The sequence below is a fragment of the Physella acuta genome, unplaced genomic scaffold (genome assembly GCF_028476545.2).
Source record: "Physella acuta isolate Inbredline_101_S28 unplaced genomic scaffold, ASM2847654v3 ptg000994l, whole genome shotgun sequence".
NCBI lineage: Eukaryota > Metazoa > Mollusca > Gastropoda > Physidae > Physella > Physella acuta.
This window is the reverse complement of record NW_026732511.1, coordinates 330-72,418: the sequence shown is the minus strand read 5'-3', so window position 1 is coordinate 72,418 and position 72,089 is coordinate 330. Positions and strand designations below refer to the sequence as shown.

Here is a 72,089-nt window from a genome sequence, read left to right as displayed (position 1 = left end):
CACAATGTCCAACCCATTGTAAGCTGGGAGGACTCGGAACGTCTATGAGTCACGTCCATACCGAGATCCGAACTCCGGACCTTCGGGCTACACATATTCTATGGTATTCTAGGATCAAACCCTGGAACACAGAACTCATGTGTGTATACGTGTGTAAGTGCGTGTGTGTGAGAGAGAGAGTGTGTGTTTTGTGTTTTTGTACGATATCGTATACAGTTTTAATGCCCCACCTAAATTTGATTTACCATACATCACCATCTGTTTTTCCCATTATAGAAACAACCATACGAAAGTATGCTTTTGGAAACGTATGACTTAGCTCTACCACGTATGAAACGCTGAGTCGATGAAGAGTTATAGCCGTCTGGCTTCAAGATTTCTTACAAGGTCAACAATATAATTATTTTTTTCAGGACGCCACTGAGTTTTATATGTTCAACAGACCATTCGGTCGACAGTTGCGATAAATCCTGCGAGATTATATTTATATGACGAATAAGGTAGCAGCCAAAACGCGAGATGAACAATTATTCTCTGCCAGACGAGTAGCTGTGCCGTATTTAGAAGACTCGAGTTGTACAACGCATTGTTTATTTGTTTTCTTACTCTAATAAGGGAGGAAGTGAAGGGCTGGCGAGGTTTCGATTGGTCGTGGAAACTGATACTATATTTAGGTATGACAAGTGAGCCATTATCCTCGCTCGCACAAGTGAAATGCTCATATTTTTCATCTTGAGAAATTTTTTTGAACACCAGTTATTGTTAAAGCTGGATGGTTTGAAAAAGCATACGTTTGGTGAGTTTTATTTAGCTGTCATCGCACTTGGCATAGACTTCACGGTGTAAGTCTGAGGTGGATTCTTTTTGCGAGTTCGAGCCACATAATAGCTATTCACACAATTAAGACTCCAGAGCTTGTTCACATACAAAAAAGTGTCTAAGATCTCAATACTAGTCCTGATGCTAATTTAATTTTCTTGCATTGTCAACATCGTGGTCGAGCGGTAGAGCGCACGTTACTAACAGAAACGTATCTGAGTAAGGTTCTGTGTTTCTTCCAGAAATCTCTTCGGGTCCCCCCTCCCGGAGAAAAAGTCTGGAAGAAACGCAAGTAAGGTTCATAGAGCCCTATTCCGAAATACTTCCATGAGTCCACCCAGCTCAACAAACTACACCTAAATGTAATCTTAACCCCAAAGCCTAATTATAATAACTGGAAAAACATGTACAACACAAGATTAAAAACAAAATTAATAAAAACAATACAATACTGTGAGTATCGTAGACCGATACCAATTGGTTTGGTATTGATAGAAATGTCTATGTATGCATTTGATGAAGAAATTTTAGACGTGTGTACTGCTAAGTGGTGTTTTTTTTTTCAAGCCAAGTCTCTCTTTTGGAAAACATGCTACTAAGATTATGATGGATTTCTAGCCTTGATTTTTTTTTAATACATAAAATTTTCTAATTATATTTGTGTAATTTTTTAGTCTTCTTTTCGTCATTCAACTTGGTCTTGAATTAGAGTTAATAATATAAATTGAAGATCATAACAATAATTATTAGAATTCTATAACCGAGCATTAAAAGATAGTTTTTTAATATAAATTTCAATAAACCGGATCAGTCAACCTGGATTTTTAAGCTTTTTGATGACAAATCTAAATGGTTCTAAATTAACTTTTTTTTACAACAGTATACTGTTAAGTATACTTAAATTGACTTGTTTTTTGTTTTTTTTTTACTACTGGGGTCGGCGTGGTCGAGTCGGTAAAAGCTCAAGGTTGCTAAACCGAAAAGTCTCAAGTTCGAACCGTCGGGCAGATGAGGCTCGTTAGCAGGGGACAGGCATTCTTCTAGGAGAGACAACTCCAAAATCAAACAACTGCTGCCTTGTAGTTTGTTCTTGGTTGGCTGAAATCGGAGTCAATGTCCGCAATGGCGCATAACCAGTTGACACGTATACTTATTTGTGTTGGAGGGGATCACTTCCAACACTAAAATTAAGAACGAAGAAGAAGAAAAGAAGAAGACCACTGCATATGTCGAATTATACAAATGGATTGGCTTCCTAGTGAAAGTGTATTTCTAAGTATGCTGACATTGAGCGTTTTTTCTTACAGCATGAAACTACATTGTGAAATCTCGTCAAGATTAAAACGGAAATCTGTACTCGTATATGGATCCGTGTGAAGTTTTTTTCCCATTCCGGGGAACAACGTTTTTAGCCGTATCGTCGAACATAGCGCGGACGTCCTAGGAAGTCGATCATCTCTAACCCGCGTTCTACAAGGAACGTCTTCAGCAGCTTCACCGTACGCTGCGCAAACGTCCATCGATCACCCCCTACCCTGCTACCCAGACTGTAAAGGTGATGCAGATTCAAAGCAAACACGACAAGGACCGGGGGCCAATATTTACTCGCCTTCAATCAGTTCACGCGTCGAGGTTTGTCTTTCATTTGGGAAACCCCCCGACCCCTCTTTTGTGTTTTGTTCTTACTCGGATGTATCGATAGTTTAAAGTAAACAGAAGGAAAGAATATGAGACCCCCCCCCCTCTCCCGTCCTTGTATCAAGAAGTGTGTTGGAACCGTTGAGAAGGTGCTTCTGCAAATATGACGGGAGAGAACTAGAGAGTGTCAGGTGCGTTTAGGCGACAGTTATCCTCCCTTAGCTCGCCTTTAGCGTAGTTAATTTTTTTTTTTGTTTGTTAAGAATTTTTTTTTCGGTAGCGCACACACCCTATGGGTGTTTAATAGAAGTGCTCACCCGTCCGTCTTCCCGCGTGAAAAGAAGACTAGATGGCAGGTCATATCGACCCGTCAATCAATAGACGACATCAGGTGTCATCTGGGCTGGGGTTGGGTTTTTAAGAGGGGAGGGGACACAATTTCGAGGGGAAATTGTATAAAAATCACGGCAAGATTGCCGAGGATGCGCATGTGCGAGCGTGCGCTAGCCACGCGGCTTATTTTTAGTTCTTGTTTTAAAAAACACGCGTTTTTTGCGTCATCGCTCGTGTGTCTATATTTGTTGACCATCAATACAGCCGCGCCAAAGTGGTGCGCACGACGCTGGTTTTTTTGTGGAGTTTACCCCGTGATGCGCAACATAGGGTTAAGTACCGGTACGGCTCATGAGCCAGTGTAATTGTTTTTGAGGCTGAAAGCTTGGCTCATGTGGTGTTTGCTTTCGGCTGTCTTTGTTGGCGCCTTACATTGTATGGGTTGTCAGTCGAAAATGTGAAATTCAGTCACCTGAGGTTATATTGTCACATTCACTCACTTGAGGTTGTGTCACATTCACTCACCTGAGGTTGTGTCACATTCACTCACCTGAGGTTATATTGTCACAGTCACTCACCTGAGGTTTTGTGACATTAACTCACCTGAGCTTTTGTGACATTCACTTACCTTAGGTTTTGTAACATTCACTTACCTGATATTATAATGTGACATTCACTCACCTGAGGTTTTATGAAATTAACTCACCTGAGGTTGTAATGTGACATTAAGTCACCTGTGGTTTTGTCACATTCACTTACCTGAGGTTTCAATGTGACATTCACTCACCTAAGGTTATAATGTGTAATTCTCTCATCTTCTGTTGTTTTCTTCCCCACCCTCCCACACAATACACATACACACACCGCTAGGGGTACCTTTCGTAAGTTTAAGTTGGCTGATTTCCAAAATATAAACAGTGAATAAAAACAGGTTTATTTCTTTACATTTTCTTTTATAATACAACATTTGTTATTTATGAATAGATTTTTAATATTAAAAAACGTGTAACAAATTCAAGAGGGGTGGCGTTTTTTTTTTGGGGTGAGGGGAGGGCATGAGCGGATTAACGGCATTTCAATTAATTTCATTTGGCAAAACTGCTTTAAGATAAGAGCAATTCGACGAACGAGCAAGGTTAAGGGACGAAATAAATCAGTTTCTTCCAAGCATCTTAGACGTATACTGTTGTAAAACAAAACTTAATTTACCATTGTCCGCACCCCCTCCCACAGAAAATGTAGTCCGCACCCCACCCCACCCCTTAAAAAAATAGCAAGTGCCCCCCCCCCCACCTTAAAAAAAAAGTCTGGAAGAAACACTGAATTAAATTCGTATCTCGTGTCTTGAGGTATCTCTGTATTTATATATTTAATCACTTGCGTACATGCCATAACTACATGGGTAAGAAGTTTCTAACACCACCATTATCCCACCTCCACTTGTACTGAGTTTAAATAATACATCATTTTATTTACTGTTGCCTGGAATTACTGTCTTTATATTAAGCGTGCACATTTTCCATTCTAATTTACCGTCTAACTCATACACTCTACTCCACCTCGATCAACCCATATTCACCACTCATCCAAAACACTTCACTAACCATTTATTCAACCATCAACTTGTTATTTATTTTTAAATATTTCTTTAAAGTAACAAACAATCGAGGTAAAAAAATACTTTAACTACACAACTTGAATTTTGTTTATGTCACTTTAAGCCAATTGTAAAGTAATTCACGTGTATTTTTTAACACGTTAAATCATAGCATGCGTAGTTCACCTAATTGAACGCAAATTACCTGTACAACTGCGAAAACAGGTCAAATCGTGTTCACCTTTTAACAGCGCTTAAAAAAAAAAAATTGTAGAAATTTTGATCGGTCCTACACAAATCCTCTTTCACGCGTGATGCTAATGCGACGTGACAACTCTCCCTCCTCCCCCACCGGCGTGACAACGTCACGATGAACAGGAGGAGTATTCCAAGAGGCGAGAAAGGGGCTTCGGATTTTTTTTTTCTCTTCTCGGTCCACCTGAGCGCAACCCGGGGCTAGTGGGGGGGGGGGGGGGGGGGGGGGCGGAGCGGTGCGGCGTCAAACCCGTCTAGGTAAGCGGAGGTGACAGACGCCTCTTGTCTCCCTCACGTTCCTCGGGGGGAACTGGTCGCGAGATATGTCATCTTAAATGTTGTCACTCGCTCAAACCATTCATTTCCTTTCAACTTTTGATTTCATTTTTTTTTTTTTTTTTTTTCGCTCCCTGATTTTTTAATTTTTTTTTAACATCAAAAACAAATTTCTTTTATCATGTTTTTTTCTTTACAGTTAAAAAAAAATATATTTCTCATGTTTTATCCCAATTAACTTTTAATTAAGACTTCTGACTGTGTGGCCTATGTATAAAAATACTTATTACATCAAAACACATTTTTTAAACAATGACCTTAAAAAGGTGTTTTTTGTTGTTGTTTTGTTTTTTAAAGATGAGTAGGTACGGTGAAGTCAATGACGTCAGTACGCTAAGGAACGTGGTAAATGGGAAAGGGGGGGGGATGGATCGTTAGTGACGGTATGTCGTGGTCGGTGCAATATTCACTACCTTCTTCTCCTTTAACATAATGTCCAGTGTCCTTGTTTCCCTCCGACATTATCCAACATTGTGTGTCATGCGCTATCTGGTACGTTGACTCTAGCTTCACCTTTCTATCCGTTCTGGATGTGATTCCGCAGCTTTTGCTCACCTAAGTACATTATTAAACACGCTTCTAATTGTGTAAATTGGTAGAGTTTTGTGTAAAGTAGGGTCACAGGTTAAGACTTTCTACTATGTTTATGATTGGATTAGCGTGAAGGTTAGGTTCGTTGTTTTAGGTCAATTAACTTAATTCCCCTGTGATCCATGATATTAGAATTACTCCAGTAGTAAAAAGTACAATTTCTATACTTAAGTTAAGGCCCATATGGCAGGTGAAGTAGAGTTCACCTGTTTCAGTGACCTCGGCATATGGAGAGATAGTGTATTCATCACTATGACCAGCCGAATTAACTTTCCCTAAGTTGAGTCAGGTACCGTTTATAGCTGAGTGGACTCATGGACATTTTACTGACAACAACCTGCTACCTACCCCCTCCCTCTTATATTCTAGTACAGGAACCGAACTCGAATCTTTCGGGCTAGTATGTATGTGCTCTACCACTCAGCCACGGGAATGTTTTTTAACGAAACACGGTAAATTAATACTTCATTACTAAATTATAATTAAAGTTTAGCCTCATTAGTAAAGTAGGGGAGAAAACTCGTGGACGTTAGTTAAAATTTGATGAGTAGAATCTAAAGTTAAATGATAGTCATAAGACAATGTACGTCGAGATCTATCATTTTCGGGATGATGAGTAATTAAATGCACAGGGGAGGGCCGCGCTAATTTCTGAGGGAGGGCTGTCGCGTTATGAGCTGAAATTGTGACGTCACATCCGTTCAATTACGGCCCCTCATCTAGATAAAACGTACAACCGGGAATTACTGGTCTTGTTTTATGCAATTTTTGAATGTCCATGATATATTCATATTTTGTTTCGTTAAACTTTTTATTTTAAAATCTAAGGGATCTATTATTAGACAATGATAAGATTTCAATAGGATAGGGACGACAAGTATACTCCTTGACTGTATCTGCCAAATTTGAAAAATGTCATACCAAATTTGACAGTACCTACGAAATTTGACAATTTCTAATAAATTAGACAATTCCTAACGAATTTCACAATTCCAACCAAAATTGGAAATTCCTACAAAATTTGACAATTTCTACCAAATTTGACAATTCCTACCAAACTTTACAATTCCCACAAAATTTGACATTTCCAACCAAAACTTGACGATTTCTAACAAACGACAATTCCTAAAAAATTTGACAATTCCAACCGAACTTGTCATCATCCAACTACTACACGGGAAACCCCAACGAAATAGAGTGCAACGACGAACACACACACACACACACACAAACCAGAACGTTCCGGTCCACTGATCGTCGTCACAGAACCATGACACGGGCGCCCCCCCCCTCTCCCCTACACCCCCACCCCCTGCGCCTCCGACTACCCGGGGTGTACCGCTCTCTACCTCGCTGGCAAATATTTGATTTCGCTGAAGCGACGCAGAAGGATATGGTAGAGGGAAGAAATGCCGAGAACAAATGGGGGGCGCTGTGGGACGGGGCGCGCAACTACCCGTAGTCAATCACTTCCCTACTCCGCGCCACGGGGGGGTCAGCGGGGGTCAATAGGGGTCGTCGATGTTCTCTTCCGATACATTTTGTCCTCTCAAAGCTCGCACAAAGTGTCTTTACATGGCCCTGGTCTGGGAGACCTGGATGGGACAATGGCCAACTGGGGGGTGGGGGGGGAGTAGGGGGTGGGGGAGTATTTGGCTAGTAGATGGATAGAACCGATAAGAAAGAAAGAATTAGAATGCATTGTGACTTTTTTTTTCAATAAATGACCACCTCACATTTCGGACAGTCACAATTATTATTTTTTAAATAGGCAATTATATTTGATAAATTAATAAATTAACTTTTTATTATGTCCACTTTTTAATATGTCAACTTTAAAATTGTAGTGAGTTGCTATAAACTTTGTACATCTACTGACCATACATTTAGAAATCAAACAAATCAATGGTGTCTTTTTTTAATTTGTTTTACATTGGAATCTGAAGCAGTTGCTCATCCCACTATACTTATCTCATTATTGACGTTATTAATTAACAATTTGACTTTTTGTTAGTTTTCTAAAATAACACTAAACAAACTTAATTTGATTGTTTCCATCGGCATCACCTCTATAAACACCAAGCGAATACTAATCATGGGACCACACCAAATATAGTTATTTCCCAAATATAATTTTTTTTAAATATGCTATCTTATATTTTTCTCATTGTGTGATTTACAGTGAAGAATTGCTTGCTTTGATTTAATTATTCAAAAATTAATTATTAAAAAGAAAACGAAGATTTAAGAGATTCCAATATATAGAGTTAATCGTTTATATTTAAGAGAACAAATCTTTTGAAAAAAAAAGAATGTTTATTTTTTTATTTTTGTGTGTTTTTTTCTTGTGTGTCAGTTTGCCTTGTTTCCTTGTTCGTTTAAGTTTACTTTATTACTAGTGATGACTGATACAGATTTACAACAGTATATTTACTAATCTATATCTGTATTTCTTTACTTGATATCTTATTATGTTGGCTCATCCTTAAATATATGCCTACCTCCCACCCCTCCCCCTTCCAATCCATTACATTCCCTGCTTAGCATTAGCTAACATCACGTATAATTAAAAAGACTAATCAATGTAATTAAACTGTATTTACTTATCTTTTTTTTCAACTCTGTAGGAACACATACAAAATAAAAACTTCTGCCATTTTGTTAGCTTTGTCATTTGTTAATTTGTGATTCATTTGTGAATACATTACTGTTATTTTATGTAACGTGTTTTCCTTTTGTTAATTTGTATTGGTTTCAATCGCCAAACATTTTTGCTTGGGCATTGATTTTATGAATTTTTTTATGTTTCTTGCTCTTTTGTGTTGTTTATTCTCATGTATTCGTATATTAGCTGGTCCATTTGTTAGCTTATTCCTTTGTTAGCTCACTCGTTTGTAAGCTCATTCGTTTTTTAGCTAAATAGACTGTTAGCTCATTCGTTTGATAACTGTTAGCTCATGTGTTTGTTAGCCTATTCGTTTGTTAGCTTATTTGACTGTTAGCTCATTTGTTTGTTAGCTAATTTGACTGTTAGCTCATTTGTTTGTTAGCTCATTTGTTTGTTAGCTCATTTGTTTGTTAGTTCATTCGTAGGTTAGTTCATTCGTAGGTTAGCTCATTCTTTGTTAACTCATTCCTTGGTTAGCTCATTCGTTTGTTAGTCCATTCGTTTGTTAGTTCATTCGTCGGTTAGCTCATTCTTTGTTAACTCATTCATTTGTTAGCTCATTTGTCTGTTAGCTCACTAGTTTATCGCTTTTCATCTTTGATCCCATGATTTGTTCATTAGATGATTTTGAGTGGTCAACATGATAGCGTGTTACATCCTGTCAGATCTTCGGGCCGATGCTAGTGATTGTGGTGATGGGCAAGTCAATGTAGCTTAACATTTCACCATCAATACTTCATTTAGTGACTGCGATTTAGGACAAACCTACAAGGGCTAAGGCATGTAATTAAACTGAAATTTTGAAAATGCATGTACAAGTTAATTTTTAAGGTATGTATGTCTAGATATTTTTGGAGCCTTTGTCATCGGACGTTTAGATAAGTCTTTGAATAAGATAATAATGGAAAAAAATTAAATACAACAAAAATAAATACATCTAAATAACTGACATCGTATATATGATACAATCAATTGATTTTTCAAATACAAGACACAAAGTACTATGTATCAAACAACTTGAAACTACATTTCCGTTTTAGGTCTCTTCAGTGAGTTTAATTAATGTCGTTAGTAGTGAAAATTGTCATGGTAGTGTTGTGTTTTAAAACAAAAAATCATAAAACTTGACTTCGACAACAGTTTCATAATACTTGACTTGAACAACGTTATAAAACTTGACTTGAACAACGTCATTAAAAAATGACTTGAACAACTTCATAAATCATGACGTGAACATTAAGTCATAAAACTTGACTTGAACAACTTCATAAAACTTCATTTGAACAAGTCATAAAACTTGACTTGAAGAACGTCATAAACTTGACTTGAACAAGTCATATAACTTGACTTGAACAAGTCATATAACTTGACTTGAACAAGTCATATAACTTGACTTGAACAAGTCATAAAACTTGGCCGTCTGTACGACACCACGTTGATGTAGTGACGTCGCGTGCAACAGTGCTCACTAATGATTGAACGGCCGAGCCCGAACTTGTGATGTTGCAGCGAAACTTCTAGATTCACGACCCAGAGGGGAAGAGATTCATGTATTCATAACACATCATTAGGGCCAACTCCGTCAGGCATTTATTAACGGTGCGATACACTGATGGACGCGGCTAGGTTACGACTAATAAATCACCAGGCAATAATGTATATGCGCTGGGCTTCGTGAAATGTATATATACAGTCGTAGACTAGAGGATGTTATGAATATCCTTTCTTGAAATAAGGTATACCATGACCGTCAATTAAGTGGGAAAATGAAGGAGGCAGTACACGCCCCTGGATGTTACGAGGGTCCGACTCTGTAGGCTTGTGAAACCGACGGGGCGACGCGCTGATGAATGTGTAGCATTGAGGCTGTCTGTAACCAAAGCGCCTATTTGGGGAGCAGGGTCAACGGCGACAAAAGCCGAGACCAGCCCTCGTCGTTCGGTCGTCTCTGTGGGAGGAACTCTGTCGCGAATCGGAGTTTCCCGAAAACAATGCGCACCACAAAGGCGCGGGGCGTCCCTTTTTTGAGGGGAATAGAGCGACAACAATGAAGGCCCTCGGGTGCAGTAGTCCAGGGCGGGACCAGACCCCAGTTGGTGATAGGGAACGGGGGACGTGGAAACACAAGGAATGTATGTATTACCTAACGCCCTTTACGGCCGATACACCGTGACCGTCTGGCGACGGGAACAATGGGTGGAGCCGGTGACGGCGCTGGAGCCGGGTTCTAATCCCGCCGGTTCAGCCCAGCTTAGCCGAACCTAGAATTTACAGCTCCGAGCTGTAGTCACCCATGGGATTTACGAGTGGTCTGCGGCGCTGAGTCTACGACTGAGTGGCGATGAACGAGGACGTGGACCGGACCACCGAAACTCAACGCTGGGCCTCAAGTTTGACGCGTACGGTCAGGCCATGACGTGCAGGGTACATCCGTCCGTTTCTTCGTCACTTTTATGACTCTTTTAGTACCATCCGGCGCTGTATCTCCTTCCATCGTACGCACGGGTGGCGGTATAGAGCTGTAAATCCATATCAGACATCATCTTTTCACGTTTGTAACCAGATGAAGTAGAGTTTATCTGTTACAATGACTTCGCCATACAAAGGGATAGTGTAAATCCATATTAGCCATGAGATATAAACATTTTATTATAGTTACAATTGTTAGGGCTATTGTATGAAATTGTTACATACATTTGTTTTCTTTTTGAGAACGGGAAGGGGTAGGAGAGGGGTATCACAACAAGAAAGACCAAAAGTAGTGGTCGAAATAATCGTTAGCGTTGTTGAAAAAAAATAGTAGTAAGTATGAGAGAGCAGGATAGGGAGGGAGGGGGGATAATGGTGCGTGGTATTGAAGTTCGAGTTTGAGTAGAAATTAGAATTGGAGGTTTTGTGTGCAATACCGAGTATAAGGTACAGGACGGTAGAATTCTCAGATCCTCACTGACCTAAAGTCAAATATGCCTCAAGCTTTTTTTCATGAAACAATTCACTAGACAGCCAAATTCAACCTATATTTTGAAAGGAATCTAAATCATATCCAGTTATCTACCCTATAAACTTCATCTATAATCCACTTAGACCAAAAAAAAAAGTCCCTCATTACCAGCCTTACCCACAAGTACCCCATATCCCATCCATCCTCATATAAAACCCCAACCACCGTAACACCAACATCATCCAATATTTCATGCAGGAACCGCCACGGTAGATCTCTATTGGCTCGTCATTTTTTCTCCTTTTTACGTTTTTTTTTTTTATTTTTTCATATTTTTTCCCCTTCCCCTGAAAAATTACTACCCCGGTCCCCGGCATCCTGCGAGTGTTCAGGCTCCGGATCGATGTAAAATTGCTACCTTACTTCTGCTCGTGCGCTTTAAATTGGCGGGAAGGAAGAGCAGACGTCGCGAGGGGAAGAGGACTCCATCATTCTTAGGGGGGAGGAACTCCGAGGGTGGGGGAGAGGGGGTGGGAGGGGTGGGTCTATAGAGAAGTTTCAAGCTCGAAACTGGTTCGCCATTCATTGGGTGTTATTAGAGGTAATAACAGGGTGGGTAAAATGGGGTGGGGTTGGAGTACGGGGGTGGGGGTGGGGGTAGTGGTTGGGAGGGGGGGGTGAGATACGGTCAAGTTTAGTGTCCAGTGATTTTTTTTTCTACGTGAGACTCTAAATCTGGGAGAATTGAGTCATTGAGATTAAACATGGGAGCATTGAGCCAGTGTGGTCTATAAGCAACACGGTAGTCTAATATGAGAGAATTGTGTGGACGAGTTCTATACATAAGTCTACATCTTAGAGATGAGTCGCTGTGGTTTATTCACCAGGGTCTATATCTGAGAGAATTGAGTAAGCGAGTTCTATACAAGAGTCTACCTCTTAGAGCGTTGTCACTTAGGTTTATCCACCAGGGCCTTTATGGAGGATATGCGTCTTATACACGAGGGTCTAAATCCGGAAAAATTTAGTCACAGGGGTCTAAATCAGGGAGGATTAGGCCACTGAGGTCAAAATTTTGGAGAATTGAGTCCCTTCGGTTTATTTCTATTCAAGGGTTCGGATTATCCCAGAAACAGCTTGACTGCTTGTGTGAAATTTTCCTAGTTTCGCATTTTTCAATGTGCGCATTTTTCTGCTTGCGCAGTTTTCTGTGTGCGCAAATTTTTGTTTTTGCATTTTTCTTTTTTGCGCAATTTTCCGTTGCGCGTTTTACGCTGCACATTTTTTTTGGGTCACCAAGGGAGATGCAGGCGCTCTCAAGGCCCAGTCTAACCTGGGCGACTTCAAGGAATGGCTTGTAGCGTGAAGCCTGGGCATTCCAGCTGGGTTGGTCACGTGGTCTCTGGGTGGCTGTAGACTGTCAGGGAGTCACGTGATGCGCCTGGTCCTAGTTAAGCTTGTTCCCGGTTGCGAACAAAAAAAGCACCGAAATAAAATAAAGGCGTTATAAACTGAATAAGGCTGAGTAACGATGTTTGGGGGGGGGGGGAAGGATATCGTCGAGGTCCCTACATACCTCCCCATATCCACCACCAATAAACACATCACCACCACCACCACCACCATCACCACCACCATCACCGCCGTCACAACCACCATCGCCACCACCACCAACGCCACCACCACCACCATCACCACCACCACCATCTCCATCACCGCCATCACCACCACCATTATCAACACCACCATCACCATCAACACGAAAACCACCACAACCATCACCACCACCATCACCATCAACACGAAAACCATCACCACAACACCCAACACCACCACCCACCTCAAACTTGTCCCATTCTCCTCCAACTTTTTTTTTCTAATGTTAAAGTTTCTAGAATGATCTAGTAAATCATCTATCAAGTTAGGGGGGGGGTGAAGGGGGGGGGGGGGTAGGGAGTAAAGGGGTGGGGATGATGGTCGCCTGATTTACTACAAGGTTAAAACAACAATCGATTATCGAGGCAGGGAAGGGGGTGGGTGGGTGGGCGAACGTGAGACAGGGATCTAGAAGCCGTTGGCTTCATTGTGCGCATTCATATTTCAGATATAGAGGCTTACACTTCCAGAGTGTAAGCTATTACATCTGACAGAATCAATCTATGTCCAGCCTCAACAACACCCTTACACACACACCTACCCCAGACACCATACACCTCTTTCATAATACTTCTAGCACAATACTCTATCTTTCTCTTTCTCTAATTTCATTTCCTTTTCATTTCCACCCCCCCCCCCCCTGGTTTACTGCTTATAATCCCATAGCTTAACTTTCAGGAAAGTTTTTTTTTCTTTTCTCTCTATAAAAATCCAATGAACATGCAAAAACCTTACGCAAAAAATAAACACAACGAAAGAATGTCTACCCTGACGGAGACAGCTTTGTCGAAACGTAAACAGGAGAAATTAATCACCGTCGCTTGATCATGTCGTAGGCATGGCAAGGGTTACCCCGCCAGAGGTGAAAGGGTTAAACCTATTCCAACTTGCCGATAAAAAAAATTTTTTAAAAATTACGTACCTGTATGTCTTAGCCGGCTAATCCATCTAGGTGTCTGGTGTGTTTTGTCTACTTTATTTGTAAAAACATTTGGGAATATCAGGTGACGAAGGAGGGGGAAAAAGTGGGAATTTTCCACCTTGGTAGGTTTTCACAAAGTTGACGGGTTAACTTCTCTTTGTAGTTCTCAGTTGTCCTGATGCATAAAGTGGTTTTTAATTTTATGAGTTTAAGTTCAATCCGTTGAAATAGTGCTACAATATATGTATATTCGAGTTATAAAAAATAGTTTAGATGTTTTAGTGTTTTGTTAGAGTTATATTTGAGCTAAATCGGTGAATACGAGTGTTATATTATTATTAATGCTATTTTCTTATTAGAATAATATTAAAAGTTTACTGGACAAAACCGAGAATATTCTCTAAATTTTTCGAAAGGCCTATCGAATGTTTTTAAAATCCTGTACGAGGTTATAAAAATTTACCTTTTCGGTTTTTGTTGAACTTCACTAAAGATTGGATATATTTGATGTTTTTAGTATTTTCGGTAACTAAATAAAAAAATGTATTTTAAAAAAAAGCCAAATACGATGTGTTGTTTACATTTTATAACAGAAAATGTGTTTACATTTTATAACAGAAAATGTGAACAGAAATGGCAGAACTAGGTCACGATGTTTATAAAAAATAATTTTATTTTAAAATTTTATCGGCAATGTTTTAAGAGGCAATTACTTTGAGGTGGGGTTCTCATAATATCGATCACGGAGTTCCTATACAGCCAAGCCATATTTGTATTATGAAAGTGAATCTTCAGGTTATAAGTAAGGCTTGATTAAATAAATAGAATTGTAGTCTTCAACTAAAACAAGGTATTTTCAAGTTCTCTGGATTTGAAACTTTTATAACGTTGATTCTAAAAATATTAAATTTCTGAATTATTTTCAGGCTGAAGTTTTTTGTTTATTTTTTATTTTATTTTTTTGTTGTTTTATTATGCACGCCAGTTTTGATGGTATAATCTAAAAAAAAAAACAAGTTTTTTAAATCCATGTCAATAATAGTCATGGAAGGATTCTCATCAACTTGTTGATGTCCATTAGTATTCTGTTTTGTCTTATTTGCTTTTAATCTGTGTATTATGTGAAGTAAACATGGACTTACCTTGTCATGTCTGTGTTTAATCTGTGTATTATATGACGATAGTATTGTCATACTTTGTAATGTCTGAGGTTACAGAAAGATCGTCATAGTCTGGTTTTCATCTTTGTATTATATGACGATAATAGTGTCATACCTTGTATTTCTGAGCTTACAGAGCTTATTATAGTTTGGTAGCCAAATAACACTCCATCTCTAACAAGACGATCTATAAGGCCAACAAAATGTCCATATCTATCTATGGTAGATATGGTACAGCATGAAGTACAGCTATTTTTACTTTCATCGATTTAAGTCAGGTACCCGCTATAGCTGAGTGAGCTCATGACCTCCTACAGACATACTCCTGGAACCGACCAGCACCAATCCGTACCCCTCTCTACCCCTCTGTTATCATACCTACACAGTCAGGTTACCTGTCTTGGTCGGCAGATGTCAAAGTTAGTTCCCTAGTTAGTTGTGTTTTCTTTATGAACGAATGCAATTGGCTATTGAAATGTCCATAGCATTTCGCCTCTTCACAATGGCGTAGGCAGGGGGGGGGGGGGGGCTAGGGGGGGTCGTACTCCCCCCCCCCATAGACCCCTCGGTATAGATATAAAAAGTATGAATCGAAAATATGCAAATCGAAAGTTTGAGGGGGAGGGGGGGTGCAAATCGAAAGTTTGTCCCCGGGTAAAAATTGGAACCCCCTCCCCTTGAGACGATCCTGGCTACGCCACTGCCTCTTCATCACGTGATCATGACATATACACTCATGTCATCCTCTGTTCTTGACATACGATTCCGTGTCATCTTTGTCCATGATTTACTGGACTATTTTAAACTTTATGCAGCCATAGGATATTCGACTGGTGATGGCGTCACTGTTTAATCTTTGAACCAAAGCCATCACACAACACATTTCTATAAGCCTCTCAAAGAATAACAAGAAAACATGAAAGAATTTTAAAAGTCGATTTTTATTGCAATCTTTTCAATTTCATATCATTATGCACATAAGTCATTCATACTACAATATATATATATATATATATATATATATATATATATATATATATATATATATATATATATATATATATATATATATATATATATATATATATTCACCGCACAAAAAGTTTTTACATTGCCTTCTAGAAAATATATCTGGAGGAAAAAAAAAAGTATGATTGTAACATGAGAGTTGTGGGTTGGGTATTTATTAGACGAGTGGCCCGTCCCCTAAAGTTAAGCTCGTTTAACTCCGCGCCGCAGCGGGAATTCCCGAAATTCGGGATGACTCCAAAAAAAAAATCAAGTGAAACTATAATACGCAACATGGCGCTTGTAATAACAATAGCGAGATGAATGTTAATGTGGGGGGGGGGGGGGGGGGGTTAATCAAAGAAAAACAGTTGTATTTCGGTTGTGTTTAAAGACAGATTTTTGACATATCGTTTGGCCGAGTTAAAAATTGTTAACTTCTTGATTTAAAATAAATATCTACAAAAGCGTAGTGTCAAACTATGAAAATGAAATGCTAAGAGTAAGATAATTAAAAACACTATTTTAGTTTGTCTAATGAAATAAAGTTGGGGATATAATTGAAACATGGTTCACATCGCTATAGTTTGGACGTTTTTTAGATTGATAAGATCACTAGCAATGAACAAACTGGTATATAACATTATTTTTTTTTTTTTGCGAAATTAGGGGGGGGGGTTATATTTTGCGTTAATAACGATTAAAATGAAAATTGTATAGTGATTTATTTTTAATTTTGTGTTACTGTCGGTAAAATCTGAAAGATATTGAATTCTAATTAAAAACAGTTTTATTAAGTATTTGTTGATGTGTTTTCTAAAAAAAAAAAGTAGAACGAAATTAATAATATAATTTGATTTTAAGTATATTTAATGTTAAGTTTTTTGGCACTGTAAATTATGACTTTCTTCTTCAACATACTACACGGACATAAACCTACAAACATACAAACCTACACACAATGTCACCTGTTCTCCAAACAATAACAAATATGTTGGGTTTTTTTTTTTCTGAATGATCATATTTTTTTTTTAGTTCTAACAAAGACAACAATACGGTCTAAGGTCAACCTAAGGTCATGCAACCTTTTGTAGGACGCAGTGAGTATTATCTTTAAATATATGTCCGTTATGACGTCACAGCACGTGATTTGTACAAGGAAAATGTGAGCCCGGGTGGTACGACCTTCACCTTGAAGCGAAGATGCGCAAGAACGCTCATGATAATTTTGAAAAAAAAAATCAAATATTGTAATCAGATGTAATTGTATTACACAACCAATTAGCACAGATAATTAATTAGTGTTCATGTTGAAGTACATGTAAAATTTGTATTAAACCACCACAAAAAAAAATTAGTCTCAAGTGTTCATTCACAGTCACACATACCTCACCAGAGGTATTGTCCTACCAAAACATTATACAATCTTACAAGCTTACAATCATATTGAATGCGTGTTTACCAATCAGTAATCACTAAGTTACCATCACGCCTTACGTTACAGTCCATCAGGGCATACACAATAATATCAGAGTTCTATTTCTTATCGCGCACGATTTTTTTTTGGTCAAATAAAAAAAAACAATCACCAACCGGACAATGCATCCATAATTTTTATTTCTCGAAAGCCATCTGGGATCAAAACCCAGAAATTTAAAAATCCTTACTCTGAAAGTGCAGTTATAAATAATATACAAACAACTGATATCAAACTAATATTAGGTTTATATTGCTGCTTCGTCTTTTGAACATAAACATGAGAATTGTGACGAAAAATGCGAACAAAGGAAAAAAAAGTATCTGAAAAAGAGAACCATTTGTTACGATAAAGAAATTTGAGACATCGGCTCAAGGTTAATGCTAAAAAACAAATTGTGTACATTCGTATAACGTGTGGTAATATCAAATATCTCCTGCCGAGAAAGTATGCGAATATATGTATAAGTGGAGGGTCGGGGGTATAGCATAATGGAATTAGCAGCTGCACAATACAGTTGAATGCGTGTTTAGAGGGGAAAATCAATTGAGTTTACACTAGATTAGGGTTATTGTAAAATGTGGATTAACGAGTCTTTAATTGAGTTGTTAATTAATCCGCTTTAGCAGCTTGAAGCTATGGACAAAACTAGACGTCTGCGTTGATCAACTATAGGAGTGTGGATATACCAGTGGATATACTACAATAATTATTTCTTGAATTTTAAATAATAATCCACATTTTGCGTTCAGTTGAGATATATTTATTGTGTTTAATTTATATCCACGTGTGTTCTTTTAAATAACTTTTCATCTTTAAAATACGTTACTTCTTGTTGAATAACTAGTATACAATTCTTAGAAAAATGTATCAGTCAAATTTAGTACAGGGTTACCCAATATGTTCTAGATAACATGCGATTTTACCCCCCAGCGGTACAACCGACTACAATGTAGCGAAAATTTCAAGTATAAAATTTGAGTTTAGAACTGAAATACGTGAAGACAAACAACTATTTTCTTAAGTTCCTTATTTTTCCTTCTAAACATCGGAAGCAGGAATTATTTATGTTGAGGGCTGTGTAAACAAAGTTTAGTAAAACATAAAACAAAATAATTGTATAAATTGTTTTCAACAAATTTTCCTTCGCACATTTCAAATAAAAGCTCTCTGGAACAATTAAAACAAATGTTGCGTGCGACATTTGTTGCCGGGACATTTCAAAAGAAAACAATACAAAAATTATTGCTCATAACGGTGCAGAAACAAATTGTGTATATGTACACTAAGCCCTTTTTATATTGGCACATGTACACTATGAAGTTGACGATTACATGTGTACAATTTTATTTTAGTACAAGTTCTGTACGTCTTTTAATACTGGCACATGTGCCCAGAGTTTGTTGATATTTGCACATGTAACAAAAGTCTAAATACGGGTATATGTCCCTTAAATCTCTACCATTGGCACATGTCTCAGAAAACTCAATCAATGGCACATGTCCCACAAACTTCTATTATGGGTACATCTCTTAGAAACTTCTATCACGGGCACATGTCTCAGAAAACTCAATAATTGGCACATGTCCCAGTAACTTCTACCATGGGCACATGTCCCAGGAACTTCTACCATGGGCACATGTCCCAGTAACTTCTATCATGGGCACATGTCCCAGTAACTTCTATCAGGGCACATGTCCCAGGAACTTCTATCAGGGCACATGTCCCAGGAACTTCTACCATGGGCACATGTCCCAGGAACTTCTACCATGGGCACATGTCCCAGGAACTTCTACCATGGGCACATGTCCCAGGAACATCTACCATGGGCACATGTCCCAGAAACTTCTATCATGGGCACATGTAGCAGAAACTTCTACCATGGGCACATGTCTCACAAACTTCTATCATGGGCACATGTAGCAGAAACTTCTATCATGGGCACATGTCCCAGGAACATCTACCATGGGCACATGTCCCAGGAACTTCTATCAGGGCACATGTCCCAGGAACTTCTACCATGGGCACATGTCCCAGGAACTTCTATCAGGGCACATGTCCCAGGAACTTCTACCATGGGCACATATCCCAGGAACTTCTATCATGGGCACATGTCCCAGGAACTTCTATCAGGGCACATGTCCCAGGAACTTCTATCATGGGCACATGTCCCAGGAACTTCTGCCATGGGCACATGTCTCACAAACTTCTGCCATGGGCACATGTCTCACAAACTTCTATCATGGGCACATGTAGCAGAAACTTCTATCATGGGCACATGTCCCAGGAACATCTACCATGGGCACATGTCCCAGGAACTTCTATCAGGGCACATGTCCCAGGAACTTCTACCATGGGCACATGTCCCAGGAACTTCTATCAGGGCACATGTCCCAGGAACTTCTACCATGGGCACATATCCCAGGAACTTCTATCATGGGCACATGTCCCAGGAACTTCTATCAGGGCACATGTCCCAGGAACTTCTACCATGGGCACATGTCCCAGGAACTTCTATCAAGACACATGTCCCATAACTTCTATCAGGGCACAAGTTCCAGAATCCTCTATCATGGGCACATGTCCCAGGAACTTCTACCATGGGTACATGTAGGTCAGGCCTGGTCAAGTGTACAACAAAAACATATCCAAAGCACAAAACGACATTGAGAAATGTAAATAAATATAACGATTTGAACATAACTCCATACAAGGCAGATTTGCTCGACCAAGATACTAGCACTTCTGATTGGCTGAATAAAATTAAAATTAACACATTAGTAATTGTACAATATTTATGAAGGAAAATTATAATTGTAATTATAATACATTTTTATGATTATTTTTCATTGTCATTAATATTGAAGATTTGATTTTAAATGAATTGTGTGCATTGTCCAAGAAAGATCTTCAATAGCGCGTCATTACTGAAGAAGAAAACATTTTTCCTGCTGATGCAAACCAGGCTTATTTAGTCCAATAATTAATTAACTAATCATAATCACAAACTAATAATGAATTATATTATTTAAGAAATTAAAATCAAACAGGTACAGTTTACCAGCTGCTAATTGTTCAGTAGAACTGTCACCCGATTGGGTGAATTTTTGTGTAAAAATTTCCTTCCGGATATGACGTCATTCGATCCCATACACCATGCATCCCATAGTTCCGTTTCGTCCATTTATCACACAGTCTTGTACATCAAGACTTCATGCTACAAGTTTCAATGTTGTATTTCTCGTTATAATGTATAGGGTTTTTTTTTCCGGTGTGCGGAAAAAGAAAATGGTTTAAGGGGTGCTTGAGTACTATAGACACTCCCTAATCTTGTAGAATTGACAGTTATAAGTGATATAGTTCAAAATGTGATAATTGAAATGTGTGACGTCAGTCTGTAATGGAGGTCGATGACGAGGATTTTTTTTGGTGACGTCATGGTTAAGACAATTCAATGACGCAACAGCATTTTTGTTGTTGTAATTTTTGGTGTGTGTGAGATGCTGGGTTGTGGTTTATGTTAGTAACGACTGCTGATGTTGCAGGTTGTTTTGGCTGTACCAGGAGGAGTAGTGAGACATGTAGGCGTTGCCGATCTGCTGGTGGGCGTGGTGCTGCCCGTGGGGGTGGCCCGAGGGCGGGCCGGAGTTGAGCTCAGACCACGACAGGACGTTGCCCTGCTGGTTCATGGGCGACGACGCCGACATCATCGGGGTCGGCGTCCCCTGGGGGTGCGGGTGTTGAAGACTGTGTTGAGGGGTGGGCGACCCCTGTGAGCCGGGGTGCATGTCCGACCCCTGTGGTCCATCGTCGAGGAACGAGGCTTGCTGCTGTTTGATGCTCCCCACCATGGACTGTGGCGGGGACGGGGCTGAGCCCTGATGCGACGACTGCTGGGAGCAGGGGGGCTGGGGTGGAGGGGCGCCGCCCTGTTTCATGATTTTCTTGTACTTTGACCTCCTGTTCTGAAACCAGATCTTGACCTAGAAAAAATAAACAATTTTTTTTTTAATTTAGAAAAAAACAAAACATAATATTAAAATTGAAAAATAAAAGTAAAATATTACAACTTAAAAATTTGAATTTTATTATTCAATTTTTTAAAAAAATCTGTCCCAGGTTCGATCAGCGTCAGGCACCAACAAAGCATTCCCCGATTCCCTAATCCCCTGGTTTGATCAGCGTCAGGCACCAACAAAGCATTCCCCAATCCCCTACCTGTCCCATGTTCAATCAGCGCCAGGCACCAAAAAAGTATTCCCCGAATCCCTATTCGTCCCTTGTTCGATCAGAGTCAGGCACCAACAAAGCATTCCCCAATCCCCTGGTTTGATCTGCGTCAGGCAGCAACCAAGCATTCCCCAATCCCCTGGTTCGATCAGCGTCAGGCACCAACAAAGCATTCCCTAATCCCCTGGTTTAATCAGCGTCAGACACCAACAAAGCATTCCCCGATTCCCCAATCCCGTGGTTTAATCAGCGTCTGGCACCAACAAAGCATTCCCCGATTCCCTACTTGTCCCTGATTCGATCAGCGCCAGGCACCAACAAAGCATTCCCCGATTCCCTAATCCCCTGGTTCGATCAGCGTCAGGCACCAACAAAGCATTCCCCGATTCCCTACTTGTCCCTGATTCGATCAGCGCCAGGCAGCAACAAAGCATTCCCCAATCCCAGGTTCGATCAGCTTCAGGCACCAACAAAGCATTCCCCGATTCCCTACCTGTCCCAGGTGCCGCCACACTTTAACGACAAAACTTTATTATGCTAGTTAGGAACCCCGTGAATCGAAAGACGCCGTGCAGCCAATCAATACGCCCCTGCCCCGGCCCTTTCATTCGACGACGCTGCTGATTGATTTGTTAAGGAAAGAGAAGAAAAAAGAGAAAAAAAAACCTCCCCACATCGACCAGTTCTCGACTCAACAACAGATGCATGCGCCGTTACGAGATTTCGATTTTTCTTACCTCCCCTTGTCTATTTAAAAAACAAGGTTCAGATTTTTCTACTGGTAGGAGATTTAAAAAAAAAAAAGATCATTCGATTTTCGTCATCGCGTTGATCATCCGACGTTCATAATTTTTTTTCCCCACTTTTTGTTGAAGAATTGTTTTAAAATGCGGAGTAATGCATTCGGCTGCGTCATTCCACTTTTATTAATGCGCGGGGCGCCACCAAATTTTCTTACAAATGTATGGCCAGTCTGGAAACTCATTTGATTCGAATTGGGATTCGCTCTCTAATGCGGCCGGGCGCTGGAACTGAAATGCTTTTTGCTGTTGTCGAAATTAATGAGCGCGGCGTAATTTAGAAGAAAAGAAATTGGTTTGAGAGTTTGGGTAAAATCTGGCCAGATGTAGACTGATTGCCAGGCGGAGTCTCAGTGTGGTTAAAGGCTCGGGTTCGAGTCTGGGTTGGAAGGAGGGGGGGGGGCTGGTGAAATTTGTAAACAACGTGTGAGGCAGAACTGAATGTGGATAGCTTTGGGTATTTGGGGTGGGGGCTGGTGGAGGGGGTAATATTTCTTTGGTCAAAATTAGCGTTGGAAAGTCCAAAATAAAATTTTAATTTTAAAAATATGTTTTAAAAATTTGCTAAAATATGTTTTGGAATTTAAAAAAAAAAAACCTTGTATCAAACGTATCTGGAAGTCAAAAATATAAAAGTATATTTTTTTTTAATATGGTAAGATCGTCTTTAAATTTTAACAGCCCTTTGTTGGGTAGTAAAATAAAGTAAACATTTAAGTTCAGAAATGCAAGAAAAGAGTTGTCTAAATCTCTGTCAATTAAGCTGCTAACTTTGACAAGACAATACTTAGAGTCACACTCTTTGTCACAAAAGTATTAAACCATCTCCCTTCTGTTTGATTTAATATTATTTATAATTCCGCTCCATTCACATAGTGTTGCTATATTTACATATCACTTATTCATTTGCAATTCTTAAATATTTAAGTTCAATTTATCAAAGTACAATTCAAGAAATATATTTTATACAAATAACTTGAATTAAACTTCAAACCTACATTTATTTTCCTACAATAGAAATTTTTGAATACAACAAAACAAGAACGTAAACTCTGTTGAGAGTTACGTCCTCTGGCTGATATACAGATATCAAGGGCAATTCTGATTTTCTTTTTACCGTGTCGGGTATCACGTTTTGATTGTCAATACCGTGCCGGGGGTAGAGAAAATAGCCGCACCGGTCGGGACAAGAACAGAGGGAGCGGCAACAGGAGACACGTGTCAGTGACAGATGACAGATAGGTGGTCCTGTCACTCTTCTGAATGCCACACCATCAGTCATTCATTCGATTTAACTGTACGTCCTACAAGTGTGTGGTTTATAAGCTAACTACACACACTAGATAGTTGCTGGTAAATGTACAAACACACACACACACACACACATATATATATATATATATATATATATATATATATATATATATATATATATATATATATATATATATATATATATATATATATATATATGTTACGGTCAAAGCCCGAAGTGCGGCCAAAGCTAGGATTGGCCGGCCAATCCGCGGATTGGCCGGCTCTCTTGGCCAAAGCCCGAAGAACTTAGAACTAAGATCGTATTTCGTACATTGGCCGGCCAATGCGCGCACTGGCCGGGATGTCCTGGCCAATGTTCTATCTAGACTAAGTTGTGATCGCATTTTCATTATTCTGGGTGCGTTTTCATTGAGAGTAACGTATTGTTTAGCTCTTGTTTGTATAGCATTCTATATGCAAGGCGACATGGATCAAAAGGGCCGTCAGACCATGAGACAGACATAGCAGATGGCTGTCAAAAGAAAAAAATGTAAATCCATGTTAGTTTCCATATATGGGCTCTCGATAAAATAGTTACTGAGGAAGATCTTGAGAACATTGAACAAGAAATAGAGGTTGCCATAAATGCAACGACATCCTCAGCTAACACATCTACTGCCGTGGCGGAACGTCCAGACCAGTTGCGTGACAATATTGTGGCCAACCGATTCTGTATAGTTTGTGAAAAACATTGTAGTGCAGCTCATTCTTTTGGATCCTGTGGCAACGATGTCCTTGCTATTTGTGGAATACCCAATGAAGCAGACGAAGGGTACGGAGGGAACATTACCTTCAGATTGTGTCACAACAAACAAGACATCATGGAACACAGATCAGCAGCTCATACTGGCTTGCAAACTCAAGGTGCTAAGATGCTTAAAGCATCAAATACAAAATTTAAAGATGATGAAGTGGGTGACAATGGTGTTCTAAAACAAATATATTCTAGAAGTGAGTTTTCAATTATTCACGAAAAACTGCTCATAAAGTCGTCAGTTGGCACTGAGGAAAAATCTCTACGAACCATCGAATCTTCACAATCATTGACTGGGGGCCAAGGCTACACTCGCAGCAATTGCACAATTAAGTGCACAACAAATCGCTTCAAGTGTAAAAATAACAAGCTGCTATGTAATTCTAAATGCCATAAAAGTTCAACTCGTTGTAACAAATGATGATATTGATAGATTGAGACTATAGTACAATAAAAAATTTGAATATTTCTGTCATTTACTGTAATTAATAATCAATAAAGACTTAATTTCATGATCCTTACTGCATAAAAAGCCAAAATCTGCTCATGATCTTCTAATTAGGACTTTGGCCGGTCGTCCCTAGCCAGATGATCTTCTAATTAAAACTTTGGCCGTTCCACCATGGCCAGTCCGCGGACTGGCCGGCCAAAGGCCGAAATGAAGAGCTATTTCAGACTTTGGCCGGTCCACATTGGCCAGTCTGCGGATTGGCCGGCCAAAGGCCGAAATCAAGCAAAGTTTCGGACTTTGACCTACCTATGGGAGGCGATATTGGCCAATGCGCGGATTGGCCGGCCAATCCTAGTATTGGCCGACTTCGGGCTTTGACCGTAACATATATATATATATGTACACACACACACACACACACACATATATATATATATATATATATATATATATATATATATATATATATATATATATATATATATATATATATATATATATATTCATTGTGATGAAGAACTTTTGCTTTTAAAGACAATGTCTTTCTGTGCTCTTTGTTCTTCACAAATCCTCGTAGCGCCACTTGGTTGCAAAGTCATTGTCTGATGATGCGCACCTGATGAGTCTGTGAGAATAAATCTCTACCCTCGTGAAATGCCAGGTATGTATTAGGTATACTAATGGCTTAAAACTTACCCTACGATAGTACGATTGACGGCATTTTACCATATATGCTCACTTAAGTAATGTGGTTCAAATTATAAGAGAAACAGTCATCTTGCTTTACTTACCAATCTTCAAACGCTATAGTTTTTTTCGTCTCCATAAAATTTACTAAAATCATTTTATAATTATGTAAGGGAACTTTAAATCTCACGTAAATATGCCTATGATCTCGATTATGTTTATGTTATTTCATATCGATATGACATAAACTCGACTGATGACATGCCTGTCATACTTTAAAATATCGATTGATGTCACTCCGCTGACACATGTCAAAATCCTGAACGACGTCACGTACATGACATATGTCAGTGTGCCTGAATGACATACCACACAAAGCAGCACCCCAAAAAGAAAAAACGCACCCAATCCATATGGTTGAAATTGACGAGTGGTTCTGTCCCCTTACTTGAGCGCCGGTCACGGTTTGCTGGTTTCATAGAACTGGCTTTTAAACCCGTTTTATTTATTTTTATTTTTTTGCGTTGAAAGGAACATCATCTGTTGAATTTTGTTCCCCTCAACCCGAAGCCTAGCACCCAGACTAGCAGCTTTTATTGAATACGTCCGTATATGTTCATGGGGAGGGGGAAGACGAAATGTTTTGGTCTAGTTGACTGACAACAAAATAAAAAAATGTAAATGCTTTATTTAAGTATGTCTACAACACAAAAAGACATAGCAAACGAATCAATCAAATCACTAAAGTATTTACAATAGTTCTTAAACTAGTTTCAATATATGGGGTGAAGGAAGCTTCATTCACTATAATAAACATCCCCCCCCCCATTTTTATGAAATGTATGCTTTTTTTGTGGGAACATTCATTACACATTCACAAAAGCTTTGCTATTTTTTTTCTATAAGTGTAATTGATGTATCATGAGATTCAGTAAACTTCCCACAAAAAAGTGCAATGAACGTGTTAATATAATGTAGGATTTTATTCTGTAGTCAAAGCAAACCAAATCTGATAATTTAAGTATGAATCATGGATGCTGCACAAATAAGGGTAAGTGCAGTTAGATGCTAGGACAGAAGCAACCAAATATGCAATACAAATAAACTTTCTACAATGTCAACTTTTGAACAAAGGTCTAGATTTCACATGGGAGTTTGATAAGACTAACTCAAACGTCCAATTTTACTGTAAACACACGACAAGTGAGCAAAGATCAGGCTTTGAGAGCCAATTTTACATGATCTATTGAGAGCCAAGTTTACATGAGCCATAGAGAGTCAAGTTTACATGAGCCATTGAGAGCCAAGTTTACATAGGTCACTGACAACGTCAACAGCTGATGGACGAAGTCACGTGACTTTATTGACCTCCGCGTGAAGCCACGGCGATGAGTTCAAATAACATTTAACACCATTTGTACAATTCTTAATTATTATTTTTTATATTTCTACCCAAGCGTCCAACACACACAGAGGCGTGGATTGTGAACACTGCACATGGTCGATCACGTGACTCCCGTAACACAATACGCCATCATTAACGACAGATATTTGCAGAAAGCGGTCTCGGGAGTTAGTCGACCCCTGACCCCGCTTGACCTTGAATTACTTTTCGTACCGCGCGCTGTAGGAAACAAAAGATGAGTACTCCATAAGATCGCCATCCACCCCCGCCACGCAATCAGTTTTCATCATGAGGGTACACCCAATTCGCAAACAAACCCGACCCCCGCCATACCGGTTAATGAATAAGCTTGTTCAGGGGTCGAAATCAATTTTTCTTTTTTTCTGCGACAACTTGTTGGGGGTCGCGCCAAGTGTCCACGCCGGTTTGTTCAGAGGATACTCTCGCGGGTATTCCATTTTGCTTGGATGGGATTTCTGTATGGCCCTAACGAGCCATCAAACTTCGCGAGCCTAGAGGGCGGAGAGCTAGACGCGGGGGTAGGGAGGGGGGGGTAGCGCAAACAGCGCCTTCAATACGCGCTGACGATGGGAGTGGTGCTTCAGATGAAGAACTTTCTAGAAGAGATCAAAAGGCTATCGTTGTGTTTGTACGCTGTGTTCCCGTTAGACGAAGGACCTCGGAGCCAATTACAATCTTTTCAGCGAGCACACGAAGGGGAAGGAACTCTAACTGTACACGATTTTAATTCAGAAATAACTTTGTACTTGACATGTTGTCCCATTATTGATAAAATGTAAACTCTTGACAATATACAATATATATATATATATATATATATATATATATATATATATATATATATATATATATATATATATATATATATATATATATATATATATATATATATATATATATATATATTCATTTATATGTATATTCATCGCTTAATTATTTCAGACCTCACTTTCCTATAACATTCTTAACAGTTTAATCACTTTTACGTATTGTAGATGCACTGAAAGGAAAAAAAAATCCTTACAGCCAGGCTGCAATACGTATTTACATTAAACTTTGAAAGAGAAAAAAAAGTTCCGCTTTACCGTGAAGCCCAACTCCCGCCCATTGCTACGCCAATTTAAATAATTCCACCTAACTTGTGCTTTTCTATTTATATCCGACATAAATTATCTTTAATACGAAAGAGATCTTTTAATATCGGCATGAATCGATGCGATTCTGCTATCATAGTGTTGTTATACGCAGACTATATCGCAGTTTTCCGCTAGCTAAATGTCCTAATAGAAAGATTGTTTGAATGGTACACATGGCGCATGCGGGCTTCCATAACAATTATCAGGGGATTAATGGCCAACGTGTCAGCTTATCCGTGTTGCGACAAACGCTTGGAATTGTGGGTGATGTATAATGTGCGATTAAGGGCGTGATGTGAGGAGCTGGGTGGCCGTGTGGTCAGATGGGCAGTGGGTCAATTAGGCATTGGGGATTAGGCTTCAGCGTGAGTCGTATTGGGACGTGAGTTGGTGAGTGAGTGTGTTTATGTGCGCGCGTGTGTATGTATGTATGTGGAACGAGAATGTTTCTATGTGTACGACTATGAGTGTATGCGTGTGTGTTTGTGTATATAATCTGTATTCTGTGTATGTATGTGTATGCGTTTGTGTGATATCGTGTAGAGTTTGACGTATAAATCGTGTGGCAATGTGTTCGCTAGGTACTCATTACCTCATCCGCAGTATAGAATATACACAAAAACGGTGGTTGCGCTTTCTACTTCTAAATGTGACCTTCAATATATTGTATATATATATATATATATATATATATATATATATATATATATATATATATATTATCTTAGACGTTACATGCATCGCGGATGTAATCCTGTGTAAAATGCGATACCATCATAATATCTCTAGCAGGCGAGATCGTAGACCTTACTAATCAAGTCTGCTATCTGATGTGTCGCTACACCTCCACACTATTTATCCCCAGTATTTCTCTCTCTTGAAACTTTTAAACTCTTATTATTTCTCTCTCTCCCAATACTAACTCATCTAGTTAACTGTGCGCTAGAGATGAGGGGGGAGGGATGTGTGTGTGGGGGGGGGGGGGGGTGAAAAAATCAATGCGCTGTGATGACAGACCCTCGGTTTGCTCATTTAGGGGGCGTGGCCGAGTGACGTGAATTAAGATGAGAAAGACCGCTAATCAGTGGCTATTATGAAATTTACAGCGGCCATGGGGGGATGGGGAGGGGAGAGGGGGGAATTGGGTCATGTTTGAATGTTGACAAACGTATTGGTCACTCAACCGTGGACTGCAGGGCAGGCAGACCGTAGGGTATATTGTAGGCAGGGAGGTTGGACACAGTAAGGACGAATGGACAGAAACAGGAAGAATGGAGAGACAGGTAGATTGGGCATAAACAGGAAGAATGTGCATAGGAAGATTGGGCATAGCCAGGACCATTGACCATAGGCAGTAGTGAGAAAGGACACAGAGAGGAAAGATGAAAATAGACAGGAAGAATGGACATAGGAAGTTTGGAGAATGGACATAGGAAGTTTTGACCTACAATGGGCAGTGAGAATGGACGACATGAGACTCTGCGCATGGAGGATGGACTATAGGATGTAGGATAGACATATAGAATGGTGCATAGGATATAGGATAGACATATAGAATGGTGCATAGGATATAGGATAGACATATAGAATGGTGCATAGGATATAGGATAGACATATAGAATGGTGCATATGATATAGGATAGACAGATAGAATGGTGCATAGGATATAGGATAGACATATAGAATGGTGCATAGGATATAGGATAGACATAGAATGGTGCATAGGATATAGGATAGACATATAGAATGGTGCATAGGATATAGGATAGACATATAGAATGGTGCATAGGATATAGGATAGACATATAGAATGGTGCATAGAATATAGGATAGACAGATAGAATGGTGCATAGGATATAGGATAGATAGATAGAATGGTGCATGGAATATACGATAGGCAGTGTTGACCCACATGAGCTAGAGTATGACGGGAGAATCCACCATTGGATATAATTTAGATGGATGCCACTGTTGACGGATTCATGGATACTTTAGACATGGACTATAAGCAATCAAATTATATCACCGTCAATAGTTAGCCATCAAAATCTGTATTCTAATCTAATCCAGGCAAATAGGTGTAGTATTATAAAACTGTAATACCCGCTTTCCCTTTCTCTCTCCGACGCCTCAATAATAAACGTAATATCTAGCTTCGTGTAGCGCTAAGCAAACAGATTAATGTTAATCAGTTAACCCGATTATCCCGTTCCCGTCTGTTCCGACACGATTGTAAAAGACAACTAATTGTGCACGTTTGAAATGTTACAATTTGTACGCCGAAAACAGCCGTGGGCTTGTCGTTTTACATCGCAGACGATACTCCAGACTAAGGCCCGTTTGAATTCATCACTGAGAGACTACGGCGCTGGGGTTTGAATCAACCCCAGACTTTCGCGTCTCAATAGAGCGCACGGTTCACGAAATCCGGGATAGCGCGCAGTAGTTTTTTAATATGTTCTTTTTCCGGTGATTGAGTCAGACGATTCAGATGCAGGGGGGGGGGGGGGGGGGGCACGAACCCTGCAATTGTTTGAACGAGGGGGGAGGAGCGGCGCTTAGCAGCACGTCGTAGACTAGGCGCCCGGACGGCCGAGAAAACGACGATTTTCCGCTTCGGAGTTCGACATTCAAAAGCCGTAAACGTACCCTCTGGCGTAACTCCGGCTTTAGAAGCGGTTTTTTTTTAATATGAATCCTCTGTTTGAGAGAGACAGAGAAAGAGAGAGAGGGAGAGAGAGAGAGAGACATGGTGTATATTATGTTAGGTAAACGAAGCAAGGTTGGCTTATTTGTGATGATTTTTTATCTGGCTACTTAGTCCTGGTTGCCTTAGCTAAAGTGGTCGCCCTTCTTGCTCCGTGATAGAAATGTTGGATGGAATGTTGGATGGGAAGTGGGTTTTCCCAAATGTTGCGTTAAAACGTGGTTTATGCTTCGTTTTCCTTGAATACTGGGTGATTAGTAGGGCAAAATAGGTAACAACTTTTGTTGATGTTTTGGATAGTTATTTGAATGTTCATCGAACTTTTAGTTTATCGTATGTCTACTTTTCTAGCCCATTGATAATAATAGTTAGGACAATAATATTATAAATAATATATCAGCTTTATAGAAAGATTGATGGAAAATTGGATGTGTGTATGGATGCATGGATAGATAGACTGACAGATAGGCGGAGGGAGAGATGAATGGATGGACAGACGGACTGTTGCCAGTCATTAGAGTGAATGTTTACGAATGTGAATAAAATTCACCGCTGTTAAGACAGTTTTAGCACATATTTCTCCAGAAATAAATAGCATATTCATGAGGGGAAAAAAAGTTAACTTATTGAGCCGGAATCCCGCGAGTTATCTTATCCGTACCCAATTGAACCGGAAGTCTAAAAACACAATAACAGACTTTCTTCATATGCCACAATATCAAACATCTACAAAATATAACCGGTGAATATATTTGACCAGAATTTAAAAATTGATCTGGCCAATACAAAAGATATAGACGACAGGGTTGCCAGCTCACCTGTGTTTGGGTAAGTCCAAGAGACGCGGCCAGCTCCGCACGTTCAGGCAGTGCAAGGTACTGAGTTCTCTGGAACCTTCTGTTGAGCTGTTGAAGCTGTAGACTGGAGTATATGGTGCGCGGTTTTCTCATCTTCTTCCCTTTTCCGTTTATCCTTAACTGGTCGTCCACTTGACTTTTGTCTGGTTGGGAGAGGTAAAAATACAATGGTTAAAATATAAGGAAATTTAAGCAAATATGGTATCACGTGAATTAGATTTATTTCAATTTTTAAGAAGTGTTACAGAGAGAGGAAAAAATAAAATGGTTAAAATATAAGGAAATTTAATCAAAATTGTCATCACGCGAATTAGATTTATTTCAAATTTTTAAGAAGTATTACAGTTTTTTTTTTAACAAAACAAAGTCGAATTTGCTATATCATAGGTATCCATAATATAATGTTGCTTTTTAAATGCTTGCTAAAATGTTAATCTTAAGTTTATTTTAGAATACACTTGTTAATGTTTTTTTTTCCAATGCTTTTTTGCTTTGTTATGCATGTAGTGTGTCTAGAAAATGTTCAAAAGTGTTTATTTCATCTATGATATACAGAGGTCGTGTATTTTGACATGGTTTTCACTGTCTATGTAAACATTGTCTAGGTACACACTGAGCTTGTACACACCGACCAAATACACACTGACCTAGTACACATTGACTTTGAACACACCTACTAGACACACGCACTGATCTTGTACACATTAACCATGTACACACTACGTACTCATTCAAATATTCCCAGTCACTACCTAACTAACACAACACACAAATCACAACGACATCATATCACAGTCACTACCTAACTGATACCACAAACAAATCACAACACAAACATATCCTAGTCACTACCTAACTAACATTACAAACAAATCACAACGCAAACATATCCCAGTCACTACCTAACTAACATTACAAACAAATCACAACACAAACATATCCTAGTCACTACCTAACTAACATTACAAACAAATCACAACACAAACATATCCTAGTCACTACCTAACTAACATTACAAACAAATCACAACACAAACATATCCTAGTCACTACCTAACTAACATTACAAACAAATCACAAAACAAACATATCCTAGTCACTACCTAACTAACATTACAAACAAATCACAACACAAACATATCCTAGTCACTACCTAACTAACATTACAAACAAATCACAACACAAACATATCCTAGTCACTACCTAACTAACATTACAAACAAATCACAACACAAACATATCCTAGTCACTACCTAACTAACATTACAAACAAATCACAACACAAACATATCCTAGTCACTACCTAACTAACATTACAAACAAATCACAAAACAAACATATCCTAGTCACTACCTAACTAACATTACAAACAAATCACAACACAAACATATCCTAGTCACTACCTAACTAACATTACAAACAAATCACAACACAAACATATCCTAGTCACTACCTAACTAACATTACAAACAAATCACAACACAAACATATCCTAGTCACTACCTAACTAACATTACAAACAAATCACAACACAAACATATCCTAGTCACTACCTAACTAACATTACAAACAAATCACAACACAAACATATCCTAGTCACTACCTGACTAACATTACAAACAAATCACAACACAAACATATCCTAGTCACTATCTAACTAACATTACAAACAAATCACAACACAAACATATCCTAGTCACTACCTAACTAACATTACAAACAAATCACAACACAAACATATCCTAGTCACTACCTAACTAACATTACAAACAAATCACAACACAAACATATCCTAGTCACTACCTGACTAACATTACAAACAAATCACAACACAAACATATCCTAGTCACTACCTAACTAACATTACAAACAAATCACAACACAAACATATCCTAGTCACTATCTAACTAACATTACAAACAAATCACAACACAAACATATCCTAGTCACTACCTGACTAAACCCCCAAACAAATCACAGCACAAACATATCCTAGTCACTACCTAACTAACATTACAAACAAATCACAACACAAACATATCCTAGTCACTACCTGACTAAACCCCCAAACAAATCACAGCACAAACATATCCTAGTCACTACCTGACTAAACCCCCAAACAAATCACAGCACAACCATATCCCAGTTACTCTCTTTGCTCTAAAGTCAGGTTCCAGAAACAAGATCAACCGATATAAAAAAAAAAAAAAGCAAAATACGACATTACAATTCAAATGTCACTTTCCTCAGTCGATTCCTAATCAATTCTATTTTTAGCACGCACATCTTCATTCGACTTCATTACCACACTCCTTCAATCCAACGAAACGATGTCTTCTTTTTTTTCTGTTTCAACTTTTTTTTTTTTGAATTGACATCAAAGACATTAGGATCCAATTGGTTGGGAGATTCTTACAAAAGGTGGGCGTCACCCCGGGACTGAAGGGTTAATTAAGGTGGGAAAACTGAACGCCGAACAAAATGGCAGAGGCGACGCCCATTCCGGCAGTTGACATGGCTGAGTTTATTAGATCCACGGTGGGCCCGGGGGGTCGGGAATAAGGGGGTTGGTGGCTGATCCGGATGGTGGGTCATGTTGCACCGTGACATATTGCACGAGCTATTTCAGCGGTGACAATAGATTGACCAGGGATAGAGTTACGGTTTAATCTGGAGGTCTGAGGGTTAGAAGGGACAGAGTTATTCTAAGCCTCGGTCTGAACGATCTGGAGAGGCATGTGACACTACCCTACGCCGGTAGAAAAACCTCCCACTTCGTGTTTTATGGGGGGAGGTGAGAGGTGGGTTAATTTGGTTTCGGTCGCGTGGGGAGGTTTATGGTAGGGTGTAACAAGTGGAGCCAGTCCAACATCTGACAGGCTTGGTGGTCTAACATCTGACAGGCATGGTGGTCCAGCATCTGATAGGCACTGTGGTCCGGCATATGATAGTCCAGCATCTGACAGGCATGGTGGTCTAACATATGTGTGGGATGGTGGTCAAACATCTGACGGACATGTTGGTCCAACATTTGACAGACTTGGTGGTCCAACATCCAACAGTCTGGCATCTGTCAAATTCTATATTACAACTGTTGGTCAAGTAAGTTGGTAAGACTCTATAGTACAACAACTGTTGGTCAAGTAAGTTGGTAAGACAATCAGGTTCACAATGTGGCTCCAGACCATCCAAAAGACACGACGGTCTAATATCTAAAGCAATCTATCGACAAAGTGACCAGCATCGCATGTCCAGAATGCTATAAATCATATCCCATAATTATCGTCTCGTCCATTATCGCTCTGACACAGCTGCCTCCCATCATCATCATCATCATCATCATCATCATCATCATCAACATCATCATCAACATCATCATCATCATCATCATCATCACATTCATTCCTGTAGATCCCTGGTAGTGCTAAGTGACGCAACCACATTCTCGATTGTACTCCAAAGACAAGCCAGCATCCGTTATTTTTAATGTTGATCTAGGATTCAATTGTTGTATTCAACAATCATTTTTCGTCCATTTAACTAATTCGTGCCTGGTACATCTTGATCCAGCGTATGAAAGAACTAAACGAGAGACAACAATTTTTTTGAGGTTGATGATCTTTCAATGCAGCATCTGCTTGCCATAACGATCCATCATCCAACAACCCAAAACTAACCTCGATCTACGCATTCAACAAACATCCGACAAACGATGCAGCAAACAACATTCGTCTACTGGTTTTCTACGCATCGAGCAACAGACATGACACCAACATGGCGGCCAAGATAGCATCCAACAAGACGTGCCCATGGTCCTTCCGCTCAGAGTCTTCAACCGCTTCAAAAAAACGCCACGTTTCCCCCAAAGAAATGTTAGTTTTGCGACTAATTATAACAATTAACCAGAGCGGGTGGGCATTGTGCAAGCTTCACGGATTAGAAACTTCTCGAAAAAAAAAATCTTTGATGCTTTGTAGATCGATGCCAAGCGGAGGATTCCCCTCGAGAAATTGGGACTGACTTGCCGCGAAATTATTGCCTTCTGCTAAGTATTACCTGTAGATTACAGCCGGCTGCTGGGTCTAAATACGGTTAAACGTACCCTGTTAAACAGTGGTTGCGCTTCTGTTCTATATTTTGCGCGGCGTGAAATCCCGGAATTCGCGAGATCGATTTTTTTTCGTCTTTTTTCGTTTGTTGTTTGATTCGTGGTTTTGTAGCGATAAAAATTTGAAGTGTGACCAGATTCTTTTCATGCTTACATGCCCCATTTAGAACCTTAAGAAAATAACGGCTTAGGGTTTTGTTTATAAATTTTCACGATTTAAAAGTTTTGTGCCCAGTTGTCAAAGAAAACGAGTTAGATTTTATATTTATTTCATGCAGAGGTAGCGGAAGAGAGGGCGCCCAAGACAGACCTGGAGGCGGAGTCTTCTCGAAGAACTGAAGCCAATAGGGATGTCTTGGTAGGTTGCAAAATTAATAGCCTTGGATCGGAAGAAATGGAAGGAAATGGTAGAGGCCCTATGTTCCATAAGGAGCAAAGAGGACTTAGTCAAATCACGTGGCGGACAGCATGTTGTAAAGACCTACGTCCAAACATGTACAACTTAAATTATTCAAAACTTTAAGATAGGAGACTGTTAGCCATGCCCTTAACATAAGAAGGCTTGGTATTGCCGATAAATTCAACCTACAAACCTAAAGCCGAATCCTAAACTTAGCACGATACCTAACCCTTAACTTAACTTTATTGATCGAGTGTGAAAAAACTTTTCAGAATATCTAATGTGGGTACGGCTAATCGGTAAGACCAGATAATCTGGCAGATTTTTAGATGGGTTGAATGGTTTAGTGCCAAAGAGGATTAGTTGATCAGAAGCGGTCTAGATCATTCTCCATGTGTGGTTGTCTTTGTGTGTGGGGGTGATATTGGTGGGGGGTAGTCCTTGGTATGTGGCTTAATGTGTGTGTGTGTGTGTGTGTGTTTGTGTGGAGGGGTGGGCCCTTCAGATGCCGTTTGAACCCACTGACGGATTTATCGCTGGCTAATTATTCCTTGTAAGAGGACAAGGTACATTGTGTTCGAGACCACACACACGCACACATACACACACACGCACATACAAACACACGCACGCACACATGTACACGCACCACATCCTCACATACGCACACACACGCACACAACAAAACCTCACACACACACAACCTCACTCTCACACACACCACAACCTCACACACACATACTAGAGTCTCATACACACACACACATAACCTAACTCACACACATACACCATATCTTCACACAATGCATCACCGAATTTTTTAACCTAATCCATTGCAACATCTTCATCAACTTTATTATCCTCCTTATCATGTTTCTCAGACAGTGACCTTCACCCTCGACCTCTAGGCACTGTGCTTCTTTATCACCTACACAAAACAACTTACATTACTAATCTCGATTACCCTCGATACTCGTTCGATTCGATTATCCGACACCCGGAAAAAAGCCAATGTCGTCTGCGCGTTTTTCGACTCAGATCCATCAGACACTATTACATAATCTACCTTTAGCGTAATTCGTCTGGAGTTAATTTATGTAATTTTTGCAACCGTAAATACTTTATCCTTTTTTCAGATGCGAGGATTCGATACCACACAATCAACGCGATACTTTACACGCGATACTCTCACAAAGAAAAAAAACTTACCAGCTGCGCATGTTAACTGACGTAGAAATTAAAATATCGATACTGTGGAAAATATCGATACATGTCTATGTCGAGCAGCGGTAATTAGACACAGGGTTCTGTAATTACTTAAACCACGTCATGGGGTTTTGAGAATCGATCTCTTAAACCCGTGGTTGGGGTTCTAAGCTAGTAGTTATGTCCTTCGGGTGTCTTCTAGGTCTTTGAGTTGGTGGTTTGGTTCGTAAACTAGTAGGTAGACTATGTTAACATTCTCAGCATGCCAGTTGTAAGTTTATACATATTTGTTAACTACCATGGTTGAAAGTCACCATTCGGACCAATGATATTACCAAATTTCACCATTTAGGCCTTGCCTTTGGTGTGGTGATACCAAAAGTCACCATTCCAACCTCCCTCTTGTGTGGAGCTAACACACACGTTCACTAAAACAACGCCATCATCATCCTACTAAACATACACAGAACTACAACATTACACCAAATAGCGTGAACCAATTTCTCTAAACGCAAACAGATTCACCAAATCTTCAACTCCTTTAAACAACACCCAAAACAAATCTACCTCCGCTTCCATTCTAGATCCATCACTAGCAACAACGCTTCAGAGTTTGCTTTCCTTTCTGTTTATTATCTGTAAACCTATTGTTTGTATCTGTGTTATCTATTATTCCCGCAGATCTCAACCAAATCGGGACCGCTCACTTCACTAAATAATAAAAGACTTTTAATTCACCACACAGCAGGTTTAGCTGATATATTTTTTTGTTTCCCAAAAAAAACCCACATACAATGAATACCTTTCCAATTAATTATGCTTTATTAATTTATTCAATCATTTTTTACCCCCTCCCCCCCCCAAAAAAAAAATCTGTTCTTTTCACTCTGCCTCATCTTTTGTCACCCCCCCCCCTGTCTCCCACACAGACCCACACAGTGAGGTGAGAAGATGGCACCCATGATAGTGGTCAAAGGCCGGCGCTCTGACGGAGAGAGTGGATGCATTATAGATCACCACCAATCAATTACACTAATGGGTCAGACAAAAATAAACAAAGGGTTTTGTTATCCACGGGTCGTGGGTAGACTATAGGGCTTGGGATCGAATCCAATGGCGACCGGGGGATTTTAATCGGCGTTGAGTGTTCTGACGAGCATAATTAACCAGGCGTGTGAATGTGGTAATTAATTATGCATGTCTCAGGAGCGGAAGATTTGTATCGGCTGTATGTGGTTGTGTGTTGTGTTTACACGTGTGTTTGATGTGGTGGGATTTTTTTGTTGTGGTAGGTGGCTAGTAAAGTGGGATTTTTGGTAAAGTGGGATTTTTGTGGTGGTAGATGGCTGGTAAAGTGGGGGACCAACAAAGTTGGACGATCATCTAAAGTGGGATTTTTGTGATTGAATGTAGATCATAACATTTGTACGATCAGTTTAAGTGGGATTTTTGTGATTCAATGTAGATCATAATATATGTACGATCAGTTTAAGTGGGATTTCTGTGATTGTAGGGGGAGGGGTCAGAGCAGTGTTTCTTCCAGACTTTTTTCTCCGGGGAGAAGAGATGCCTGGAAGAAACTCTAGGTCAGAGTGTGAGACGATCAGTTAAAGTGGGATTTTTGTCGTGGTAAGGGATCACAATGTTGAATAATCAGCCGAAGTGGGATTTTTTTGTGAATGTAGGAAGGGGGTGCACAATTTTGGACGATCATTACAAGTGGGATATTTGTGATTGTAGGTGAATCAAAATAATGTATGATCAGTTAAAGTGGGATTTTTGTGATTGTAGGTAGATCATAACATTTGAACGATCAGTTAAAGTGGGATTTTTGTGATTGTAGGTGGATCAAAATATGGGACCATTAGTTAAAGTGGGATTTCTGCGGTGCTAGATATGGTGCTGAGCGGCTTGGAATTTCGAACAACCAGCAGGTGTGATAACTACCACCTCACAATTTCTGCTCGTCGAGAAAATGTTCGCCACAGGTGATACAATAGCTACCGGTTGTATCAAAGCAATTTAATTACCTCCCCCCATCTTATAACTCGATACAAGACCACGTCTGCTATTAAGATTTAAATAGCCCTGCTCTCGTAGAGCCTTCTGAAAGACCGATGTAAAAAAAATTGTAATTGCTATTGTGTTTAGCAGTTAAAGTATCAAATTCATTGCTCAATGAAGACGGTGCTTGTGAAGAAAAGAAAAAAAAATGTTACGCAATGTCGTGGTGAGTTGTCTAGCATTGGTGCTCAACTTCAAAAGGTTGGAGTTTTAAACGGCGATCCAGGTCTTTTTGTGTTGCGTTTTTTATTCCTGATTTGTGAAGTGTTGCAGATTAAGGCTCCATTATATTTTGTTTTTAGTTGTGTTAGGAGTCCGTTAATTGGGCATTGTGTAAGGGCACTTGGTGAGGTTGTTGAGTGCATGTTGGGAGCCGAAACTTGGGGTGAGTGGTGTTCGATGGAATATGGGATATGGGGTATTGGATAGTGAGTGCTATTGGATGGGATATGGGAGTGATACTGGATGGGATATGGGATAGGGATATTGAACAGGATAGGGAGTGATATGGGATGGTGCCGGATAGTGAAGAAATTGTGGTATAAAGAACGAAATTGGATGGAGTGTGGGTAATACTTGATTGTAAAATAAGTTTTTATTTTTATTTTATATGTAATGGAAATGTATATTGGATGAAATACATTTTATTGAATTGTAATCGGTTTTGGGATAGGAAAATATTGAATGATATAATATGGAGGGAATATAGGATGGGATACTAGAAACTGTGCGGGCAAATTACTTTGTAACCGTGGTAAACATTTAATGAAATGATCCGCGTAGTCAAGACTAAAAAAAATATACAAGTTGAATAGAGTTAGACCCAGCGTGGTCGAGTCGGTAAAGCTCAAAGTTGCTAAACAAAAAGTCTCGAGTTCGAACCCCCGGGTAGATAAGTCTCGATTGCAACTCCAACATCAAATAACTGCTGGATAAAGGCTAGGGAAGCAAATACAAAGAGAATATCAGGCTGAAACGGAGCCAATAGCCTAATGACACATTACAAGATGACACGTAATACTTTATTTTCGTAGAGGGGAAATCCTTCCATTATTTCAATTAAGAACGCAGAAGAAGAAAATCCTGACTTATTAATTCCGATGGAAGAATGCAACATTTTTAAAATTATTCCTACTCGATTTTGAAATATTGGATAGATTCTAGCCGGATGTGGGATATTTATTAAAATAGGATTGAGAAAACTCAATGCGAAACAACAGTGGGATAATCTGATGATTGATTCACCGCAGCGTGACAATCAATGATTGAAACGCCACGACAAACTGCGGCATGATTTTGACCGTCCCTAGTTACAAGGATCACCCCATGAAATTATTTTAAAACAGAAAAAAAAAACTTCAAACGCCGTCTCCAACAACGCAACCATCAAACAACGCCTCTAACAAAACGCCAAAAAAATCTGGACACAGCTAGCCGACCGCCCGCAGACGACAAGTGATTTGATTGAACTCACGCATGCGCGGTGCGGTCACCACAATACGTCACAGCGAGATATACATATTTTATTACAACTTTATGGCGCTGAGTTGTTACAAAAAAACTGGGGACTGTAACAAATTATCTAAACAAACACAAATCGGTGTAGTTAAATTACATCTGCTTTGTGAACTTGTCAATGAACATGGGTTTTTTTTTTGGTCTTTTTTATTATTTTTTTTTATTTTTTTTTTATTTTTTACTTTTTTGTTGTTTTTTTTTTACATCGGATGTTTTTTATTTTTTTACAAACCTTAGTTTCGAATTTATTCTTTTTTTTTTCGGTTATAAAATGATACATATAGGAAGAATATCAGCACATACTTTATGTTTATAGATTTTAGTGATTCTAATTGATTTGTTGTTGTTTTTTTTTTTTCTACAGGCTTCTAAATAATATCTACGAAAAACGTTAAAACAAAGACTAGTTTAGATAGGGTTAGAATTCAGGTTCGTGATACTTGTAGCCTAGGTAGAAGCGTAATGAGTTTGAAGTAGAGTAGAATTGAAATGATGAGGGTAGAATAGCTAGAATTGTTAAGATTACGATTACGGCTTTGGTTATGGTTAGATAAGTAGACTGGTTAAGGCTACGATTATGGCTTGGTCATGTTTAGATAACTAGTATAGTTAAGGATAAGAGTAGGGCTTTTTCATGGTTAGATAAGTAGACTGGTTAAGGCTACGATTATGGCTTGGTCATGTTTAGATAACTAGTATAGTTAAGGATAAGAGTAGGGCTTTTTCATGGTTAGATAAGTAGACTGGTTAAAGCTACGATTAGTGCTTGGTCATGGTTAGATAACTAGTATGGTTAAAGCTACGATTACGGCTTTGGTTATGGTTAGATAACTAGTATGGTTAAAGCTACGATTACGGCTTTGGTTATGGTTAGATAAGTAGACTGGTTAAGGCTACGATTAGGGTTGATCATGAGCTCGGGTTAGGTGACAGTTTAGGATTGAAATTTCACTGTTGGTGACACAAATTAAACAAATACGCCGGCCTGGCTTATCAACTAGTTCATTATCTTAATTAACCCTGAAATACACTGTATCTATATCAGCGTAATGTTATTTACCGAGCTTACATAACTAAGACCTTATTCAACCGAAACTTATTCAACTTTTTTTTTTATTATTTTACTAAACCGGTTACCTCCCCGTGGTATTTAGAGATTAATAAGATTAATTCCCCTTTTATTTCATATTTTTCCCGCCGTAAAAAATTCCCGAAGCAAACCAGCTGGTGGGCCGCAAGCGGAGATCACTCGCGTCTTTCTGACAATGCCGACATACAGCGAGCCACGCAGGGAGGCATCCATTGGCGCGCATGCGTCGTGAGGCCCCGACTGCGACTTTCTTTTTTGTCGCTCCCTGGCCCTTCCAGAGCGTACACAACAGTGCCATTAGTCACGGGCACTCATGCGGAAACGTTTCCCGTGTCTGGCTCTGTCGGGCTATCCGTCCAGATATTTGTCTACTTCTAAATCTGTCTGTGTTTTTTGTCCATTTTATACCCGTCTATGTGTTTGACTAACTCATTTGTACGTCTGTGTATGTGTCTGTATATATCTATATTTCTGTCTACGTATGTGTCTATCCCTATATCCGACTATATATGTATTAATCCATATATGCGTCTGTGTGTTTGTCTACCTTATATATCCACCTATGTATGTGTCTATTTATATATTCGTCTGTGTATGTATTTGTCCCTTTATCCGTATATGTGTCTATTTATACATCCGTCTCTGTATGTATTTATCCGAATATCTGTCTATGTATTTGTGTATCTTATATATATATATATATATATATATACATGTCTATTTATATATCCATATGTGTCTAGTTATATATCCATCTACGTATGTATTTATCCCTATATTCGTCTATGTTTTTGTCTATACCTAGATACGTCTAATTCTATGACTGGGCTACTATCGTCTCTATATCTATCTAAAGATCTGTGTCTATATTTATATCTTACATTTTACCTTGCAGTGTGTGTATGATATTTTTCAAGCGACCTACGTATCTTTCTATAAGGTTCTATGACACTGTCTATGCCAATGGAGATTGGTACCTAAAGGATTTAAATCAATGGTGACCAGAGTATGATAGGTAGCAAGGTACTAGGGTACCACTGGTCTTAATTATAGGCCCGAATTTTCGAAACCTACACAATCAGCGATGGCCATCATTGAAGAAGTAATGTATATAGACTACTTTCTAAAAGTGACATTTCGGAAATTTCGTCTTCAGCAGTATCAATAAAGTATATCTGTCGTAACAGATTATCGTGAGTTCGAATCCGGGTTCAAGTCAGTAGAACGTCCATGAGTCCACTCAGCTCTGATGGGTACCTAACCTACATTAGGGAAAGTTAAGGCGGCTGGGAATAGAGTGGACCCAACTACCCCTTCGTATGCCGAAGTCATAGAAACGCGAATTCTACTTCGCTTGTCCCGTGGGCCGTCGGATTCGAAAAGGGAACTTGATAGCAGATTCAGTGATTTATTTTAAAAGTAATTAATAAACTTTTTAAAATGATATACTCGTTAGAGTCTATAGTTTTTTTTAAAAGTAATTGATAAACTTTTTAAAAAAATGACATTTCGAAAATACATTTTTGTCATTATCCATGAAATTAAATACAACTTGTAAGAGCGATTGCTTGGGAAGCGTCACGATAGAAATACTACAGTGTACTTGATGAATTACAAATATTTTCTTACGCTGGCCATTACTAGTATCGATATTTTTAATCTTTAAAAAAATGTTTTGAATATCAATAAAAGACCTAATTAGGCTAATCGATACAGTGAGTAGTTTCTAATTATAACATGCAGGTTTTCTTCTGGGTTTTCTGAATGGCCGATTTCATTGAGACAAAAGTTTTGGATTTTTTAAATCCTAAATAGGCCCTACTCGTAGAAAATGTTTTTAAAAGATATTTTTGCGACTTAGTGCGAAAGTTTCGTATAATAATAGAGTGTGATGTAATCCGCTAAATTATAAGTTAATAGAGGTAATGACAAAAACCCACAACCTTCATGTAAACAACGAAAAAAAATTACCTTTTTAATTGGAGGAGTTGTAAAAGACAAAGGTAATTAAGTTAGTGGATTTACTTAATCTGACCGGATTTATTTGTCAGTTGACTAGAAAGGATTAAAGCCCACCCTTTGAATTTACATTTTTCATACAACCATGTTTTGGGTCCTAGTTAAAGAGTGATAACTCTCCATTTTGTCCAAAATATTTAAACATTCACTTTGAATAAAATTTACTTATAAAGATAGAAATATTTATTCTCAAAAACCAAAACGCTCCCTCAACTGACATCCCTTACATTATTTAGTCTATTAATTTGATTTGAGATTATTGTGAAGCAAGACGGAGATACAAAATGGCTATCAGCTTTTGATGGGAACTCTGGAACTATTTTCCTTCGTCCACTTTAACTCTAACATCCACCTGTAGTAGCGATGGAACAAGATCTAGTGTTGTAGGCCGTTACAGGTGATTGAATTATGTTCGAAAGAAAGTAAGAATATTCCTAGAGGTGTATTGATATTAAGAGAGCTAAAAATGTTATAGGTGTGTGGTTTAACTTTAGGGTTGCTAAATGTTGGAGGCGAGTGGTTTAACTGTTATGCTAAATGTTGGGGGCGAGTGGTTTAACTGTTATGCTAAATGTTGGGGGCGAGTGGTTTAACCGGAAAGCTGCAAATTCTTGGAGACATGTGGTTTAACTGTAGGGTTGCTAAATGTTGGAGGCGAGTGGTTTAACCGGAAAGCTGCAAATTCTTGGAGACATGTGGTTTAACTGTAGGGTTGCTAAATGTTGGAGGCGAGTGGTTTAACTGTTATGCTAAATGTTGGGGGCGAGTGGTTTAACCGGAAAGCTGCAAATTCTTGGAGACATGTGGTTTAACTGTAGGGTTGCTAAATGTTGGAGGCGAGTGGTTTAACCGGAAAGCTGCAAATTCTTGGAGACATGTGGTTTAACTGTAGGGTTGCTAAATGTTGGAGTCGTGTGGTTTAACCGGAAAGCTGCAAATTCTTGGAGGCATGTGGTTTAACTGTAGGGTTGCTAAATCTAGGAGATGCGTGGTTTAACTGTTATGCTAAATCTTGCAGGCGTGTGGTTTAACTGTTATGCTAAATGTTGGGGGTGAGTGGTTTAACTCTAGGGTTGCTAAATGTTGGAGGCGAGTGGTTTAACCGGAAAGCTGCAAATTCTTGGAGGCATGTGGTTTAACTGTAGGGTTGCTAAATGTTGGAGGCGTGTGGTTTAACCAGATAGCTGCAAATTCTTGGAGGCATGTGGTTTAACTGTAGGGTTGCTAAATCTAGGAGACGCGTGGTTTAACTGTTATGCTAAATCTTGCAGGCGTGTGGTTTAACTGTTATGCTAAATGTTGGGGGTGAGTGGTTTAACTCTAGGGTTGCTAAATGTTGGAGGCGAGTGGTTTAACCGGAAAGCTGCAAATTCTTGGAGGCATGTGGTTTAACTGTAGGGTTGCTAAATGTTGGAGGCGTGTGGTTTAACTGTTATGCTAAATCTTGCAGGCGTGTGGTTTAACTGTTATGCTAAATGTTGGGGGTGAGTGGTTTAACTCTAGGGTTGCTAAATGTTGGAGGCGAGTGGTTTAACCGGAAAGCTGCAAATTCTTGGAGGCATGTGGTTTAACTGTAGGGTTGCTAAATGTTGGAGGCGTGTGGTTTAACTGTTATGCTAAATCTTGCAGGCGTGTGGTTTAACTGTTATGCTAAATCTTGCAGGCGTGTGGTTTAACTGTTAAAATTTCAACAACAAAAAATAAATGTGTACTTACCATCTCGTGGGGGTGACGGCGTCTGATAAGGACTGACAGAGAACGGATGAGACGGGGCTGTATTGTACGATCCCGACATCCCGTTCATCCCAAACGGGTACCCGAGTCCCCTGCCGTGCTGGGGCCCCGAAAAAACTGAGTCGTGGCTCTGCGGGTGCTGGGGGTGGCCCCCCGCGTACTGCGACCGTATCTGGTAGGCCGGGTGGTGGCCCATGGAGTGGGGGAGCCCCCCTGACTGCTGCTGAAGCTCCATGAAGGCGGACTGCTGCTTCATCATGTCCTGGTCCAGGCTGTCCATCCCGGAAGCCATGTTCAGCATTGTCGCCAGGGGCGGGCGGTAACTGTAGGGGGGGGGGGAGAAATGGAGGGTCATTAATGTGAAATAGAGGGTAATTAATGGAAGGAGGGAGGAGAAATAGAGGGTCATTAGTGGAGGGAGTATAGGAAACAGAAGGTCATTAATGGAAGGAGTATAGGAAACAGAGGGTCATCAATGGAAGTATAGGAATTAGAAGGTCATTAATGGAAGGAGTTTAGGAAACAGGGGGTCATTAATGGAAGGAGTATAGGAAACAGGGGGTCATTAATGGAAGGAGTATAGGAAACAGAGGGTCATTAATGGAAGGAGTATAGGAAACAGAGGGTCATTAATGGAAGGAGTATAGGAAACATAGGGTCATTACTGGAAGGAGTATAGGAAACAAGGTTATGAATAGAAGGAGAGAGTAAATTAGAGGGTCATTAATGGAAGGAGTATAGGAAATAGATGGTCATTAATGGAAGGAGTATGTGAAATAGAGGGTAATTAATGGAAGGTGTAGAGGAAACAGAAGGTCATTAATGGAAGGAGTAGAGGAAATAGAGGGTCATTAATGGAAGGAGTATGTGAAATAGAGGGTAATAAATGGAAGGTGTAGAGGAAACAGAAGGTCATTAATGGAAGGAGTAGAGGAAATAGAGGGTCATTAATGGAAGGTGTAAAGGAAATATAAGGTCATTAATGGAAGGAGTATAGGAAATAGATGGTCATTAATGGAAGGAGTATGTGAAATAGAGGGTACCTAATGGAAGGTGTAGAGGAAACAGAAGGTCATTAATGGAAGGAGTAGAGGAAATAGAGGGTCATTAATGGAAGGAGTATGTGAAATAGAGGGTAATTAATGGAAGGTGTAGAGGAAACAGAAGGTCATTAATGGAAGGAGTATGTGAAATAGAGGGTAATTAATGGAAGGAGTAGAGGAAATAGAGGGTCATTAATGGGAGGAGTATGTGAAATAGAGGGTAATTAATGGAAGGTGTAGAGGAAACAGAAGGTCATTAATGGAAGGAGTATGTGAAATAGAGGGTAATTAATGGAAGGAGTAGAGGAAATAGAGGGTCATTAATGGAAGGAGTATGTGAAATAGAGGGTAATTAATGGAAGGTGTAGAGGAAACAGAAGGTCATTAATGGAAGGAGTAGAGGAAATAGAGGGTCATTAATGGAAGGAGTATGTGAAATAGAGGGTAATTAATGGAAGGTGTAGAGGAAACAGAAGGTCATTAATGGAAGGAGTAGAGGAAATAGAGGGTCATTAATGGAAGGAGTATGTGAAATAGAGGGTAATTAATGGAAGGAGGGAGGAGATACAGAGGGTCATTAATGGAAGGAGTATGTGAAATAGAGGGTAATTAATGGAAGGAGGGAGGAGATACAGAGGGTCATTAATGGAAGGAGTAGAGGAAATAGAAGGTCATAATATAAGGGAGTGAAATAGATGGTCATTAATATAGGGAGGGAATGAAATAGAGGGTCATTAATATAAGGAGGGAGAGAAACAGAAGGTCATGAATAAGGAGTATAGAAATCCGGGTTCAAGTCAGTAGCCCGTCCCTGAGTCCACCCAGCTCTGATGGGTACCTAACTCACGTTAGGGAAAGTAAAGGCGGCTGGGCATAGTGCTGACCACACTATCTCTTCATATGCCGAGGTCACAGAAACAAGTGAACTCTACTTCACTTGCACCGTAGACCGTCAGGTTTGAAAGGGAACTTTACTTTTTTACTTATAGGAAACAGAGGTTTATTAATATAAGAAATATGGGAAATAGATCTTTGTGTAAGGAATATGGAAAGAGAGGGTCATTAATTTAAGCAATTTGGGAAACACATTATTAATGCATCGTAAAGAGAAACAGGGGTTATAAATGCAAGGGATGGGAAATTAATTAAAACAAAGAATAAGAAAAACAGGATAATTAATGATAGAATTAAGAGAGACAAAGGACATTAATTTTAAGAGAGAATGAAATGATCATTTTTCAGTCAGAAAAAAAAATCAATAAAGTACAATTTTTTACGTCTATCATTCGTCATTAATCTTATGTAGACGGTCAGGCAAATAAAATACATAGGTCTCTCTAGTTATTGCGACAGTGTGTAAACTAACACTGTCATTTCATTAATGACATTTGGTCGGTGGTACATGTTAGGTCATACGGTAGCGAGCGCCCGACTTTCATGACCGACACGTTCAGACCAATCTGTTACTCACTCCAAGGTATACGACGAGATGGTGGGACCAGTACGACATTCGTCTGCTGTTAATTCCACCCATCCCACCCACCTCCACAACTTATGCAAGGTACCCGCATGAGCTGAGTTGACTCAGTGAGTTACTGCCAAATCCCTATGGGGCGGAACTTTAACATTTGTGATAAATACCTCTCATCTATACTGACCATCATATTTCGATATATATGCATATATATGGATATATATATATATATATATATATATATATATATATATATATATATATATATATATATATATATATATATATATAGCTACTGCATTATGTTAAATTAAAAATACACTGTAACTATAGCATTAATTAAGTGAAGAAGAGAATTGTTATAAAACAGTTACAGTTAAAAACGCAATCATCATATTTTTTTAAATTAACTCCAACATACTGTAACATAATTATTGTGAATCACACTGTGATTACAACACATCGCACGTATCTATCATGTGACTATTTCAACACTTAACTGGTATCGCAATCAAACATGTAATGATAGACGCACGCCACAATAAAGATAATCTGGTCTGCTCAATAACGAGAATGAGTACCACAATCGTCCCACTTTAAATTATCACAGTTTGAACGTGAGTAAAGAGAAGCTGGTTGACTTCTGAGTTAACTTACCAGATGGCACATAAGATTTTGACACCCAAAACATAATTGCGTGGGAAGAAATCGTCGATGTTACAATTTTAAGAAGAAAGAAGAATATAAATGTTGGTGTAGATTTTACCAGATTTTAAAATATTAGGAAACAGTTTATAAATGTGTTTATATTTTTTTAATTACATCAACTAATTCCTGTTTATAATTAATTTGTTACGAATTTTTTCATAAATTAATAAATTGTAATTGTTAATTTCTGTTCCAGTAAAACTTTAATAAGATGTAGTAAGTCATAGGCTACGCTAAGCAAGAAACGAAAAGGAACAGTGATAATGTTTAGTCATATCTGTCCCATGTAAGATAGTCATATCTACCCCACGTAATATAGTCATATCTATCACACTATACGATAGCTAGTCCTATCTACCACGCATAAAATAGTTAGTCATAACTACCCCACGTAAGATAGTTATATCTACCACACTATATGATGGCTAGTCATATCTATCACACAATAAAATAGTTAGAATAAATTAACTTATCAGTTGAACACGGTAACTAAACAAACATTCTTGCATTTTGTTGTTTAATTAAAGCACTATTTAACTATGTTTTGACGACGTGTGCATAATTAATGTCCTGTGGTGAGCACTAAAACGCACGTGATAAATGAGATGAGCTAACGGACAAGCAGTCGATTGACTAGGTACAGTTTAAATGGTTTAACCGACAAAATCGCAACATCAATTGACCAACAGTGAACGCTTTAAAGTTTTATTTGATGCGGATACTGAACATCTATATCTTTATAGTAGGCTGCGTAAATTTGAATAAAATAATTGGCATAATAATTTCGATTTGATGAAGAAAACTTTGTATGCGATTTAAGAATCTCTAGCAGTAACACAAAAACTTTACTTTTTTTTTTGTTAGTTTTTTTGTCAATTTTGAACTTAAAAACTTGTTACTAAATTGCGCCACTTGGATTTTTTATGTATTCATGCTTATTTTTGTAGTTGCCTACATTACTAAATTTTAAAAAATAAAACAGAATTTAATAACAACCTTAATTGCATCAAGGTTATATTTTTTTAAAAATAAAAACAGTATCGAATAAAAATTTGCTTTTAATTCTAGACCCAGTAAATGGATATCCAAATTTTTCCTTAAAATTTGATCCCATTTTTTTTTTAAATATTTAGAACTGATCACTTAACAATGTATCGATACAATTCTCAGTCCAATACTTTATGTTTCTAGCCGATATATTTTTGAGTTTTCAGTAAACTTGAACGTGTTTTAACTAACAGCTGTAGTTATTGAAAAGGTTTTTTTGTTGTTTTTTTTTTTATTTCATAACATAAAATAATAAAATAGCATACACAAATCGCAGAATCGCTAATTAAATACTGACCGCAGTTCACTTGTATAAAGCTTCAACTTGAGATAGATTTAAAGACCAATCACGCGATGCGACATTAATTAATTCAGACCTCTTGATTGCATAAGCTCAATCAACTTCAAAAATGGCATTTACATTTTTTTCGCGTGTAAAAATAATTTCAAGAATCGAAATTTAAATTATGTAATTATTTCTCTTAAAACTTTTCCGGCAGTTTTTTTTAACGATTTGTGACGTGTTTTTTTTCATGTTATAGTCAGGGTTAGAATCTTTTCTGGGACAAAACAAAAATAGAACAAATTATGACAATCAGCGTCATACATGACTAGTAATGCTGGGTAAATGGCTGTTATTGTGACGGCTGTTATATGTGTTATAGGGGTTTGACGGCTGTTATATGTGTTATATGGTGTGTTGTGCCCTGTGCCTTGTGCGCGGTGCCCTGTGCCCTTTGATAGCGCTCGGTGCCCTGTGATAGTGCGAGTGCCCTGTGAGTGGTGCCCTGTGTGTGGTGCCTTATGCCCCAGCTCTAACTAAAATTTGTATTTGATAGAAGAGGATGTTTTTATGATACAGGCTAGAGTAGAGGAAGATGTATTAGTGGCAGGTATGTAGTCTTAATGGTATCAGCTGTAGCCAGTAGCATTAGAAGGAGCTGTCATGACCCAAGGGTAGCCTTAATAGTAGCAGATGTAGCTAGTAGCATAAGATAGAGCTGTTCACGGCCCTTCGGTAGTTGGTAGTTCTAAGCGTCTTACTAGAGCGCGGTGTAATATGTAGCCTAGTACATGATTCCACTATAGCAGGCCTGAAGTACTCACACGAAAACGGAGTCATACAGAAAAAGGTCGTAATATTTTGTACACAACTTGTAACTAGTAACAGTACTCTTATTCTTATAATAATATTGGTTATATATAAACATCCATATAATATAATACTCCCTTCATATACATACTTTCTTTACATACGAATAGGATTTTAGCGACGATCGGCGCTGAAGAGTCACCACTACAAAACATAAGAGTCACTAAAAGACTTAAGAGTCAGGCCGTCGAGAGTCTAATTGACCGAAGCTAATGACGCTTACACTCCAATCAATAAAGACGTCAAGATTTCACCCACCCAGTTGACGTCTAACGTCTTCAACCATCGCTTGTTGGCGTCTACTGTTCGCGGATATTTTCTGATTCAATGTGAGTGCCGTGCTTGAGATTAGCACGCTGTATACGGGAGTCACGTGACACATAAAAGGCATGAAGACTCGGCGAGGAGCGGGGTGATGTAACTGATCGTCTCGGCTAATCAACATAATTAATTCATTAGTTGTTATTTAACGGAGCGGTAGGACGAATTCAATGCTCTGGTGTTTCGAGATTCGCTTCTCTATTCCAGTTCTGGTGCTAATTCTATCCCTGAACAAAATTTTGACCAAAACCATAATCATAACATTTTCTTTAACATGGGGGCGTAGTTAGTGGAGGGTGGGTGGTGCGGCCGCCCCGGCGCCCATCCTTGTGGGCGCCAAACGAGTTGAGAAAAAAAAATAAAGAAGCTCGTTCTGAGCTGATATATTAAGAATTGGACACAGTCAAATTTAAGAAAATAGACTGCTAATTTGCTTGACGGACTTATTTAAATGTTTTCTACATCAAGTGTGTAACACCAAAATAAAAGATTTCTATAGCAACGGGAAAACTGTAGATAAATAAGAGGGGGGGGGTGTGGACAGTTCGCGCTGGGGTGGGTCACTGATTTAACGAGACACAGATGGGAATCGACTCTGAATGATACGGCACTGTCCGACCAACATTGGTCTAGAACCTGATTATCTCCTGTATTAAAGGATTAACATTTAAACGATTAATCTTCAGCTATAGGAATCTATCACTGCTCATTGCGTAAAGTATTAAAATAGCTACTCGTAAAATATGACACTCAACAGGCGCAGGACTATCATTACTTTTTAAATGGTTTTTTTTTTCAAGAATTTAAAAATCAGAAAAGACAGCTGAAGTCAAAAAAAAAATTATTTTAATAACCCATAACAATTATAATAAGTATAAAAACAAATTAATTGATATCAGCACTTACAGGCCATCGCATACTTTCTCTACATTAATTAGTTTTTAACATTGCTGGCGAAGATTTGCTTTCGAATCCTAAAGTCGTGAAATGTATTTTCTATTTCAAAAGAGTTCAAAGTTCCGCAAAAATCTTTGATACTGAAGAAACTAATTAACAATGTTAATTGATTTCCTTCCGTATAAGTGGTATTCAGCGTATACACCCAAACGTTTTCACCGGTCATTTCAAGAGGTCTAATCGCAGAAAATTGAATGTAGTGTAATTTAGATTTTTAGCTTTCATCTCCTAACTTACACTAGTGATACTACTCAAAAGGTGATAGTATAAAAATGTGTTTTTAAAAAAGTGTAATTATGTCAAGCAAAGGTCTGGAATTGTTAAAACAGTATTATATTCATATAAAAATATTAAAGTGTATAAGTCATATTAAAATCTAATTTATTGTAAATCTAAAAAAAATATTTTTAAAAATAAATCTAAAATTGTGACCTGGTATTTGTATTTTAAAATCACGGTTTAAGGTCCAAAAAAATGTATTAATTAACGTTTAAAGTCTAAAATTATTTTTAAAAAACTAAACTTTCTAATAAAAAAATTAAAAAATTACGAGGGAAAAATAATACCTGAATATATTTAAAGTAGTGTTCATTAAAATTTTCTGAAGGGTGTAAAAGAGTATTTTAAAAACTTGAAATTATGTTAAACACATTAACCTAATAGTTTTTTAGCTTTTATACAACTTTTAGAAATACTATACGTGTATGTTTCAATTATAGTTTTATTGATAATTTAATAATTCAATAACCCTTATTTCAACTTGCGCGTACAGCAATTCCTATCTTAAATAAAACCTAACTATGTCTAAAAAATTTAAAAATAAAAGAAACTCTTTAACAAACACTAGTCGTAACTTTGTAATCTAATCCTAATTCGTAAGCCTAATAACCCTAAAACATAACCTAACCCAACACTAACACACCTTTACAATCATCAATACAACTCACGTCGAGGTATTGATTTCAAATAGTTGCCACCTGGTACTTGATAACGGAATTATTTCATCGCCTGCGACTAAAATCTGTAAATAATTCACGGATTTGTATTATTGACTGCTAATAAAAATCTGTAAATAATCCACGATTTTGTATTATTAACTGCTAATAATAATTGTAAATACTCCTCGGAATTGTATCATCGTCTGCTAATATAAACTGTAAATACTCTACGGAATTGTATCATTGTCTGCTAATAAAAACTGTAAATTACACCCTACGGATTTGTATTATCGTTTGCTACTGAAAACTGTAAATATTCTAACAAAAAAAAATGCGAAAAAAATTGAGGAGTTCTTGTCGCATGGTCAAACTTCAACCAATTCTTCTATCAAGCTAGCTGACTTTTTGTTTACCAAGCCGGCGCTAATTAAAATAAATTATTCGTGTCAGTGATTAGGGTACTCGTCAACAGTTGAGTCAATGCGTCTCGTCTGCTCCCCATTCAACCGAGTCAAGAATCCCAAAATGGCGTCATTATCTTCAAATTATGACGCGGTTTATTTAAAATCAAATTAGTCTTACTCGTCTAACACCCCAATCCTAATTACACGTATCACTTTAATTATTCACAGAATCCTCATTTAATTAATCCGCTTACAACACTTGAGTATTTTCTCTCTTAAAGTCTCAATAGAAATTGTTGAATTTTTAAGTTGTTAAAGATTTGCGATTCTTTGGTTTCCATACAAGACGATTCAACCTTCTGAAGTCGAAATTGTTGAAAGGTTTTTTTTCCCGATTAAATCATAAATAAAGTTGCGAACTAAACAATGTATTCTCTTCAACAGATTTTTTTTTATTTAATAGTTAATATTATAATAATTTTATGTAAATTGATATTTAACCAAAAAATGCACGAAAATAAATTGAAAGATGTTTTTAGTAAGTTAAATAAAACAAATGGTTAAATGATACTAAATAATAAATAAGTTTAAGTAGAATTACGTAATTGATATCGCCGGGCGAATAGCCTTATGTTAGATTAACACTGATTTATTTAGGTTTATCTGTGTGGTTAGTAATAATTTTGTCAATTTTATGAACATTTCCTTGTTAAACTTGAGACACAGATTTGCATAGCTATTTCACACTTCAAACTTAAATGATAGAACAGGACTTTACCCAAATCTTACCGTAATCTTTAACCCTAACAACAATAGAAAACCTAAAAACCAAACCATAAACCCGAGACCAAATCCTAGTGTCGCGTCTCCGTAGGGAGTACCTGGGATAAAAGAAAACCACTCTATTAACATATTTCAACGCGTTTTTTTAAAATAACCTTTCTCAGTGCGCATTCAGAAATATGTGTAGCCATTTTTCTCAACTTGGATTAGCCGTACCGGAGTGTCGGGGCATAGGGCAGATTCACAGAGTGTCAGAGTATAAGAAAGCCAATCATAAACCTAGAGTGTCATAGCGTCAGGAATTCAATTTTCTTTATCTAATCTAGGGTGTTCGGGTGTGAAGAATTCGATCGTTTAAACCAAACACTGTCATTAAACTTATGTAGCGAACTTGAAAATTTACGTCATTTAATAGAATCTTCACAAGATTGGAACTCAATTAAATAAATAAAAAGAATTCAATTATTTTAAAACTAATATCTTAACGTTGTCGTCTCGTAACTTTAAAATGAAATGTAAGCGAACATCTGTTAATGAAATTAAACAAAGTAGTGTCATGCCATGTAGAGTGTGATATTTGTTGTGTCGGAATAAAAACTACTGGCGAGATACCATGTAAATAAAATCAGTGTCATGCATGGAAGTGTGGGGGAGGGAGGACGAGGGGGGGGGGGGCAACATCATCCACGACGGACAGACGTAGTTGTATGACAGACAGACATATTTCTGTGACAGACACAGTAACAACACCGGGTGCCAAATATTGACACAGACGGGAGCAAGTCGAATGGGAAATGGGTCCCTAGCTAGATACGGTGGTGGCTGTTCGACAACAACGCCGCTGACCCATGTCCACCCGCGGGTCACGGGTCATTGACCCGCCGTTGTCTGGCGAAAGTTGGCAGCTATTGACTGGGGGGGGGGGGGGGGGGGTCGGACAACTAACTGTAGTCACATTCTTTTCCCACCAACCTCCCCCCCCCCCTCACACACACAATTCGAAACAAAGCAAAACTACTTTCATTGAAATGAACTGAGAATTCTTACTATAGGAACAACCGTTAACGCATTTTTATGCTTGTAACAAACCTATTGTTACATCGGAGACACATGCAAACCCCTTAAGCTAGTAGCAAAGTAGTAAACCTATTGTAGCATCGCTGACCATCACTTAGATACGAATGGCTGTAGTTAGCAGAAGAACCTATAGTGCGACCAGCGTCCTACTCCTAGATGTGAATTTATGACGCTAGCAACAGACCTATTGTAGGGTGGGCGACAGGGACCTAGAGATACAGTCTTCAAGAATCTCCGCGCTAGACAGAACAAAAGACGAAGATCTATGTGTTAAGTCTTAAGGGAGAGTTTTGGGGGGGGGGGGGGGGGGAGACTGAGTTTGTACAAAGTTGGAGACAATGTTTTCATTGGTACAAGTTTCTTGGCGACATTAGGTTAGGGTGGATAGGGTGATAGGAATCGTTCAATGTTATAGGTGTACGGTCGGTTTGTGAATCGTTCAATGTTATAGGTGTACGGTCGGTTTGTGAATCGTTCAATGTTATAGGTGTACGGTCGGTTTATGAATCGTTCAATGTTATAGGTGTACGGTCGGTTTGTGAATCGTTCAATGTTATAGGTGTACGGTCGGTTTATGAATCGTTCAATGTTATAGGTGTACCGTCGAATTCTTCAACGTTATAGTCATACGGTCGGTTTCTTTAATGTTATAGTTGTAGGGTCAGTTGATGAATCATTCAATGTTATAGTTATAACATTGTATATCAATCATTCATGAATCATTCAAGGTTATAAGTTATAGTTATACGGTCGGTGTATGAATAATCCAATTTTTAGTCATGCGTCGGTTTATGTAATGTTATATTTTTACGGTCTGTTTATGAATCCTTATAATAATGTTATGGTCCTGTGAACAGTGCCGTATTATTGTATACTACGTTAGACTATCTATACACTGTTTCCTAAGGCGAGGTATTCGAATTGAAATATCCAATGCTATCGGAAGGCAATCGGATAGGTACCGAATGGTGCTTTATTATATATTGAAGATGCCGATGCTACAATTTGTATATTCTAACCAAGGCCATTAGTACTATCTACGAACGATACAGTTCATTTTGTCATCACATCGGCCTTGGAATGAAACAAGATGTTCTCAAGATGTTCATACAAATGATACAAATTGCTTTAGTCTCAATATGTTCATACAAATGATACAAATTGCTTTAGTCTCAAGATGTTTGTATGAATGATACAACAGCATAACCCAAGAACGACGCGCTAAATAAGGTCTAGGTCTATATATAACTGTTTCAGATTTTAGTGAAATATTATCTATTCATACAGGCTATTTAATAACTCCAGTACAATGTGATAACTGCGTTGTAAATCCAAAAATAAATATTCAACCATAGAATACACCCTTATCATGAAGAAAGGTACAATGATTCATAGAGTTCCTACAAGAAATATTTTTATCTTAAAGTCCTACCACAAAAGGAAATAAATATCTTGAACATATGTATTGACTTTTTAAGCATCAGTTTCAAGGTAATTATTCTAAACTAAAAATAGTAGTAGTTTTATTTTTTAAAATTATAATTGTTATGAATTTAAAAAAAAGATGAAATGGGTAGTCATTAAGTAAAAGTTATCCCACTAAAAATGTGTAGGAAATGGTCGATGAATGAACTAATTAGCGGTGATTCGATTCCTTGAAGGGTCGGGTCACTCTGTCCAATTGATTGAGTGTTTCTTGGGTGCGGGGAGGTATGGTGGATTTCGATTTTACAGATCGAAGTCGGCATCGATGCGACCTTAATTGATTATTTATAGTCAAAACACACGTATACAAAAATAATCACGTACACACGCACACACAAACACATAATCACATACACACGTATTCACACACACAGGCACGCGCAAGTATTCACACACAAACACAAACATTCAGTCCCAACCCCTTCTACCCCTTCCCAAACATGTACACATAACTGCACACAGCACACATACACACGCACACAGACATACATACATACAACCAAACTTAGAAAATCTAACGGCAATTTTAAAAAATGGCATGCGCTTTTTTTTTTAACACGATGGTTTTTTTTTTTTCGCTCTGTTCAATCCGGATAAATCTACTTCCATGTTCCATAGAGACTACTCGGATCCTTCCACATCACGATTAGTCTATTTTCACATCACGATAAGTCTATTTTCACAACTATTAATGGTCCCTCCCATGCTAACTATTTCTCTGTTTCCACAAGTTCTCCAAAATCAGTGCCTTACTTCTACCCTTAATCGTACCTATCCCCTTCCCCTCCGTACTCTACAAACAGAAGTATATTTTTTTATCTCTGAACTTTTAAAAATACCCCTAAATCACCCGTGTTGATAGATCTTATTCTATTATATACACGCTACGTCACACAACAATCGTATAAAGTAAACCACTCCAATCATAACAGTGCACTTTGTATCGGTCTCATACCAGCATACACACCAGCCGTATGTAAACACACTTTACTAGCAAGTCAACCCGTCTACGGTCAGGTTAGTGACGGGGCACCCGGCGAAACAAAAAAAAAACCAGAACAAAGACCTGTTTGTGTATAATTCTACATCCACAGGAACAAAACCCCTTTTGTCTGAGTTTTATTGGAGGTCGGATTTCAAGTGGGGTGCCTTTGAAATGTGTGTGTAGTTGTTGAAATGTATGTGGTTGTTGAAATGTGTGTGTAGATGTAAATCCGGTGTGTTGTGGAGGCGAGTGTGTTGGAAAGGTATTGTATGTAGGAATTAACATACTTGTGTTTAGCCGCGTATGCGGTGATTTCTAGAAGTTCAATGTAACAGAAACGGTTTTTAACTAACGGCTTGTATGGTATAACAATGATTTATCAAACACAGACTTACACCGCATTTAAAAACTAATAAGCTGCAACTGTCTTGAAATATAATTAATTATGCACGGATAATACTGAAGTCAAGGGAACATCATTTGAAGAAATAATTAAAAACAAATAACCTGCATCTTGAAGTTTAGGCTATTATTGTAAAAGAACTATTTGGTTAAGTTTTCAAGTATTTGTCACACTGGAGAAAAAATGTTTGACATACTGAACCTTAAATGGAAATCGCATGGTGTGGGTCGCAATTAAAACACCAACCAACTTTCAACCAACCGAAGCAACGACCCGTTACACCTAACTTTAAGCTCAGCCCTTGTGGTTGTAGTAGTAGTAGTAGTAGTAGTAGTAGTAGTAATAGTAGTAGTAGTAGTAGTAGTTGTTGTTGTTGTTGTTGTTGTTGCTGTAGTAGTAGTTGTTGTTGTTGTTGTAATAGTTTTACTACTAGTATTAGTAGTTGCGGTAGTAGTAGTAGTAGAAGAAGAAGAAGTAGTAATAGTAGCGTTACTTTTTTCTTAAGCCGTTTTGAGATTTTTCAAGTTGGAAACATTTATTGGCTGTGTTCTTAAACTTTTCCATCAATTTTTAATGCGATTGTGTATGAAGCTTAAGCCAGTTTATTATCTATCATCCCATTTTAAAACGAATACAAAAGCGGTATGACAATACACTTTTAATAGCTAATTCGGGAGGTTTCTGCATGTTTTTTAATTCAGTTCAGGACGTACGTTTGAAATGTGTATGCATGATCTGAGTTTTAGAATGGAATTCGGCAGTTCTAAGAAAATACAGTTGTAAAGAAATCGGAAAACCTTATGGTATTTTTGTTGAGTCTTTGAAAAAGTTCAAAAAATTCTAACGTGAAATAAAAAAACTGGATCATTTTTTTCGGAAATAATTAACGTATGATATTCGCCAGAGTTGTATGTTGTTGTATGTAACAGATATAAAAGCTATATGTGACAGATTAAGAAAGATGTAAGGCATACAGACGGCAGATGTAACAGGCAATTGTGACAGATAAAATGGCGAAATGTGACAGATGTATGAAAGATGTAAGCGCTGTTAGTGGCAGATGCAAGGGCTAAATATGACAGTAGTAAGAGAACATATGACAAATGTAAGGAAGATGTAAAGCAGTTGTAAGACCTTCATATGACAGATGTAAGGAAGATGTAAAACCTACATATGAAAGATGTAAGGAAGATGTAAGACCTACATATGACAGATGTAAGGAAGATGTAAGATATACATATGACAGATGTAAGATGTAAGACCTACATATGACAGATGCAAGGTAGATGTAAGACCTACATATGACACATATAAGGAAGATGTAAGACCAACATATGACAGATGTAAGGAAGATGTAAGACCTACGTATGACAGATGTAAGATGTAAGACCTACATATGACAGATGTAAGATGTAAGACCTACATATGCCAGATGTAAGACCTACATATGACAGATGTAACTATGACACAAGAGCCGCCTGAGCCAGCTGCATGAGCCACAGGAGCCACTTACCTCGGGGAGAAGTACGAGTTCCCACACGGCCCAAATGGCGGCTCCACGACGTACTTTTGGTCCTCAATTCTTTCCCCTAGGAGAGCCTCAACACCAGGTGAAATGGCCGTAGTGAAGCGGTGGTGAGCACACGGGCACAGCACGAAATGACCAGCGCCAGGTGGATTCGAACCCGCGCTCGAAGGGTGAACAAAACTGAATTCACCTATCCACGCGTTCACTGGTTATAGAGCTGTAAAGTGGTGTTTGTATTCCCTATCTAAAACATGGCACGATATATTTTGTTGGGCGGGATGTTTCTGAAATTTGTCTTCATCAGCGGGTGGTTAAAATTGAACACGCACATACAAATCCTTGGAATATGTTTCTGAAGATGTGTTTTCATCCGCTTTTTTCAGACATGGTTTACCTTAGATTAAAATAAATTTTTAAGCTCAATAAATTCCCGACAGCTGACGGTAAAATTAAAAAAACTTAATCGCGAGGTTTATTTAAATTAGCTGTGACAACTTTTGATATTTATTAAAAGCAATAATTACACGTTGAAATAATACCATTTAATGAAATTGCTATTGTTATTAATCTTTAACAAATAGATTTTCTTACTTTAATTGAATCAAAAAAATTCTTAAGCTAGAAAATACAAATTAATATATGGTTTTTTGGAATGTATATTATGTATTATGAAAACATTTCTCTTCAAATATTAGCTTTACAAAAAGTAGATAATCGTAGATAAGCCTTATAAAAAAATATTTTCGAATTACTGTTATAGATTACTTACGAAGTTATAGAACAATTCGTTATTTAATTTAACGAAGCAACAACAACGTGAAGATTTCGTTGTTGTTTTTTTACTTTACTTTGTGATCACGTGATCAAACTTTACTAACCACGCTTGGCTTGCTTCATCTCAACCAACCGTGAATCCGTTAATCCGATAATCCTTTGTCCGAAAAAAAAATTGATATCAATTGGCCAGTACTCCAAGGGATAATCCGGAATTCTTAGTTGGCATCCGAAAGTTTTGAAGTTTGGAGATTAACACACATTGCGGGCGAACGTCCAAGTAATGAGGAGCAATTTAACAATAAACAGGAGAGCACAGCCTGAATAGCCCTGTCCTAGGCGACAGTTATGATCGTCTATTAAACGCAATAATCAGTTCCAGTAATTTTTGCCGTCGTGTTTTCTTGCGGTGTGGTTTGCCGCCGATTAGCCGTGGTATAGCGGAATAGATAGATAGCACGGTCCAACCAGCTTGTTGGGAATGGCCTACAATCCCAGAGTCCCTTGTTATTAGTGCTAATTTGCTTGTAATGTCAGAGCGAAGAGCCTGGTTATTTGAGTGGGTTTGGACTGGGGTACGGGACATATGCTAGTACTGGGGAATATCCTGGGTGACGTTTGGAGACGTGGAGGGGGACGACGGTGATGGGAGCAGGGGGCGGGGGAAAAATATTGTCCCCTTGTCCCCGCCCAGATCGATGTTTGATGTCAGCGTGGATTCGGTGGAGTTGGGTGTCGAGGTTGTCAGTGGAATGGGGATCAATAGACAGGACGGGGCGTGTGGGCGTGGTTTAGAGAGTTGACAGACGCGCGAGCGAGATTGCGATTGGTTGGTTGTGGAGGCGGTTGTGGGGTTGGCCCGGGGATGGGTTGTTTGTTGGTTTTAGGACGGAGGACGGTGTGTGGGGGGACGTGGGACAAAGGGGGACAGACAGGACCGTGGGTCTTAACGCGCCAGGGTTAGGGCTAGAGTTTTAGTTTATAGCCTCGTCTAGCGCAAGACAATCGAGGATATGGTGTCAACGTAGACACAACGTCACAACATAGACTTCGTGACGTCACAACGTAGACTTACATAGTCATGTATCAACAGAGACGAAGAAATGTATCAGCAAAGGCTAAATTGGCTAAAATGATTTATCTGCATAGAGTAGACTATCTGTCGAATTGGGTAGACTAAGTAAGGTAACAACTGATTTTATCTGCGGTATCAACATAGACTAGCCGACGTTTCATTATGGACTAACTAACATACCAAGCCATTAACAAGTCTAGCTAGTAAGTTTAGACCATACTAACGAACCTAAACAAGACTAACGAACCTGAACAAGACTAACAGACCTAAACAAAACGAACATAAACAACACGACTAACGAATCGAAACAAGGCTAACGAACCTAAACAAGATTAACTAACGAACTTAAACTAACTAACGAACCTAAACAAGTCTAACTAACAAACACAAACAAGACTAACTAACGAACCTAAACAAGACTAAGTAACGAACCTAAACACGACTAACTAACGAACCTAAACACGACTAATTAACGAACCTAAACAAGACTAACTAACGAACCTAAACAAGACTAAGTAACCTAAATAAGACTAACTAACTAACCTAAACAAGTCTAACTAACTAACCTAAACCAAACTAACTAACCTAAACAAGTCTAACTAACTAACCTAAACCAAACTAACGAATCTAAACAAGACTAACTAACAACCATAAACATCTTCACAAATAATAGTGAGCGGACGTTTATCAATATGTAGATCTACGCCATATAGCTCCCTACGCCATTTAGCTCCCTTCTATGGCTAGAGGGAGTAGAGTTAATGAAATCTTCGTCCATCCAAAAGGATGAAGTCACTACAACTTAGGGGTTGGGAGTGGGTTGAGTGCGTCAGATGACATCATACAAATGACACCCAAAAAAATTGTCCAGCCTCCACACAGAACACCTGACTGGCACAGATAACCAGATACAGATACTAGAATAGATCTGTATCTTTGGAAGACATGGTGACACTAGCCTGGGGCGGCGTGACCCCCACCAAGTGACGCCATTAGGGTCATCCATTTATGACGTCCACAATTTTTTGGGATTTTTGCCCCTACCCCCCCCCCCCCATCCACATAAATCTACTTATTTCCCTTATAAAAGTCCATACGCGTCCACAAAAGTTAATTTTTTCGGACCCCTTCCCCGTGTGTGGACGTCATAAATGGATAACCCCCTTAAGGCTCAGGCAAGAGAGATGAGTGAGGATGGTATAGGGGTGGGTTGGTGATAGTCGGGGATGGTATGAGCAGGGTGGTAATGGGGATGGATAAGGGATACTTTAGAGATTATATATAAATATTTAAATATACAAATATACAATGTATTTATGCATATATATAAAGGCCTATATATATATATATATATATATATATATATATATATATATATATATATATATATATATATATATATATATATATATATATATACCAAAATGAAATTATATATACATATACCAATTACGTTTTTTTAAACAAATTTTGAATCGAGTAATAAAAGCTGTTATGAGTGTTTGATTTTTTTTTTTTTTTTGCTCCACCAGAGTTATTGCTCCACCAGAGTTATTGCTCCACCAGAGTTATTGCTCCACCAGAGTTATTGCTCCACCAGAGTTATTGCTCCACCAGAGTTATTGCTCCACCAGAGTTATTGCTCCACCAGAGTTATTGCTCCACCAGCTCCCAGTTTGCACTGCGTCAAGTGCCCTCGTTCTCGCTCCGCTGAATATAATGTCTGCAAGCTACTTGAAAGTTTGGTCAGGCAAGTTATTGACTCACCAGGGGGTGATATATTAGGTTTTTTTTTTTAATGGTGAGCTTAGTGGTTGGTCAGATTGGACAGTAGCAGTTAACATGGTACGATTATATTTACAATATATATATATATATATATATATATATATATATATATATATATATATATATATATATATATATATATATATATATATATATATATATATATATATGTATGTATGTATGTATGGGTGTCTGTGTCTTTGAGTGTTTGTCTGTGTATGGGTATGTGTGCACATACACGTGTGTATGTGTATGAGCATGCCTTTTTGTATATGTTTGAGTGTGCGTCTGTGTATGCGTGCACCTATACGCGTATGTTAACATTTTGGCAATGTCCAGGTACCTCAAGGCAAGTTTCCATCGAAATTTTCAGAACAATTTATCGATCTTCCTCTCCACCCCCACCCCCTCCACCCCACCCCCACCTCAATGCCATAATTATTAGCTCACTCTCCTTTACATTAAGACAATCATACATCCTCACTCTACTTGGACTAAACAAAATCTTCGCACTACACTGTGTTGATTAGTTTCTTTATAAATCACTATTACTGTTTGAAGAATATTTGTAAAAATATGTTCAGAATTCGATGAAACGCATGTAATATCGATACTTTTGAGTGAAATCGATATCAATCTTTTAGTTGTACACACTTATTTGGTATGGATACGCGCTTTTCCTTTTGACTAAAACTGATCTGAACGGTTATCGTCACTGGTGACGAGGAAATCAGCGATATCGATACTCTTGCAAACGGATGTAGTCGACGTCGTGTGATGGTTAGCCAAGGGGGTGGGGTGGTTGGGGGAGGGTGAGAGAGAAGTGGCGGAGGGTATCGACTTAATCAGGATTTCCTTTATTATAAACCTGTGAAACCCTTGATTTAATTATTTTTTTCTTTGTTTTAACTTTAGATGTTGTTTGTTTGTTTTTTTTTACTTTATCAACAGTCAAGTCACCTGTAGTTTTTACCTCACCAACAGTCAAGTCACCTGTAGCTTTTGCCTCACCAACAGTCAAGTCACCTGTAGCTTTTACCTCACCCACAGTCAAGTCACCTGTAGCTCTCACCAACAGTCAAGTCACCTGTAGCTTTTACCAACAGTCAAGTCACCTATAGTTAATACATGACCAGCGATTATTCTAACGACCAAAAGCTTGTGAGAAAAAAATATTTACTGAGCGCGGCATGTTAAGAACTGCTGCCTGACCATGCAAACCACGCAGCTTAGAGGGAACATTGCTCATAATTCATCGTCCAATTACGTCACGGCACGTTAGACTAGTCTTACACCACCACCCAAGTTGTCGTACATCGTCGATTTAAGTCACACACCCCGCCCTCCCTCGCCTTCTATCTACAATCACTAAAACGACGCTTTTAGCAATATGCGTAACAAAACCTTAACATATGTGTTGGCATTTTTTCTTTTCTTAAAAACAAATAAACCGGGAGTGATCTCCCCTAAACTTTCTCGAATATTCTTATATAAAATAACAGGGGATGGGATATCGGGCTATAGACATGATTTTTAATCCATTTTAAATACTTAAAGTTTTAAAAATAGAATAAAATCTCGTAGACAAATTACTTGCACACCAAGTGAACGCCAAATAAAAAAGCGCATAATGGTGCGCAATATTATTATTACTTTTAAAATTTACATTAGTTTTTTGAGAAATCGGAAGTAGCGTAAAGTACTACTTCCAGTCAACGGAAATGACTCAAAATTTAATAGAAGGTAGAGAATTAGATCTTTTACTTACATGTGAAATTTCATTTATCTATCTGAAATAGTACTCAAGTTATAGGCTTTTGAAAAATTCAAAGTAGGAAAAGTACCACTTCCGGTTATCGGAAATCGCTCAAAAGTTGATACGGATCTACGATTTTGATTAAATACTTATATATGAAATTTCATCAACCTAGCTGTACTCAAGTTATCGTGTTTACACACGGACAGACAGACACACAGACACACAGACATACGGACAAGATTGCAAAATTATGTTTTTCCGTATCAGTGAGGTGTGAAACGTCGAGATTTGTAAAAATCTCGATTTTTTTTTTGCACGATTACAAGACTTTCTCTATACTTCGTATATACGAGAAAGTAAAAAACACGCATTTTATATCCGGAACTACACCTCCCCTGTAACACATCGTTACGTGTAAAAGCTTCCCGCAACCCCCCTCCCCCACCCACGTCACCTTCTCCTTTGGGAGTGTGACGTACTTCATGGGTATGAGACAAATGTAAAAAAAACAACTATCAAAGACCACGAGTAGTAGGACCACCAGGACCCGAACCTGGGACCTCGGTGTGGTTGGCGTCCAAACATCGGCTTTGACGAAGAAGCGGTGTCAATAAATAGCGCGAGCGGAATTGATTTCAAGGGCAGGTCACTCCTATATTCTCAACTCTGAGACCTAGACATGTTATTAGCTAGGGTATTTTATAGCAAGATGACACGCTTAATCAAACGATCTAAGATTTCATAAGGTTTATTGAATTATGATGTTCATATTCAAGTGCGTTGATTGATTTCTTTTTTACTTTTTCAGTAATCTAATAATTATTATTTCAACAATTGAGGAGGACAGGGGGTGGTTTTCTGTGGGGGAGGGGGGGGGGGGCGTGAGCTAAAGAGAAGCTCTCCTCACAGCGAATGTGGGGAGGGTGGTGGTTGATTTAGATAAATTAGGAGGATGATGGTTGTTTTAGACAAATTATATTCTTTGAAATCTTCCCAGTAGATTCATTTTAAGTATAACCACATCCTTATCATAATTTTATCTTTAGTACTAACTAACAAAAGGCAGAGGCCTAGATCCTAACCACTGTTTCTTTCAGGCATCTCTACGGAAGGAACTTAAACTTAATTCTTCTAAACCCCAGAGTCTTGAAACGTTTTACTACAACACAAGCAATAAGCACCTGGTACTCTTGAAAGGAAATGTACAAAAAAACTTTAGTTCCTGTTAGTTCCTGCTAGATCCTGTAAACTTCAGTAATAGGGCTTGTAAGTAGGTCACAACTTCTCGTTCTCGTACTTGCCTTTCGAGACCGTAGACTTACAAGCCCTATTTTCTATAAAATTATGTAAGTTCCTGAATGTTCCTGTAAAAATTATGTAAGTTCCTGAATGTTCCTGTAAAATCATGTAAACTCATGTAATGGCCTACCTTAGAAAGACCCCGTCCTCGTGTTCGGCCTTGACCGTGACAAAAGGACCCATGTTGTGACCCGGAAACATCATCTGTGGGCTGGGGTCGGGACGATATCTTGAGAATCTCTGGCACCGAATGCCAACTGGTTTCTGAAATGTCATGTGAATTCTTGTAATGTATACTCTTGCCGGAATGTCATCTTGTTTTACAGAACGATATCACAGACTAAACTTGCCAAAAACAATTTTGTAGAATATAACACTTGCCAAAAACTGTCAATGCCATCTTGTTTGACAGAACTATATCATAGACTAAACTTGCCAAAAAACTGTCATGGAATTTTTGTCAACTATTTCATTGGCAAGACATGTCACAGATATTGTCTCTTTAACAAGAGAGAGAGAGCGGAGACCGGAATATCATGCGGTTCCAATTTGTAAGGTGAGCGAATGCTAGCCCGAAAGGCTCGAGTTAGGATCCCGGATTCGAATCTGTGGGATGAACCTGAGTTCACTCAGCTCTAATGAGGACCTCAGAGAAATTGAAAGCGGCTAAGCATATGAATTGAGTATACAGAAGCAGGTGAACTCTACTTCCTCTGCTGTATTAATCGTCACGTGCGAGAGGGTACCGTTATTTTCTTACATTTCTTTTATGTGTATTAACCAGTAATTTTGTTCCAGACATTGTTTTCTGGGGGGAGTGGGGGGTAGAGAGGGGGGTACTTGAAACTTTCAAGAAGGGGGGGTGACATTGCTTTTGCCCCCACCGCCCGTCAAAATATGCCTGAACGAAATACTGTTAATATTTTTTATGGTGTGTTAATACTGTTCGTGTTTAAAGGATTTGTTTGTTTGTTTTTTTTTTAAATAGTATAAACGCATTTCAAAAGACGCAAGTGTAGCAGATGTTGGTCGTTCTTGAAATGACTTTCCTGATTATAAGGATAATTCTTCAGAAGATATTAACGTCAAAAGTTGGTTACTTAAATCCCATGTTTGACAAAAACAAAATTGAGCTTTCAGAAATACTGTTAATTTTTTTTAAACCAACTACTTCCTTAATGTTACATTTTTTTTTTAAAAATCAACGACGTCCTTAATGTTAAATTTATTTTAAAATATAAAAGTTGTAGACTTAAAATAAAACTTAAAAATAGAAAAAGGTCGCAAGTTATGTTGTAAAGGTTTCCTTAGACAGTAAGTTTTCGGTAAGATTAGAAAAATATAAAAGAAATGGATCTCGCCATGATAGCCCCTCCCCCTTGAACCCCCCCCCCTACACACACACACACACAAATACATAAACACATACACACTCGTTAATTTTTATTTAATACTTTATTAGAGACATGTTCGACATGTAGTTACTTGAATGGATAATTCACGTAATCTGCAAACACTACTTGTATTGGGTAAATCCATTAGTTTATAACAGAATCGTTGAGTACCGAGTACATTTAAACTTTGGATGGAGATTTTACAGTGGGTCAGTGGAGTTGTCTGTCCAATCTAGGGTAACCTGGAGAAAATCTACTTTCTGTTTATCCTTCTTGGTTTATTTAAATACGAGCCGATCCGCGGCGTATTACACGCCGCTATTTAGTTTTATTTTCTACTTTTCAGTAATTCACAATTTGTGAATTCGACAGTACCATTGCTGGCACTGAAAAAATTTGCTTTAAAACACTAAAACCCTCCTTTCCCTCACCCCCCCCCCCCCATCCCTTGAAAGTTTAAAATAGTTTCAAACTAAATTATCTGCCCCTAATAGGCATCACTAAACCCTGCTCTACGATTGTAAACATTTAGCGTGAACCACAGCTCACCAGACCATGCGGGGTGAGGGTGGTTGCGATATGCCTAGAGAATAAGAGAGGGGACTGCTAGGCGCGCTTACACCTTGTTTTCTAACGTCTCCATTAAGAGAATTATATATATAGATATTTAAGAAATATTTGACAAATACACCTCACATCGATGTATACATAAAAATATATAACACATTATAAGAATATATAGAATGTAAGCGCGTCTATATTTACAATGTGCCTATAGTTGATCAAACTTTTTAAACACACCATGGGGCCAACCACAGAGGCGTAGCGACGGGGGGGGGGGGGGGGGCGGGGGTGCGCACCGGGTGACACCATTTAGGGGGGTGACACCAAGGCAAAAAATAGCAGAATATATAGAGAAAAACTTGAGGGGGTGCATTATCGGACCCTGGTGTAACACCCCCCCCCCCCAGTTTTTTATTTGACTCCTCTGTTGCACAACCCGTTTCACACACTTTACCGAACAGATTTCTTTCAAATTTAACACATAGGTCAGGATGCGGTGATATTGCAATAATAATTAGTGACCAATTGATTTTTTAAATAATTAACTTTGCTCTAGTGTCACGCTATAAACCACACATTTGGTAGAATAAATACGTGCGAAATTATTGGAGTCATGCCAAATAAATGCAAAAATGAATAGATAAGTAAAAAAATTACAACAAGCTTTTATTTAAAAACAAAATACAAATAAAAATTATAAGTTTATAAATTAAAACATAATAATGCACCACTAATATATAAACCAAAATAATATTAAACTGTAAGAAAAAAGTATGTATTGTAATTTATTTTAAATCAGTAATCTCTAGAACTGGATAGACTTATATGCGGTTAAATATGCTACGTACGTGTAATAATATAATACTGTGTAAGCATACAAGTACACCGGTACACACTAATAAAAGTAGATATAGTATTATTTACAAAAGAATATTCTTGCCAAAAATTGTAGCCACCCATGTTTTTTTTTAAATAATTATTATGAATATAACTATAAGACAGCTTACATTACAGCATATAAGTGTTTTTTTTATTACAAGCTTTTATTTAACTCACTTCCTCTGTCGACAGTCTGTCGACAGTCTGTCTAGATGGAAACGCAGGAGTGAAAATTCGGACAGTTCTACTTGACCGATACGATTCACAGTTGGCACGTGGGTCAAGACATAAAGACAATGCAATCTGAATCTAAATTTGACTTAATTGGATGCCTAATTAATTTTTTATGAATTAATTAAAATTTGGACCGAATTAGTAGGCATGTCTAGCCAACCACACCACACGCGTCATCACCTTCAATAGCTGCGCCATCACGTAATGGCTGCGTTCAAAAACCATTGCGCGCCTACTGAACGTGATGTTCAGTAGGCGCGCAATGGTTTTTAGTCATGTAACTCTATTGTAAATAAAACATGTAAAGTACTGAAAAAAAAATTCATAAAAAACGTTTTAATAACAAGCTTTTATGTAACAATGCACTAAAAAAGTAGAAAATAAATTATAGACTACTATTTAAATAACTATAAAGAAAAGCGTGGGTGTCTTCCTTAACATTAGTAAAGGTATCCAATAGATACTAAAGTGACCCACGCTTTTCTTTATAGTTATTTAAATAGTAGTCTATAATTTATTTTCTACTTTTTAGTGCATTGTTACATAAAAGCTTGTTATTAAAACGTTTTTTATGAATTATTTTTTATATTTATTATTCTCATATCACGACTGAAGCGGGCATCGTGAAGAGGTTGAGAGTAAAAATAAAGTTTATAATAAAATTCTGAGAATAACTTTCCGTTTGTATGCACTAAAAAAACAAAAAAAAATATATTTGAAAAATTGAAGAATGATGCACTACTATAAATAAAAGCGTTTATCATACATACTTAGTCTTATTGAGGGTAATCAATTGCAAATAACTATTATTATCATTCTCTTTTAGGAATATTTGTGTACACAGTGGGGGGGGGGGCGTGTTAAGATAGTGTGACGCCGAACCTCTACATTTAAAAAATAATAATTCTGAACTTTAATATTTACTTCCCATTTTCCAATAAATTGTAAATAATTTATATCGGCCAAAATTGAGCAAGCTCAGTTAGTACAGTCGCATTAACATTCGACAAGAGAAAAATCGCAGTTGGTGGGGGGGGGGGGACGGTCTAGGCTGGCGTCATACAGTGTTTCTTCCGGACTTTTTTCTCCGGGGCGGACAACAATTTTCGGGGGGGGGGGGACGCTGTCAAAAGTATATATTATCTATATAAATTCCATTTCGTTCGGGGGGGGGGGGGACGCCCCCCCTGAAGAGATGCCTGGAAGAAACTCTGGTGTTATCATCTCATCTTCTTAGTTGTATGAAAATTAGTGACTTTTCTTCTTCTTCGTCTGCGTTCTTAATTTTTTAGTATTGGAAGAGATTCCCGGAAGAGATTTCTTCCAACACAATTAAGGATACGTGTTAACTTGTTATGCGCCATTGAGGCCGTTGACTCTGATTTCAGCATGCTTTTCATTTTGGATTTGCTTCCATAGCCTTTGTCCAACCAAAAACAAACTGCAAGGCAACAGTTGTTTGATTTTGGAGTCGTCTCTCCTAGAAGATTTGCTGTCCCCAGCAGTCAAGCCTCATCTGACAAGGGTTCGAACGCAGAGGCATAGCGAGGGGGGGGGGGGGGCGCCACATGTCCCCGGGCGCCGACCTTAGGGGGCGCCAAAATGGGTTGGAATAATAAATTGAAAGCTTGAGGGGGGTGCAAATCGAAAGTTTGAGGGAGGGGGGTGCAAATCGAAAATGTTGTTGAGGGGGGGGGGGTGCAAATCGAAAGTTTGTCCCCGGGCTCCGGGAAGGGTCGCTACGCCTCTGTTCGAACGAAAGACTTTTCGGTTTAGCAACCATTACCGACTCGACCACGCCGACCCCCTACAATAAGTGACAATATGTGACCGTGTTTAACGGGTTTTTAAATCGACAAAAATAAACGTGACGGCGGCTTCTTTTGTCACCTTAGATGTGATATTATACGGTTCGGTAAGTCTGCATGGGAGACAACTGAACAAAGAGAACTCTAAACAATAATTATTGTTATTGTATTCAGATTTTTTAAAATAATAATAATTTTTAATTAATAAAATACGTCAGGCAGAAAAAGAATTTATAAACAATTAGCAGTAATGAAGTTTTAAAGGTACGTGAAAATAATTTAGGGTTTAACACATAACTATAAAT

At 38.4% G+C, this 72,089-nt stretch overlaps 1 protein-coding gene across 3 annotated transcripts; it reads right to left on the bottom strand.

Moving 5' to 3' along the window:
• Positions 1-19,607: 19,607 nt before the first annotated feature.
• LOC131954388 (homeobox protein Dlx1a) lies at positions 19,608-67,100 on the bottom strand. Of its 3 annotated transcripts, none has more exons than XM_059318019.1 (5): positions 60,980-61,554; positions 60,196-60,604; positions 45,887-46,227; positions 31,728-31,909; positions 19,608-21,384 (listed from the first exon to the last, which is right to left on the bottom strand). In XM_059318019.1, the coding sequence occupies exons 3-5, from the start codon at positions 46,203-46,205 to the stop codon at positions 20,917-20,919; spliced, it is 969 nt and encodes a 322-aa protein (XP_059174002.1). In that variant the 5' UTR covers positions 46,206-46,227; positions 60,196-60,604; positions 60,980-61,554; the 3' UTR covers positions 19,608-20,916. The 3 variants fall into 3 exon arrangements, with proteins under 3 accessions (XP_059174002.1, XP_059174003.1, XP_059174001.1); XM_059318020.1 differs by having other exon boundaries at positions 61,089-61,554; XM_059318018.1 differs by lacking the exons at positions 60,196-60,604; positions 60,980-61,554 and adding an exon at positions 67,036-67,100.
• Positions 67,101-72,089: the final 4,989 nt, after the last annotated feature.

What these genes read in the sequence shown, in the direction of transcription:
- LOC131954388 (XM_059318018.1), bottom strand. Translation starts at nt 67,088, where the DNA reads ATGGGTCCTTTTGTCACGGTCAAGGCCGAACACGAGGACGGGGTCTTT. An exon ending in GCCGTCACCCCCACGAGATG is followed by an intron (nt 31,910 to 45,886) that starts GTAAGTACACAT and finishes TCTCCCAACCAG; the next exon opens with ACAAAAGTCAAGTGGACGAC. An exon ending in TTGGACTTACCCAAACACAG is followed by an intron (nt 21,385 to 31,727) that starts GTGAGCTGGCAA and finishes TATTTTTTCTAG; the next exon opens with GTCAAGATCTGGTTTCAGAA.